The 72,089-nt window shown below is 40.2% G+C and overlaps 4 protein-coding genes and 2 pseudogenes across 5 annotated transcripts; 3 read left to right on the plus strand and 3 right to left on the minus strand.

Moving 5' to 3' along the window:
• Nucleotides 1-1,037: 1,037 nt before the first annotated feature.
• EMB2770 (pre-mRNA splicing factor-like protein) lies at nt 1,038-4,435 on the minus strand. The gene has a single exon (XM_010247009.3). It carries the CDS (start codon nt 4,357-4,359, stop codon nt 1,297-1,299), a length of 3,063 nt encoding a protein of 1,020 aa, XP_010245311.1. The 5' UTR covers nt 4,360-4,435; the 3' UTR covers nt 1,038-1,296.
• Nucleotides 4,436-23,629: 19,194 nt separating this feature from the next.
• LOC148803483 (GDSL esterase/lipase At4g10955-like) lies at nt 23,630-25,433 on the minus strand (annotated as a pseudogene).
• A 4,944-nt stretch (nt 25,434-30,377) lies between these two features.
• LOC148803484 (peptidyl-prolyl cis-trans isomerase CYP19-3 pseudogene) lies at nt 30,378-30,712 on the plus strand (annotated as a pseudogene).
• Nucleotides 30,713-31,384: 672 nt separating this feature from the next.
• LOC104588884 (putative polyol transporter 4) lies at nt 31,385-34,606 on the plus strand. Its single transcript, XM_019196221.2, has 2 exons — nt 31,385-31,925; nt 32,895-34,606. Exons 1-2 carry the CDS (start codon nt 31,751-31,753, stop codon nt 34,256-34,258), a joined length of 1,539 nt encoding a protein of 512 aa, XP_019051766.2. The 5' UTR covers nt 31,385-31,750; the 3' UTR covers nt 34,259-34,606.
• A 2,909-nt stretch (nt 34,607-37,515) lies between these two features.
• Nucleotides 37,516-39,351, minus strand: LOC104588883 (alpha 1,4-glycosyltransferase family protein). The gene has a single exon (XM_010247006.3). It carries the CDS (start codon nt 39,213-39,215, stop codon nt 37,818-37,820), a length of 1,398 nt encoding a protein of 465 aa, XP_010245308.1. The 5' UTR covers nt 39,216-39,351; the 3' UTR covers nt 37,516-37,817.
• A 25,922-nt stretch (nt 39,352-65,273) lies between these two features.
• LOC104588882 (epoxide hydrolase 3-like) lies at nt 65,274-69,170 on the plus strand. Of its 2 annotated transcripts, XM_010247004.3 has the most exons (5): nt 65,274-65,431; nt 65,541-65,755; nt 66,885-67,052; nt 67,668-67,903; nt 68,567-69,170. In XM_010247004.3, exons 1-5 carry the CDS (start codon nt 65,356-65,358, stop codon nt 68,811-68,813), a joined length of 942 nt encoding a protein of 313 aa, XP_010245306.1. In that variant the 5' UTR covers nt 65,274-65,355; the 3' UTR covers nt 68,814-69,170. The 2 variants fall into 2 exon arrangements, with proteins under 2 accessions (XP_010245306.1, XP_010245307.1); XM_010247005.3 differs by lacking the exon at nt 66,885-67,052.
• Nucleotides 69,171-72,089: the final 2,919 nt, after the last annotated feature.

The raw sequence follows: 72,089 nt of genomic DNA on the forward strand, positions 1-72,089 counted from the left end.
TTATGACATTCCTCAAGTCTCATTCCACTGCAATGGAACTAAGTTGCTGCGACTTGGCAATCCTGAGGCCTTCAAGGAGGGCCCGTCTCTTCTTCCATCGCATCAGCAGCCCTGGAAGGACCACTATAGGCTCAAGTCAAGTTGTCATTTGATCTACGAACCAGACCTCTAATTCCTGCATCTAAGCTGCCCTCTAAAGATTTCCTGAAACTGTCATCAAAATTCAGAATGTACTCCCTCTCTCATCTTGGCTTGATACTTGCTTATAAAGAAAGATTGAGGGTGAAAGGGAGAGGTTGACAGTTTGCAAGTCACTCCGATTGATACCCTCGAAAGCTTTACTATTCACCATCCAGCTGCTGGTATTAGCTAGGAGTAATTCTCATCGAATAATCTCCTATTTCTTTCCTCTCAGATGTTCCACGTGACAGCATGGATAATCCCTTTCCAGAGGCAATTTCCTCTCTTGCCCAAATTGAGCTTTAGCCCTTGCCAAGAGTTGATAATAACAAAGTCCATCTTTAAGAAACAAAAGGAGATTCCTAAGTGGTTTTCCGTTCGTTAGTAGGTTTAACCGTTTAAGCTAAGTTCTTTATTAAAAACTAACTCATCATATATGACAATACGACATAAGTTATTGATTGTCAGTTATAGGTACCACCTGATTTACTTAATCTTATCAAATTTATTTTATAGACGAAACTACTTTCTACCGATGGTCTACTGATATCAAAGTTTATCCATTCATACATATGTATGTAGAATAGGTTCCTTCACCACAGGTGATGATCCAGTTGTCAGGCTGTTCAATAACAGCCTAAGCAGGACACCCATCTACAACAAAACAGAGGCAATTTGCCCAAGTCAATTCTATCGCCTGTACTTCACCCATACCCAAAAAACAGATAGGAACGAGGAAAATTAGGATGAGTCATGATGATTCCGTTAAAAGGAAAAACAATGTTGTCCTTCCAAGACTAATGGATTGATAAAAACCAGAAAGAAATTAACATGATACATCAACAATTATAGACATGTTGAAATGAAGATCGATAGATTGAGCGGTATTCAAATTCTAGAAAAATATGTCAATAACCTTCTCTCAACATTCCGACTCACGATAAAAATGATAATGATACAACTTCTGGTGTTCAGAAATCGAACTGAAAGGCAAAATACATAAATCTAAATTCTATGCCACGTCTTTTAGTAAGTTCCCACTTCCCAGTATATTTCCGACTAACATTTAAGAGATGAGAAGCTTCAAAAATCTCTACACTAGATGTAAAGGAAATTCTATTGTTTGTTCTCAGCAGCATTCTCTTCCTTTCCCAGAGCAACCACAGCTTTCTTTAAAATGGCTTCTATTGGCTGGTGGGAATTCTCCACAGCCTTGGAAATTGCTTGCCATCTCTCACCATGCTTTGGTTCTGCAGCAATACATCTCTTCAACACATCCTTCTGATTCTCTTCAGTACCATGCTGAAGTTCAAACTTGTAGTATAAGGCCCAGAAGTCCCCAATATCTGGGGCAAGAGTAACTGCCCTATTGAGCCAGTTTCTGGCTTTGTCCACCTTCCTGTCATGCCAAAATAGTTTTGCCACAGCAGCAATGACATAGGGATCATGATCACATCGCTTCAGCGCATCCATGCTCTTGGTTTTCCTTTGAGGGCGTGGGACCATTTCAATTGATGCTGCCCAGAGGATACCACTTGTGGGGCACTCCTGCAATGCCTTTGCCATCAAAATATCAGCTTCTTTCTTGTTCCCATGCCTTGATTCAGCTCGAACTGCAGCCAGCCAAAGCTCAGGACTCTGAGGATTTCTTTTCCTAGCCATGGTGAGGATTGCTCTAGCTTTACTTAGTCCACTCATCTTCTCCTCCAAGTTAGCAAGTGAGAGCCAAAGTGGAATGCAGCCAGGGCAGTGCTTCAAACCTGACTCATAAGCTTCCTTAGCTTGCTCCAGGCGACCCAGCCGGTCCTCTAGCTGCCCAAGCATGAGCCACAGTTTGAAAAATGAGGGGAAGAGTTTCAGCCCTTCCTTCAGCAATCTCTTCTCCTCTTCAGTATTCCCGAGTTCTCTTTCAACAATTGCTGATTTCATCCATACTCTCTCTGTGCCTCCTCTTTCTCGGGCTTTAGCAAGAAGCATCCTTGCTCTTTCTGGTTCATGGTTCTCAAATTCCAGCTTGAAAGCTGCAAGCCAAATCTCCTCAGAATTGGGAATTGCTGCATAGGCTTCCTGGAGAATTGCTCGAGCAGCAGGAACATCTCCAGCAAGCCACTTCTCTTTGGCACCCATCAACCAAAGAACCTCAGCTTGTGGCCTGTACGTGACTGCCTTCCGAAGTAGAGCATCAAGAGACTCCCTGGTCCCATGACTCTTCTCTAGTTGTGCTGCCTTGAGCCATATACTCTTCTTAGTCAGGAACACAGTAAGCGCATGAGCATAGATGGCTCGTGCAGTCTCAATGGAACCCCTCTTTTTGCACTCCTCTGCATCAGCAACCCATGTCCTCTTTCTATCTTCCTCCTCAACACCAATTCCAATTGTATTACGAATTATAGCCTGACAAGTTGCAACAGATCCAGCACGTTCAGAAGCCTCAGCCTCCTTCATCCAAACCTCTCTATCAATTACCACTCCCTCTCTTTGCAGAGACCTGATACCCCTTTCTATTATCTTCCCAACCATAGCAGTATTTCCATTAGCCTCTTCAAGCTTTGCAGCTGTAATCCAAATAGCTGGCTCCTTTGGAAGTTTCTCCCTTGCCTTGTTAAGAACCTTCTTTGCATTCTCATAAGTTTCCAGCCTTGCAAGTGCAAGCCACAGCTCAACATGCAAGGGGCAGCACTCCACAGCCCTCTGAAGCAAAAGCCTTGCATCCTCTTCATTTGCCAGTTCCACAACTGCCTTCCAGAGCCTAACAGAATCAGGGATGTGCTCCAGCCCTTTCCTCAAAACTCTGCTCTTGTTCACATCATCATGCTCCAATTTTGAGGCTTGCATCCACAGCTTCACCGAATTGGGAATTGCCTTCACCCCCCTAGCAATTACAGCCTTTGCATCATCTGGGCTAGCAAGCCTGCATGCCTCCAACCATACATCCTCATTCTTGGGGCACTCTTCACATCCTCTCTGGATCAATTGTCTTGCTGCTTGGATCTTCCCTGCAACTTCCTCAAGCCGTGCAGCTGCAATCCATCCTGGTGGATGTTTTGGATTTGTCTGTGTAACGGATTTGAGCAACAACCTAGCCTTCTTGATGTCCGAAATTTCTGCATCACTTGTAATCTTCATGCTTTTGAGGTCAGTAAGATAACCCTTGGGATCAACCACTGTTAGCCCTGAGACAGAATCGGAGAGCCTATCCAATTTCAATGACAAAACAGTCCCTCTCCCTTCTCCAACAGCAGTTAAATCTGTTACAGGAGTCTGAGCCCATGGAGTCTCAGTTCCACCAGCAGCCCTGCTTTTGGGATCCAGAGCGGTAACATGCTCTTGTTCCTGTCTGGCCTTCTCAAGCAGTGTATCCGGCACCGGCACAAAGCTCTCAAACCGCTTCTTCTTATTCCTCAATGAATAATCTCCAATCTCTGGAATACTGTCCCACTCCTGCACCGACAAAGTGTATAGCTTCCTCTTCAAATCTGCAAACTGTTCTGTGATCTTGGGATTCGACGCTCGGTATTTCTCAATCTCCTGCTTCAACCTGGCTTCCCTTCGGTCCTTCCTCCTAGAGTCCATCCTTTTATCAATGCTTTCCCAAACGGCATCGGCTTCCTTATCATCCTCGTCATACTCCGCAGAAGCAAAAAGGCCAACATCGTTCCCTTCGAACTCATCGAACTTTTGGTTCTCGTCATAACCCTTGTCGTCTGCTTCTTCCTCCTCCTCGTCTTCACCACCAGGTCCTTTCCCCCTTCCCCTGCCAACGCCAGCGGCACCGCCAATTGTGGTGGCGGACCTATCGGGGAGATCAGGCGCAGCCCTCGCAGGACCAATATCAGACCGGGTTGTGAAACCCGTGGCACCTCGACCGAGACCAGCCACATAATTCGGAGGGGGTTTGGTGTTGAGGAACTCCAGTTTTGGTTTTGGGAGGACAGGAGCTTGCATCCCTCCCAACAGAGGGATATGAAGGGTAAGGGTTGAATCCGACCGAACACCAAGATAAGAAACATTTAAAGATTCATCGCCAATCAACCGCCTCGACGACAGGAACAGACGTTGGAGGTTGGCAGGGATTCCGGATTTCTCTTCTATTTTAAGTTTAAGGGTTTCAAGCGTTGTGGAACTAGGGTTAAGGTTGAGAAATAGGGTTTTGTTGTCAAGAGATGAGACGAAAACCATGACTGCTGTTTATTATCAGAAGCAGAAAATAAGGAAGAAATAAATAAATCGGTAAGCTAATGGCAATACCTGAGAAGAACCTGGCTCGCTAGATACCACCGTCGGGAGAGGCGAGCCTAGAAATGGAGCCTCTCTCAGTCGCCTCGAGAGAATTGGCGATACTGGAAAACAAGGGCCGGTCTCAACTCTCAGGACTAGATTATGATTTTACCCGATTTTCCAAATTCCCCCCTCTTTTTTTTTATATATTTTGCACTGTTGCTAGCTTCACCGTCTTAGTGAGACACCGAATGTACCATCCAACCACTGCATAACACGTCATATAGCTAAAATCTGCAACTGGACCACCAGACTAATCAGCACAGATCAGAATTTTATAACCCCATAGTACAGGGGGATTGCATCCTCACCGTGAATTGATGCCAAATTCACGGGCAGGATGTGGTTTATAGGGGAGAGAGGGCTAATAGTAGGGGGGAGGGCTGGAATTCAGAATTCTGCATTGGGTGTATCCATAGTTCTTCCATATTTTTCTCAAATCGAGCTTTTATGGAAAAACTTTAGCTGTTGGGGGCCAACATAGGCTGTTGAGAATGCCACATTACCATGAAAATGGGTAAACTAATAATTATATATCAATTTATTTTGACTAAATACCAAAGCATGGGCGTGAATAGGTGAATTGCCTAGAACGTGCCCAGCCCATAAATTTGTTTCAACAACTTATGTTGTTTAGGCCCCAACAACCAAAGTTAACCCAATTTTTATAGTTCACTATGAAGTAGGAATGGCTGCTCAGGTGTTTATGGGTCGGGTTGGATCAATTTGAGCCATTTTCTTCAATCGATCCAACTTAGTTTATTTATTGACTAAATTGAAATCGACCAACCCTGAAGCAAAATTAACCCAAATATGAAAAGTCGGTTTATCGGTTTAGTTGGTTTTTATATATATTTTAAATTGAAATATCTATATCTAAATATCTATTTATATTTAAGTTTATTTTTTTTTAGTTTTTATGCAAAATCAAATATATATTTAAATCGATTAGTTTTTTATGCAAAACTGAAGTTTTTGTCTATATATATGTACAAATTTATACAAAATTGAATTAAATATTGTACCATTGTATTATATTTGTATTGACTTTGCAATTTTAGTTTTTGTCATAAATAACCATTTTTTCAAAGTTCAAACAAAACACAAATAAAATATATCAACATCTAACATACAGGGTAGGATTAATTAGTAATTACTTAAACATACAAGATCGATTCGATTCAGTTTCGGTTTTTATGTATGAAAAGTTAAAAACTGAAACCGAATTGAGTTGTCGGTTTATTTTCTCACACAAACCGAAACCGATCAATGGTTTTGAAAAATCAACCAACTCAGGTTGGTTCGGGCCGATTTGGCCGGTTTGACATTTAATGTGAATACCCCTATCTACTCCTCATATAGGGCGCCTCACACCGACCTCACAAGCACATCCCACCATGCATTAGGAATATCTCCCATGAATAATAGTGTTTAAGCATGGGAGATGTTCCTAATGCATGGTGGGATGTGCTTGTGAGGTTGGTGTGAGGTGTCGTGTGTGAGGAGCATATATGATCTCAGAATCGCAACAGGTAGGGTATATGTGCAACTATCGACTGCGAAATAGGAATGGCAACGGATAGGGTATATGTGTAACTAGCGGGAACCTGTGAGATGTACAAGCTTTGTTAGATGAAAGTTAAATATTAGAAATATATAAGAGTATACAATTGTTTTATATTTTAGGAAAAATTCCCAATCAGTACCCTGTAGTTTGGCTCAAGTGATAATTTGGTCCCCAAATTTTAAAATGCAACAATCCAATGCCCAAACTTTCAATTTGCAACAATCTGACACCTGATGCTTAACTCACTGTCAGTCAAAGCCATCGTGTGAGATTAGGTGCAATTTAAGTAATTTCATAATACCAACACTAACCTTTATGATAATATTTAGATTTTACCCTTTTTCTTTATTTTTACCTTATTCCCCTTTCTTGTTGAAGGAATGACAGAAGAGGTGGCGTTGATTGACCGATTGTTCTTTTTCCCTCCTATCCAATTGAATTCTAAAATCAAATCTATTTTCGTGTTCAGTCTGTCATGGGGATGGATGGAAAGAACAAAGAGGTTGTTGAATCTCGAAAGACTCTGGTCACTTGGTCATTGTTGAGAAAGATGAACATGAACTAGAAGGAAATGTCGGGGTTTATAGGGAAGCACACTTGATTCATTTACAACAACGACGATGAGATAGAAGAAGAAGAGGTTGCAGAAAAGAAAAGTTTATCACCTGGTATCGTTTGCTTGGAGGGTATGCCCACTCTGGTAGGGAAGTATCTTCACTTCCTCGAAGAAGAAGAGTAAAGAGGAGAGATGGGCTTTCGATGGCGAGCAATATTGTAGGAGATTATGATCTCTCTCTTTTTTTTTTGATAGGAACGAATTGCCGAAAGTGACACAACCTATCTGTTGAGTGTTGAGGGGAAGAGTTTGTTTTTATTCTTAGTTACTGGTTGTCTTTCATAGTATAACTTCAAAACGAGTTAAATATCCCGATTGTCGGTTCCATAGTTTACTACTTCTTGCAAGGCCATGTGGAGCAGGCTTCTTCTTCTCCATATTTTAGTTCTCTGGCCTAGGTCAGGCACATGGTTATGTGCAGAATCGTGTTGGTTATGTTCCTAGTGAATCTTGATACTAATGAGGTTTTTTCAAAATTACGTCTTGGACCGCTGGACCAATTGTTTTTCGGAATGGTTTGTGATGCAGCACAATCTGGGCACTCCTATCTGGCTGAGAGTTGGCTCCTAGCTGTGATGGACGGCACCTGAGAGGAAGAAGAAGGTGAAGGGTTCCCGGGGAGCTCTCTCGGAAGGAACACTCCGATGGCTAAGTTAGAACTCTGAGGAAAACTCAGAGAAGACACAGAATTAAGAGTGCTGAAAGTGCTAGCTTCAATACCTTTGCTTCGTGAGGGTCGGGATCCTTTTATACCGGAGCTCGATCACATCAGGCATAACTGCCACAACCCTAGCTGTTACTGCCAGGGCAGGTGTGGCAGGTGCAGGCTGCTACTGCAAGGTACGGACTCGACAGGCGTGCCATGCTTTTCAGAGACGGCAAGAAGAACGCCGCCTGGCAAGGGATCCGAGCCCTGCCACCGGATCTGGTAGGTACGGATGTCAGGCAGATCTCCCAGTAGTCTGCCAAGCTATTGTACACCGAACCACCTAGGGCAGGTTTGCCTTGCACCGAGGTGCCGAGGTACACTGAGGTGCCCGTACTAGAGGCGAGCCTTAAGCAAGTTCGGACAAGAGTCTCAATGGTGTTGCCCCGAGGTGTTTCTCCTTCGGGACACTTAGCCAAAAGTTGGGGTGCTTCCTTCTAAGGAAGGGAGAGCTCGGGTCTCAGGAGGAGCTCGGGTCCATTGACATGGGGGAGCTCGGGGTGCTCCGCCCTCAGGTTCAGGGTGAGCTGGGCCTTGCCTCTCGACGAGCTGTCACACCCGCCAAGTCGTCTGGCTGGGCCTCGGCGAGCTTGCTGCGTCGAGTAGTGGCCACGCTGAATTGTCACTTATGCCAGGTCATGTCCACATGTCCCTGTGCTACGAGGTCAGGCCAAATCACCCTACATCAATTGCCCCCCACTCCCCGTGCTAGGGGTGTTGACCTAGCACGGGGAGTCCGCAGTCTGCCAGGTGGATTTGGCTCAGAGTCTAAACTTTCTTGCCTGCCAGCTCATAGGTTGGATCGGTTTTCTGCTCGGTTCTGCCAGGCACAGCTCAGGTTGCGTACGGTCTACGCGCAGACGTCACGCGAGCTATAGACTCCGCGGAAGCCAAAAAACGTGCTAAACTGATTTCGCCTTGAAGGTCGTGCAACCAGTTTTCATAAGGACCGTCAGATCGTTTCGATCTCAACCGTTGATGCCCGTGTATAGTGGCTATAAATAGTGGGTGTCCTAGCCATTTTCCTTCGCCACAAATCTTCAGTTGTAGTTTTGAGCTCGTGTCTAAAGCCTCCAGCTCGGGTCAGTTCTCCCCAGTCCGGTTCATCTCTTTTCGGTGAGTCACCCTAGCTCCTCTTCGGTTTCGTTATGTCTTCCTTTGGTAGCCAGTTAGATGAGCCCGAGGTGGGTACCTCGGCTCAGGGAGTCCAGTCTCCCAAGTCGCGGATGGCCTCGGGTAACTTGGCATCCACATCTTATCGGGGTCGGATGCCGGACAGGTTCGGGCCTTCCACTATGACCTTGGAGAGGCTCCGTCAACTCATTCAGTAGTACAACCTGCCTAGGGAGTACACCTACAGTATCCCTGCGGGTAACTTCCCATGGGAGCACGGCCCTGACGAGGTCGTAATCTTCCGTGAGCAGCTCTTAGTCGGGCTATGTCTTCCCTTCCATCCACTCATAGTGGAGATCTTGAACCACTTCAATGTTACGATAGACCAGCTTCACCCGAACTCGGTCCGTAACGTTGTCGGGACCATCACCCTTTGCTACGAGTATGTCCTCCCCCTTAACTTGGACATATTTTGTTCTATCCTCACCATTAAGAAGAGCGTTTCATGCGTTCTCCCCGAGCACCGGAGGGCTTACTACTTGTCCCCTCGCCCGGGCTTTAAGTTAATGCACAAGCTTCCTAGCAAGATCCCGGCCTGGAAGCAGGACTACTTCGTAGTCCGGAACCCTGCAGGGTGGCCCTTTCCTACTCACTGGAGGGCGGCTATCCAAGACCCTGGCGTCATACTCGACAAGAAGACCAGGGAGGCATTCCAGTCGTGGGCTGAGATCAGTTATGATTTCAAAGATTATATCACCGAGGGTATGCTCTTCCAGGCTGACTTGAGTCCGGGAAGGTAGCTAGTACCTTAGTTGTTTGGCCCACTCCTTTCTTTTACTCGAGTACTAATGCCGAGCTCTGCTGTAGGTCCCATGGAGGCAGACAAGCTCAAGGGAGATCGGCTCTTCAAGCATATGAAGGGGAGGAAGAAGCGAGCTGCTAAGAGAGCCCGTATCGAGTCACCGCCAGCCCCCACTCTCGAGCCCAAGCTTCCACCAGCTCCAACTTCCGAGTCCGAGCTCCCTGGGGCTCCTCCGATCATTGACTTGGAGGAGTCCATACCACCAAGGGAGCTCTAGACCTCGGTTGAGCTCGCTATGAGGGCAGCAACTGAGGCCGAGGCGGCCATCGGGGCTGCCGACGTAGCGGCTGAGGTCTCCGCCGGGTCCATCCGTACACCCGAGACGGCGGTCTCCAGCTCGGGGAGCCCAAATGAGGGCCGAAGTATCTTGGTACCCCAGTGCGGTCTTCGGAAGAGCAAGGGGGCCATTTACTCCGAGGAAATTTCAGTCTGGTCCAAAATGCTCAACCCTACCCAGCTCGGAGCCCGGGCTGCCACCCACACTATGGTGGTAAGTTCTCTTCTCTTCCCTTTTCTTTCATATACACGTTTCTTCGGTACTAACTAACTTCTTTTGTCAAGAGAACTCCGCCGTGCACGCCCTCGCTCTTCAGTCCGAGATGAACCTGAAGCGAGCTCTGACCGCCGAGGAGTCTTCCTGCGCCCCTCATACCGATCTGAGAATGGTTCACGAGCAGATCCACCGATAGGAGAGCGGTGCCATGGCCTAGAGGGGCGTCATTACGGTGCTGATGTCAGAGAAGGACGAGCTGGCGCGCGAGAATGACGTGCTGAGGGGCGAAATGGAGGCCCTCAAAGCGGAGCTGACGCGAGAGAAGGGTGTGTTGAGGGGCGAGCTGGACGCCCTCAGGGCAGAGGCGGATGGCCTTAAGGAGAATAAGGAGGCCCTCCTGCACGAGGTGGAGTTCCTCAAGACGAACACCGAAGATAAGACCGAGATCTTCACTCAGGCGATAGAGGAGACGAAGGTCAAGGCAGTAGCAGAGTACATCCAATCCAATAAATTTGATGCCGTTCTGGGGGAGGCCTACTGCAAGGGGTTCAAGCTCAGCAGGTGGCTGATAAGGCACATGTACCCCGAGCTCGACACAAGCGCCACCACCACCTCGCAGATCACGGATGAGATAGCTCGGTAAGCCACAGAGGATCCGGATTCAGAGGTGGAGGATGACGACGAAGAAGCGAACGCCCCTGACCAGCCCGAAGCTCCTTAGGAGGTCTCTCGTGGGGGTGAAGAGCCCCCGAAGTGATTGCCTTTGTATTCCAAGCCTGCGAGCTCAGTCTCTCTTTTTTTTTGTCTAGCCCGTTGTACAAAACTCTGTTAATGAAGTTGATATTTTTTCCTAAGTGATCTTTTTCCAAGTATTGTTTTATCCGAGCTTATCATGGTTGAGTGTGCGGAGTGAATCGTAGTAGGGAATAGTAAGGCATATGCCCGAACTGTCTTGTGACGTACATCGAGGTGATTGACGCAGTAAGGCATAGTAGGGCGTATGCCCGAACTGTCTTCTGGTGTACACTGAGGTGATTGATACAATAAGGCATAGTAGGGCGTATGCCCGAACTGTCTTCTGATTGCATGTCGACGTGAGCCTAGCATCACAGGATTTACTAGTCTGCTTGCGCCCTTCGATACGTTATGTACTGTGGTGCCGAGCTCCTTGATCAACTCGGTGTTTTAGCCCCTTAGAATTCATTCGCATCATAAAGGTAGCCAAGTTATTATGCTGGAGTTTGTTAGTTCGGCTTTTTGGCCCTTGAGCCCTGAGAGTGACTCGTGGTCTACTCTATCACTTATAGGTAATACTGTCTTAGGTTGACAATATTCCATGCCCGAGGTATTTGTTCCCCTTCTAGGGTTTCGAGCTCGTACGTTCCTTCCCCGAGTACTCGCTCCACCCAGTAGGGTCCTTCCCAGTTCGGACCGAGCTTGCCAACACCGGGCTTAGGCACCATGACCTTACGGAGAACCAGGTCGCCAACGCGAAGAGTCCGCTTTTTGACCTTGGCGTTATAGTACCGAGCTGTCCTCTGCTGGTAGGCCATAGTCCTGATGTATGCGAGGTCCCGCACTTCGTCAAGCAAGTCGAGGTTGGTACGTAGCTCGTCTTCATTTGCCCTGTCATCATATGCTTCTAATCTCAGCGAAGAAACTTCAATCTCGGCTGGAATGACTGCTTCGGTGTCATAGGTGAGGTTGAAGGGGGTTTCTCCTATGGCGGTCTTTTCCGTGGTACGATAGGCCCATAATACACTAGGTAGCTCGTCCACCCACAGCCCCTTAGCTCGGTCTAGGCGCGCCTTTAGTCCTCGGAGGATAGCCCTGTTCGTGACTTCCGTTTGACCATTTGCCTGAGGGGGCGCCACTGAGGTGAAGTTCTGCTGAATTCCCATGTCTTGGCACCAGTTTTGGAATTAGATGTCTTCGAACTGCTTACCATTTTCAGAGATTAGTACCCGAGGTAATCCGAAATGACACACTATGTTCTTCCAAAAGAAGTTCTGCACATTCCGAGCTGTGATTGTCGCGAGAGGTTCGACTTCGACCCACTTTGTGAAATAGTCAACTGCCACCACTAGGAACCTCCTTTGTCCTATTGCTGGTGGTAATGGCCCGAGTAGGTCAATCCCCCATTGTGCAAATGGCCATGGGCTAGTGAGGTATTTTAGGTTGGCAACAGGCCGGTGGTGGATGTTGGCGTGCTTCTGACACTTGTCGCATTTTTTGACGAGCTCGGTCGCATCTGCCTTCATCGTTGGCCAGCAATACCCCTTTCGTAGTGCTTTCTGAGCGAGGGCCCTGCCCCCCAAGTGTCCACCGCACAGGCCCTCATGAGTATCACGGAGGACGAGCTCGGCTTTAGAGGGTCGCAGGCAGCACAGGTAGGGGAGCGTGTAGGATCTTTGGTACAGCCATCCGTCTATCATGACATATCTGGCTGCCCAACGCTCTACCCTCCTAGCGGCATTACGATTTGCGGGGAGGGTCCCGTGTAGCAGGAAGCCCGTGAGCAGATCAATCCAGCTCGGCTCTGCTCGAACAACAGGAACGACCTCCTCTGCCCCCCTGAGAATGCTAGGCCGAGGCAAGTTCTCTATATACACTGTCCTCATGGTGTTATCGCTAGTGCTGGCTAAACGGGATAGGGCATCGACCTTGGCATTCTCTGATCTCGAGATTTGCTGGATGAAGTATGACCGGAAGTTGAGTAGAGCCCCTCTTACTTTGGCTAAGTATGCTACCATGGTTGGCTCGCGGGCTTCGTACTCACCCATAACTTGATTTACCATGAGCTGGGAATTGTTGCAGACGACGACGTGCTTGGCTTTCACTTCATTCGCCAGATCCAGCCTGGCTAGTAGCGCCTCATACTCTGCTTCGTTGTTGGATGCCGCGAACTCAAAGCGTAGTGTGTACTCTAGTTTCACACCGCTTGGCCCATATAGAACGATTCCAGCTCCGCTGCCCTGCTGATTTGACGAGCCGTCTACGTAAAGGATCCAAGGTTCTTCCTCCCAGTTCGGGCTTGGCCTAACTAGGAGAGATGCCGCGCTGGTTGCTACTTTACGGGGCTCGAGTTCAATCGGCCCGGGAACCCCGGGCTCACCCGCGCTGGAGGCCTCGTGTTCCACCGGCCTAGAGACTTCGGAACTGAAGGTACACTCTGCGACGAAATCTGCTAAGGCTTGGGCCTTGATAGCAGTTCGCGATTTATACTAGAATTCATATTCGCTGAGCTCGATGGCCCACTTCGTTAGCCTTCCTGAGACCTCGGGCTTGAGCAATACTTGCCTTAGAGGTTTGTTGGTAAGGACAATGATGGTGTGAGCTTGGAAGTACGGGCGGAGCTTTCGGGCTTCTATAACCAGTGCATAAGCTAACTTCTCTATCTTGGGGTACCTCGTCTCTACTCCCTGCAATACTTTACTAACATAATGGACGGGTCGTTGGACCCGATCTACTTCTCTTATCAGTACCGAGCTTACCACCTCGTCACTCGCCGAGAGGTACATCTCTAAAACATCACCCACCTCGGGTCAGGTTAAGACTGGGATGCTGATGAGGTGCTTTTTGAGCTCGTCGAACACGAGCTGGCACTCTTCGGTCCATTCAAAGCCTTTGCTTTTTATGGCCTTAAAGAAGGGCAGGCAACGATCCACTGACTTGGACATAAAGCAGCTCAGAGCGATTAACTGGCCGTTCAGCTTCTGGACCTCCTTTAATTTCTAGGGTGGTCTCATTTCTAAGATGGCTTTGATTTTCTCCGGGTTGGCCTCAATGCCTCGCCAGTTAATGATGTACCCTAGGAATTTACCCGAGGTGACACCGAAGACACACTTATTGGGGTTTAGCTTCATATTAATCTACACAAAATTTTGAAAACTGAATGTAAATCTTGTATTAATTCATGTGAGAATTAGGTTTTGACGACCATATCGTCTACATAACACTCTACTTTTTTGCCAATTAGTGGCTCAAACAGTTTGTTTACAAGTCTTTGAAAAGTGGCTCCAGCGTTTTTCAATCCGAAGGGCATGACCTTGTAAGAGTACAGGCCGAACTCGGTTATGAAAGCAGTTTTCTCTTCATCAGCTGGGTCCATCCTGATCTGATTGTAGCCCGAATAGGCGTCCAGGAAGCTCAGCAACTCGTGCCCCGAGGTCGCATCCACTAGATGGTTGATCCTGGGAAGTGGGAAGCAGTCCTTTGGGCAAGCTCGGTTCAAGTTGGTGTAGTCGACGCACATGCGCCATTTACCGTTGGCCTTTTTCACCAGAACGGGGTTGGCCACCCAGCTCGGGTAATGAACCTCCCTGATAAAATCAGCTACAATGAGCTTTCCGACCTCCTCGTCGACTGCCCTCCATTGCTCTGGGGCTAAGTTTCATTTCTTCTGTCTAACGGGCCTAACTACAGGATCAGTGTTGAGCCTATGAGTTATAATGCTGGGGTCTATGCTGGGCATTTCACCCGCTGACCATGCAAACACATCTAAATTTTCGAGTAAGAAACTTACCAGTTGAGATCGCAGGGGTTCTTCAATAGAGGCACCGATCTGAAGTACCTAAGCTGGGTCCTCTGCCAAAACTGGGATGGGGATGGTCTCTTCGGTAGGCGCGGCTCACTCCGCGAACTGCTCCGCAGGTTTTTCTAGCTCGAGGTCGTCTGCTACCTTGGCCTTTCCTTTGAGGGCGGCTACGTAGCACTTGCGGGACTCGAGCTGATCACCTCGTGTCACTCCGACTCCGAAGTCTGTAGGGAACTTCATTGCCAGATGGTAGGTGGAGACTACTGCTCATAAGGCGTGGGTGATGGGCCGACCTACTATTGCGTTGTATGGGGAGGGGGTTGCGACCACTAGGAACTTGTGGCTGAGCCTTACCACACTAGGCCAGGTGCCGACCTCCACAAGTACAATGACTCTCTCTAAAGGTCTGACCTCCTCACCGCTGAATCCCACGAAAGGGGTGTTTGCGGGCTTCATGTCACTTTCTTGGAGTTGTAGCTGATCGAAGGCTGCCTTGAAGAGAATATCTGCCGAGCTGCCCGAATCGACTAGGACGCGTCTGATCTCGAAGTCGTTGATCTTAATCTTTATGACGAGCGCGTCATCATGGGGGTAATGGACCCCTCGCGCATCGACTTCAGTGAAGAAGATTGGTTTCTCCATCCTTGGCTGCTTTGGGGGGTTAAGCTCTTCCCTGGCGGCCTCGCGGGCTGATGACCGAGCTGCTGCCGAAGTGTAGCCCGTGACAATTGATCCTCCGACAATCACATGGATGGTCCTCCGAACTGGTCTCTCATCGGGAGGCTGCCTCTACGGCTGTTTTGCTTGTCTGCTGGACTCGGGAGCTTCTTTACTCTGCTCCCTGTGCCGACCTGCTTTATTATTATTATTATGCTGTACAAAATTTCTCAGATGTCCGCGACAGATAAGTTCTTCTATCTCGTCGCGGAGGTTCTTACAGTTTTCGATACTATGACCGTGATCTCTATGGAAACTACAATACAAGTTTTTATTCCTAACATTGGGGTCGGCCTTAAGCCGAGGTGGCCACTTCACATATGGGGCGTCCTTGATCGCCATGAGGATCTCGGCCCGCTTCATGTTGAGGGGCGTATAATCTCTTTCTGCTGCTGGAGCTCGGAAAGGATGAATTGGCTTTGCCCCCCCGAGCTAGGACCTTCTTCTTTTTGCTGTTACTTGGAGCTGGGGGCTCCGGTTCCCTTTTTCTTTTTTCAAGGGCTTGCTCGCCCTTCTAGTTGATCTCCTCCTCTATCCTTATGAACTGATCTGCCAGTTCGAGGAACTTGGTCACGGTCTTGGGTTAGTTGACCACCACGTGCCACCTGAACTCCTTGTGGGTAATGCCTCGCTTGGCCGCAGTGAGCCAAACTACAGGGTCTAGGTAGGGTATCTGCAGGCAAGCGTCATTAAACCGCTTGATGTAGTTCCGAATGGACTCTCCTTCCCTCTGGACTATGCCGAGGAGGCTTTCTTGGGTCCTCGGGCATCTCTTACTAGTGACGAAGTGGGAGGTGAAGACCTGCACGAACTGCGCCCAACTCTTTATTGAACCCGACGCGAGGTTTCGGTACCAGGTGCGGGTTACTCCCTTGAAAGTAGTGGAGAAGGCCATGCACGTGCAAGATTCACTCGCCCTGGCCAGATGCATCTGGGACTGGAAGGCGTCGACGTGGTTGTTGGGGTCAAAGGACCCATCGTACTTGTCAAGCGGGGGGAGCTTGAAGTCCCTTGGCATGGGGACAACGAGGAGCTCCGGGGATAGAGGGGAGGGGACTGAAAGAAGTGGTGTAGCTCCTCTTCTGAACTTATTTCTACTTTGCCTCTGAGCTCGGGCAGGCTGTGGGTGGTGGCAGTTCGGCGAGCTCAGCAGCGTCTCCGCTGCTTCTTGGCCGGCTCAGCGTTGGTGCTGCTGGCCTCGGTGTTACTGAGCTCGATGGGCCCAGGGAGAGGCAGGGACGGCTATCGGTAGCTGCGAACAGAGGGACCTTGTTCCAGGTCGTCGGCTAGCACTTCGAACCGGTTCTTTGCAAGCAGAGGTTCAAACTGCGAACGCTGAGGTGACGCCGGCCTAATCGGCTGGGAAGCCCCCGACCTAACTACAGGCTGCGAGGCGGGGGTAGGGAGTCTTTCCTTCCTTCCATGACACGATGCCGAAGTCTCTCCTCGGCGGGAAGGGAGTTCACTGCGGCGGTGAGACTTGGTTGGCTACGCAGCCGGATGTCGGGGAGGGAGTGAAGGAAATTGTTGCTGATACTGATACTGGGACACTTGGTGCAGCACTTGCTGCTGGTAGAACTGAAGTTGCTGGAATTGTTGCATTTAGGCCTGCATGGCTCGCATGCACTGCATCGGGTCTTTGAACTGACCTTGGCTAGCCACCGGAGGGAGGATGGTGGGTTCAGCGAAGGTTGTTCCAATGGTAGAGGGTAATGGAACGATCACGGGTGCCATCGTCAGGGGCACATTCAGGCTAGGTGCCCCATCCACGGAGAGGGGGACGGTGAATTGCTCGATGCAGACGATGGGTAGCTGGAGTTGTTCCTATGGGGTGTTTCGGCGTCCGGAGTTGGTGGAGGAAGCCACGGTGATGATGAGTTCTTTGAGGGAAGTTTCACAGAAGTTAGAGGGAGGCCCTTTGAAGCATTCCCACAGATGGCGCCAAATGATGCAGCACAATCTGGGCACTCCTAGCTGGTTGAGAGTTGGCTCCTAGCTGTGATGGATGACACTTGAGAAGAAGAAGAAGGTGAAGGGTTCCCAAGGAGCTCTCCCGGAGGGAACACTCCGATGGCTAAGTTAGAACTCTGAGGAAAACTCAAAGAAGACATAGAATTAAGAGTGCTGAAAGTGCTAGCTTCAATACCTTTGCTTCGTGAGGGTCGGGGTCCTTTTATACCAGAGCTCGGTCACATCAGGCATAACCGCCACTGCCCTAGCCATTACTTCCAGGGCAGGTGTGGCAGGTGCAGGCTGCTGCTACAGGTTGCTACTACAAGGTATGGACTCGACAAGCGTGCCATGCTTTTCAGAGACGGTAAGCAGAACGCCGCCTGGCAAGGGATCCGAGCCCTGCCACCGGATCCGGTAGGTACGGATGTCAGGCAGATCTCCCTGCAGTCTGCCGAGCTACTGTACACCGAACTACCTGGGGCAGGTTTGCCTTGCACTGAGGTGCGGAGGTACACCGAGGTGCCCGTATTGGAGGCGAGCCTTAAGCAAGTTCGGATAGGAGTCTCGATGGTGTTGCCCCGAGGTGTTTCTCCTTCGGGACACTTAGCCAAAAGTTAGGGTGCTTCCTTCTAAGGAAGGGAGAGCTCGGGTCTTAGGAGGAGCTTGGGTCCATTGGCATGGGGGAGCTCGGGGTGCTCCGCCCTCAGGTTCGGGGCGAGCTGGGCCTTTCCTCTCGACGAGCTGTCACACCCGTCGAGTCGTCTGGCCAGGCCTCGGTGAGCTTGCTGCGCCGAGTAGTGGCCAGGCTGTCATGCTGAATTGTCACTTATGCCAGGTCATGTCCACGTGTCCCCGTGCTACGAGGTCGGGCCAAATCACCCTACATCAGTTTGTATGCCACTGGTTGCAACAGGATTATCGCAGGACAGTGACGTTGAGGATTTTGAGGAAAAGATTTTGTCATTCTCGAAGATTCAATATTCCCCCCACTGAACTACAAGGTGGAGCTGCTAGTACAGACGATTACAGTCAGAGATATTCATGGTGTGATGTGGGATTTCTGGCACATTTACTGTGGGATGCCACATCATCATTTATTGACAACTGGGTGGAGTAAGTTCGTTAATCATGAGAAGCTTGCTCCTAGAGATTTAGTGGTTTTTATGAAGAACCAAACTAGAGAGCTTTCTGTTGGGGTAAGGCGCAATGCGAGGTCAAGCGGTAGTATGGACTGTGTTCGGTGGAATTATCATGTTGGGTCTATGGCTTCTTCCATGGTGAAAAAGGAAGAGGGGTTCTTGAGGAGTAGCAGGGGCAGGGTTCCAGTTGAATTTGTAGTAGAGGCTGCTGAATTAGCGAGAGTAAATAGGCCTTTTGAGGCTGTTAATTATCCGAGAGCAGGTTCACTAGGTTTTGTGGTCAAGGCGGAGGCGGAAGAGGAATTCCTCAATATAGTGGTCATTTTCGTCATTTTAAAAATGATTCAAACTCGATTGTTGAAAAATGAAATGGGTATTTATGTCTTTTTACGTGTTCACTAATGGTGAGTTAACACCAGGTACCAGATTGTCACAAATTGAAAGTTCTGGTATTGGATTATCGCATTTTAAAGTTCAGGGACCAAATTGTCACTCGAGCCAAAGTACAGGGTACAAATCGGGAATTTTCTCTATATTTTAATTAGTTCTAACCCCTTTTATCAAGTGAATTTTAACTAAGATGTGCTATGACATATCTAAATCGATATCCAATCCAAGTATTACTTTTATTGGTTATACTTTTTTATTTTTATTAATATTTGTGAATGCACTGGTTTTGTTGAAGCGAGAATGAAATAATAGAAATCTATTGGTAAATTAAAAAAAATCATATGAAACCTACAAAGTATAATCAGTTTACAGAAATCTAAGATGATCTATAATAAAAGTTAATATAGTTTAAGGAAATATTTATCAACAGTATAGTTGATGGAAAAAAAATGTTTTAGTTCACAAATATGAAAAATAATTAATTAATTGAGATCTAAAGGTTAAAATGATGATTAACCATTTTGACAATTTTTGGTAATTAAGGGTAGTTTATGATAATTTACAATGATTTGAAATGTTTACTAATTTTTGATAATTTACTCGTAGTTTCTAGTAATTTATGGTATTTTCTAGAAAGAAAATACCGGTAAACTTTTGCTAATTTATAGTAATTTCTTTTAATTTATTAATTTCAATAAAAATTTTCGTAACTTATATTTTTGGAAATATTGGGTTTGGTAATTTATGATGATTTTTAGTAATTTCTACGAATTATGATATTTTGGGTGATTTCTACTAATTTATGATAATCTATTAATAGATTAGCGGTAATTTTGTGTTAATTTCTAGTAATTTCTGGACATTTATACTATTTTATGATAATTTTTGGTACCTATTGATAATTTATGATAATTTGTGATAAACGATGTTTTGAAATTTCTATTAATTTATTGATAATTTATAGTAATTTATCATATAATTATTGGTATTAATTTTTTTTTGTAATTTATTAATAATTTATGGACATTTCTACTATTTCATGAAAATTTTTGATAATTTTCTATTAATTTATAATAATTTATTTTGTGATTTTTGGATATTTCTAATACTTTATGATAATTTTTGTTATTTATTGGTAATTAACTTGTGGTTATTATGCTCGGTATTTTCTGGTAATTTTGTGTTAATTTTTGATAATTTATTAATAACTAGTAAATGTGTACGTGCATTTGCATGTGACAGTATCTCTAAGACAAAACTATTTATAATTCATGGGCAGTTTCTGGACGATTATAAGTGGATAGTTTCTAAATAGTTATAAGTGGACAGCTTCTGAAGTGAGAATAAAGGACATATATGTCCACTTTATGCCCATTATATGCTTGGACAAAGGGGGTAAAAAAATCCAATGAAAATTCCAAAAAGAAGGGGCATTCACTCATTTATAGGTAGTATAGATTTCAAGGCATTTCTAATATGTTATGATAATTTATGGTAAATTTCTACCTATTTATGATAATTTATTGGTAATTTCTGGTAATTTATCATATGTTTTGGAAGTTTCTAGTAACTTTTGCTAAGTTCTACTAATTTTTGGTAATTTATACTAATTTATTTCACTAAAAAATTTTGAAATTTATGTTTTTGTACATTTCTAGCAGTTTAAGATAATTTTGATAATTATTGCTAATTTGTGGTAAATAATGGTAATTTATTTTGGTTATATTATTTGATAATTTAAGATGATGTTTGATAATTATTGCTAATTTGTGGTAAATAATGGTAATTTATTTTGGTTATATTATTTGATAATTTAAGATAATTTTTGATAATTTGTGGTAAATAATGGTAATTTATTTTGGTTATATTATTTGATAATTTAAGATAATTTTTTATGATTATTGTTAATTTGTGGTAAATAATGATAATTTATTTTGGCTATATTATTTGATAATTTAAGATAATTTTTTATCATTATTGCTAATTTGTGGTAAATAATAGTGATTTATTTTGGTTACATTATTTGGTAATTTCAAGTAAGTTATGATAAATTTCTAGTAATAACAAAACATCGAATTAAAAAAAACAACATTTTTAAGTAACAATATACAACAATTTTCAAAACACAAAATGCATAAATTTAAAGTAAAGAAATTCAATTAGTAACAGTAATTAGTTAAATTGTTAGTTATTTACATACAATAAATTATCAAAATTTTTTATTAAATTATCAATAACCGTGAATAATTTTCAAAAATTATTAACTATTAATTTTCAACAATATTTTTAGAAATTACTCTCAATAAATAATTATTAGTAAATAAATTCGAGTTGATATCAGAAATTATTAAATGTCAATAATTTTTTGTTACGTATAATTTTGGCCAAGTTTCGACAATTGGCCAAAAAAATTACTAATACTTTATTAATTAACTTAAAATGTTTTCATTAATTATTAAAAATCATCATTAATAATTTCTAATATTAATTTTAGATATTTATCATTACTATGAATACACAATAAATTATCATGAATAGTTTCTAAAAATTATCATTAATCCTTGTTAATTATAAATATTTTTTTGTTAATTAATAATTAATAATTAATGTGAATCAATAATTATTATAGAAAAATAAAATATTAACAGTAAATAATTTTGAGTAGATATAAAAATTATCATTAATTATAAAAAAATATCATGAATAATTATTAACTGTTAGTTATTGATAATTTTTACATTTATTAATGAATTAAATAATTAATATGGATACTTTACCATAATTTATTTTATTGAAAGTAATGTTTTGTTAATAATATTTTTTTGAAAATATTATTTCTGATATTTAATATTAATTTAATAATTACTATAATAATTTTCCATAATTTATTGGGAGTAATATAATAACTATTTTGTTAATAATATTTTCTGAAAATATTAATTTTGATAATTAATATTATTAAAAAATTATCATAAATAATTGTTGGTAATTATTAATAGTATTTCAAGAATTATTAATTATTAACCATAATTTATTATTTTTATTTCATATAATAAATTAATTGTATTAATATAATATAACAAATTGTCATTAATTATTAATTATAAATTATTATCAGTATTTACTTAATTATTTAACAATTAATAAACTAATTATCTGTAATTAATGGTCGATTGGGTTAAGAAAACAATTTGGTTGGTGATGAGGGCAGATTTGGCCCTCCACTGACATCATGACACATGGCATTTTAGAACAGTTGGATGACACCCCGACATCACCTAGGTGATGACTTGCCTTAGCCAAAATGATGGAGTCCCAGCTGGCGACCTACCTACCTCTGTCGCTGACTTGGAGACCTGCCTTCGCCGACCTGGTGACTTGCCTTTGCCATCAACCTAGCGATCTGCCTCTATTTCCGACCTAGTGACCTGCCTCCGCCGCCGACCTGGTGACCTGTTGTCGCTGACCTGGTGACCTACCTCCGCCGACCTGGCGACCTGCCTCTGCCGCTGACATAGCGACCTGCCTCTGTCGACCTGACGACCTCGTCTACAACTCAGGCACCCTTACGTGCACGACTAGCAGCACCTCGTCCAAGAACGACTTGTGGTACCTTGTTAGTACCGATCGAAGTGACATTGACATGAGGAGCGACGTCCCTCAAAGGCTTGCCGACCTGATTGAGGTCCAGGTGGTGACCTGTGAGACATGCTTGCCGATCAACTCTGCATGCATCCCGTCACTCCCAGGTCTCTCGGAAGTCAGATCTCACACATAATGTTCCAGAGGAAACCGAAGAAGGCGCAAAGACTGGTCTACGTGCATGACTACCTTCGAGAACTTCAGATCAATTAGGCACGTATTCTCGTAGATCTCAGACGTGGTGCGTGAAGCCCACGCTAAACAATGCCTATATAAAGGCCTTACCTCCAACCTCAGAAGGTAGATGCACAATTTAGCTCTCGTAACTCTCTATCTCGCTTTAAGCTCTCTCAAAAAAATCTCCAGCTCGTTGACTTAAGAATTGGAGTGCCCACCTCGAGTAAAGCAACTCGGGCACTCTGACACTGTTTCCTTGCAGGTCACCCCAATAAGCTATACAACTTGTCACCATTCAGCTAGGTGTCTGAACCACCTTCCAGCTCGTCACCATTCAGCTAGGCATCCGAGCCACCTTCTAGTTAGGAACCATTCAGCTAGGCGTCCAAACCACATTCCAGGTAGGGATTGTTAAGCTAGGCATATGAGCCACATTCCAGGTAGGGACTGTTCAGCTAGGCATTCGAGCCACATTCCAAGTAGGGATTGTTCAGTTAGACATCCAAGTCACCTGCCAGTCGGGAGCTGCCGAAATGTGCATTATCAATTGGCCTTCTAAAAAAACAGTTTGGTTGGGCCTAGAAAATGTCCCAGACAGTTGAGTAGGCCGAATTAACTAAGACAAAACTGGATTCGGATTCAGGTTTGGGTGGGCCACTTGTACCTGCAAAAATCACTTCTTCACTCGTTTTTGAGCTACAGTGATTGCTTGACAAGGCGATCATTGTAATTGGCAAAACATAGTGTTTTCTCTAGAAGAACAACCTGTTTTTCTCAAATATCACGTTTTCTTCACCCTTTGTTAAAATACAGTGGCCATTTTTCAGAATAATTTGGCATCAGCCATTTAAAATTTTAGTTATGAATCTTAGGCTATATTTGCTTGAGGTGCAAAAGAAAATCTACACCAAAGGAAAGAGCACAATCCAATTTGATGAGAGTGTAAAATAGGAACCGGTTGTTGGATAACAGTAACACCCCATCGTAGTAAAACATTACAAGGTCAGTAAAAACCCTGGACGATTCAGCTGGGTAGTAATGAACCATCTAAATCATTGTCTTCCTTATTCACCAGAGAAACAACACCACTCTTAACTCTATTATAAACCAAAAATCAAATGGTTTAACATGCTCTATTTGTTTTTATCCAACCTATGTCAGCTAATTCAGTGGCGTCATACAGAGGAACCCGTCACAATCCTACAAATCATAAAACTTCGATCTTAGTTTTTCAATTTCGTATATGCAAAAGTATTATACTAAAATAGAGTAAGTTTTTTTTTTTTTTTTTTAATCCATATTTTACATTCCAAATGCAAATTCGTCCTCCACCATGAGTGAATCCCATGAGCACGTTTAAAATCTGAGTGGTCAGTTTCTTAATGCTTCCAACTCCCAATCTCCTCCATCATTTTTCTATGCTCAAAGTACTGAACATACTCAAAATAGATGTCATCTGTAGGATTCACAAACAGATATAGGACCCATCTAGACAAGGCAAGTAATGGATCTTCTGATGGAAAATATTGGTTGTAACCCTTCATAGCCATAGAAAGTCATGCAGTGATCAAGTTGCTTGCGATGCGGATCCCATGCTTCACTACTTTTTTATCTTTTATCCCCTCAATTGGAGTAGAGAAAAATGGTGCGTTGAATAAAATCTCAATTGGAGCAGAGAAGAATGGTGGATTGATTAGAAATGATTTAAAAAAAGTGCCAATCTTGGCCATATTATTTCCAGCCAACGTTGCCACAACAGATTCCAACAACGGCATTAACTGCGTCTAGGACAACTTCCATTGCAATCTGAAATCTAGAGGCACAGTGAAGTTCATTCTGGATTAAGTGGAGGTCCAAACTAAGATCTTGTAGGAAGGATTCGGGCTTGGTAATGGTACCATGTGATGAAGGGTAATTTGGTCCTCCCAATCGTACAGTGACACGTGGCTTTTAGATGACGCTTTGGCACCAAGTCAGCGAGTTAGCTCAGTAAAATTAGCTTGGAGCATCTCATCCAGGTCAACCTCTACTTTGGTGAGGCCGAACTAGCTGACCCGTAGGATTACGACGAGCTATCCTTGGAGTCACTAACCACCCCCTACAGTTCTACCTCGACAAGGCCGAGCTAGCAGACTTGTAAGATTACGGCGACCTGTTCTAGGAGCTGGCCGAGCTGAGAGGACGTAAGGTGACCTGTGAGGAAGAGCTTGCTAATTGTCCCTAGCAGTTCGCTACCAAAGGCGCCGATAGAGCGACCGTTAGAATGGCTCACCGTGTCGTGTGCCTTGACTTACTTAGACAGATCGTAACCCTCGCGAGGAACTCACAACTGACACATTAATACGTCCTATATTGCAGAAACAGTTCTGCCAGAAGCTCAAGGTCGTTACCAAAGTGACCTGAGCCGCTCGATGACTATATAAGGCATCCAGGTCCATCCAAGAAAGGTATGCATGATTACAAGCTCTCAAGCTCTCTCACTTTCTAAAATACTTTCAAAACACTCTCTAACTTAAGCATCGGAGTGCCCTCCCCGGGTAAAGACACCCGGGCACTCTAACTCTATCTCTCTTGTAGAACAAAACAGCTCGGCCCGGCACAACTCGACTAATATTGTTTCCCTACAGGTCTCTCAGAAAATTACATAATTCTCTATTATATAGCTCAGACATCTCCAGCTCGGCCTAGACAAGGGAACCATTCAAGTCAGCTTCTGAGTTGTCAGCCAGTAGGGGATATGCCAGATTGCGCATCATCAATTGGTGACGTCTGTGGGAAATGCAACAAAAAGTTAAGTTCTCACATTCTAAAAAGTTAAATTCTCACCTTCAAGATTGCTAAGTTTTCATCTTCTAATTTCTGGTTCCATCAACCTAATGATATTTTTGAGCAGCACCAACATCAAGAACAAGAGTCAATCACTGGGGGTAAGAGCATCCATGATGAACCTTGAGAACCCCCTGTGACAATCAGTAGCAGCCATGCCGAACTCAGCACTCCCAGTACCCTAGATAAACACTCCGCCACCTCATGTGAATGCCCCTTTCTCCATGCTAGAGCCATCAGCGGTTCCCGTCGGGATTAAAGCGTGACGGTTTTATGAGCTGAAGCGTGGATCTCCAGATGTGGGCACGAGACGAGGAGTTCGGTGCATTCATACTGCCGCAAAAAAGACAACAACAAAATGACCTCAACTCATTCTACGTTTATTCTCAACAACAGTTAGCCCGGACAAAGCCTCATCAGCTTTGTTTCGTGAGGTTTCCTCAACAGGTCGAGCCCTTCGTGGCTCCCGCAAGAGTTGGCAGCCAATGGACTTCCTTGCAAGTCGAGCCTTCCAAGGCTTTTGTGCGAGCTAGCGCCCTATAGTTAGTAGAGCTACCCCTGCAGGTCGAGCTCCTTGTGGCTCCAATATTAGTAGACGCCCAATGTGTTGATGCAATGCAGACATGGCACCGAACTATCGGACAATGCCGACAACAACATACGTATCAACAGCCAGTAAAAAGCGAGCAAAAGAATAAGCAAGTAGCAACAAGACCAAAAGGAGAAGCAGATCGCCGTTCTTCATGTTGTTGAGACAAGGTATCCAGACATAAAGAAGCTTGCCTCCGCACTGGTGCTAGCAGCCCGAAAACTAAGGCCCTACTTCCAAGCCCATACCATCGTAGTCCTGACCGGTCGACCTTTGAGGCAGATTCTATAGAAGCCCGAGGTCTCGGGGAGACTGACGAAGTGGGCAATAGAGCTCAGCAAATACGATAATCGTTATGAGCCACGACCAGTGATAAAAGTGCAGGTTCCGGCATACTTTATTGCCGAGTGCACCTTCAGCTCACCAGCCCTTGAAGTAGTCGAGCTTGTGACCACATTGGAGGCATTAACCAGTGTGGCACCAGCCCCAGCTCGCGAGATTGTGAGTTGGGATGAGGAGCCCTGGATACTTCGTGTGGATGGTTCATCTAACGAGAGTGGAAGTAGAGCTGCGTTGATGTTCTACAGACCTAGTGAGGTGAAACTGGAATACGCGCTCCGGTTAATTAGAGGATGGAGAAGAGAAACTAATAATTAGAGTATATAAATATGTATGGACGTTTTACACAAAGGCAATGAATTATATTGAGGTTTCTTCAGCTTATGCTAGCTATGGTGAGTGATTCCCATGCCCTATAGTGATCCTAAGCACCCTATGAGTGGTTCCAGGTATTTTCTCTCTTCTTTCTCTCCTTATTTTCTCTCTTATTCCTTCAAGAAGCCATTACAGCCATTGACAGCGACATAACTCTGATAAAGAAGACCATTCAACATTCTCTAAGGACTAGAACTTAGCTGGTCCTACATCACCAGGTTGGCACTAGCGAAGGAGGTCGGAGCCAAACATCTCGTGGTCTGCAGTGACCGAAAACTTGTGGTAAATCAAGTAAATGAAAAGTATGAGACACGAGAACCCTCAATGGCAGCCTACTTGGCTAAGGTAAGGGAACTCCTGCCCAACTTCAACTCTTGGCATCTCTAGCAAATTCCGAGATCAAAAAATACAGAGGTTGACGCCCTCTCTAGGATGGCGAGTGCAATCGACTCGACCAAGAGAATGGTTTACATAGAAGAGCTACCTCACCCGTCGATAGAAAAAGGGGCATAAGAGGTCGCCAATATAACCACTACAGAGCCGAGCTGGATAGATCCGATCTTCGACTACACAAGACAAGGCGTATTGCCAAAAGAACGAAATGCAGCTCGCTACGTGATAGTAAATGAGCAACTCTACAGAAGATCCTTTACTCTACCATATCTATGATGCCTATGCCGAACTGAGGCAGATCGGGTGTTACACGAGATCCACGAAGGGCTTTGTTGAGGACACTTGGGAGGCTGGGCCCTAACTCAGAAAGCCTTATGATAAAGGTACTATTGGCCCACCATAAAAGTAGATGCTGTCGAGTTGGTCCTGAGATGTGATAAATGCCAGCGACACGCCAACATCCTACACCAGCCAGCGCTCACTTCTTTCCCCAGATTTGATGTTTGAAGAAGAAACCGTGGCTCGCCCAGCTTCCGACCAAGCTAATAAAGCAAGCGACCTATTAACTAGCCAGACCAATTACCCTTACTAAGAGTTACTTTCTTCACCGAGCTACCATTGGCTCGAGAGTGGGGGCAATTGATGAGGGGTAATTTGGTCATTCTAATCGTACAACGACACGTGGCTTCCGAATGACACCTCGGCGCCAAGTTAGCGAGCTAGCTCAATAAAATTAGCTCGGAGCATCTCACCCAGGCCAACTTTTACCTCGGCGAGACCGAACTAGCTGACCCGTAGGATTACGACGAGCTGTCCTTGGAGTCAATCGAGCTGTAGGGACTTAAGGCAACCTCGCTAACCACCTCTTGCAGTTCCATCTTGGTAAGGCCGAGCTAGCAGATCCATAAGATTACAGCGACCTATTCTAGGAGCCGACCGAGTTGAGAGGACCTAAGGCGACTTGCGAGGAAGAGCTCGCTAACTGTCCCTAGCAGTTCGCTACCAAAGGCGCCGATAGCGCAACCGTTAGAATGGCTCACCGTGTTGCGCACCTCAACTTTACTTAGACAGATCGTAACCCCCACGAGGAACTCGCAACTGACACATTAATACGCCCTATATTGCGGAAACAGCTCTGCTAGAAGCTTAGGGCCGTTATCAAAGTGCCCTGAGCCCCCCAGTGACTATATAAGGCATCCAGATCCATCCAAGAAAGGTATGCGTGATTACAAGCTCTTAAGCTCTCTCACTTTCTAAAATACTTTCAAAACACTCTCTGACTTAAGTATCGGAGTGCCTTCCCCGGGTAAAGACACCAGGGCACTCTAACTCTGTCTCTCTTGCAGAACAAAACAACTTGGCTAATATTGTTTCCCTGTAGGTCTCTCAGAAAATTATATAGGTCAGACATCTCTAGCTCGGCCCAAATAAGGAAACCATACAAGTCAACTTCTAAATTGTCAGCCAGCAGAGGAACTACCAGATCACGCATCATCACCATGGATGGAGAAATCTACATTGTCCACAAGTGGACAAATAAACTGTTAATGGAAAAATTCCCACCAAGGTGGGGCAAGAGCTCCATACACACTCGGGGGCACTATGGAACTATGTGGTTGTGCTGACTCAAGGAGATTACTTGTAACTTCATTGTGACTAAATGGGACCATTGTAGATCTCTAGCGGCAGTCGGTGCACCCTTTAGTGGCAGTCGTTGTTGTCGCTAAAGGTCAAACTGCCGCTTAGAAATTTGCCTTTAGTGGCAGCTATTAATTGCCGCTAAATTCGATTTCTAGTAGCAGTTTTTTGTGTTTTACCGGTAGTGGCCAAATTTGACGATTGGTGGTCAATTTTATTGTAGTGATGTCATCTAAAAATAATGTCTGGATTGGCCTGTGTGGGCTCATGCCGGAATGGCCCGCGTGCTAGGCCAGCCCGATCCAGTATGTCATTTAATCATTTTATTATAGTATTTGTTCAATTTATTGTCAATTTCATTTAATAATTTTTATTGTATGAATTGATTATTCATATGGAATAAAATTTTAAGATGATTTTTTTTTTCAAATTGTTATTGCAATCATTGAATTTATCATTTTTCCTTTACTTCTCATTATATATTATAATTTTTTGAATTTTTGTTTTTTTATAGTAAAAACAAAAAAGAAAGAAAATGAAATAATACGGGCCGGACTGGCTTAAGACCCACGGGCTATAGGCCTGGGCTCGTGTTGGGCCCCACTCCCAATCTACATGGGCCATGCAGGCAATACAAAAACGTGGGCAATGCCAGGCGAACACTACCCACATTACACCTCTATTTTTTTGTACGCTCAACTCCGTGTCATAGGTTACTTAACCTATCACAAGTGAACGCACCAGTGTTATGTACATATAGGGCCTACAATTACTAACACATTATAGGCAGCTGTATTCACAGCGGATATGGACTTCTCATCAATGGGTCTCTATCTTTTGTTTTCTTTATTCTTTTTTATGCATAGTTTTATTGGGTTGAGTTGTTTTCTCATCCACGACAACACATCATGACTTTGGCGAGTGTATTAAGATGATGAAGTTGCTCCATCTTTGCCATTTATTTTTGTTTGTGATAATGGTACCATTATAAATTTCACTATATAATGATATTCTAAATTTTGAGGTTATGTTGTTATTTTCTTTTACAAGGACTACCATTAAATTAAATGTGTATGTACATTGTACGTGATAATTTTAAATAATAATAATAATAATAATTTTAATAACTTTATAAAAACTAAGTTATAGATTTATTTTTTTATTTCATTTCCATTGTTGATAAAAATACTCATTACATATATTTATTTAATATTTGTTAAATATATAATATTAGAGATGTGCACAATTTTTTGAGATTTTTTGTATTTTCTATATTTTATATCTATATATATATATATTTTGAGTTTTTATTATTATATAATTATAACATCATATTTTGACCATTTGACTAGAAAGAAAAATATTTGTCTATTTTTAATTCTTGTTATTTAATTATGACATCATTAGTTGATTCATTTTGATTTTATCCAAATAGTTAGACAATTGACCACCACTCAAATGGAGATACACTTCTATTTTTAAGTTAGTTTAATTTTTTGTTTTATTTCTATAATTAATAAGAAAGGAAAAGTCCATGATGTAAAAAATGCATGATACGGAAGAAGCTTTGGCCAATAAACCCCCTGGATGAATTGTTTAAAACTCACCATGAATTTTTAGCATTTCTCTTAAACTCATCATAGGGAACCCATGTCTGTAATTTGATGTTAAACAGACTAAGGTGGTAGTAGATTACAATTTACTCTTTGTTATATTCAACCCATTTTGAATATAAAAATATGTTTAATAAGGCTGACTTGCATTCTCCAAGCATCTCAAGACTCTTGACGAAGAAACCCTTATGCTGAAATCCATACTTGGTTGAAATTTCAACTGAAGCAAAGTCCATGTTGAACCCAAAAGTTTTCTTTGACATTCTTATTGGAAAGATTAAAGCCGGGTAGATTGTGATGGAGCTATTTGCAGATGTGGACCCTAAAACTGCAGAGAACTTCTGGTGCCTCTGCATGGGTGAGAAGGGGATTGGAATATCAGGAAAACCACTTCATTATAAAGGCTCAACCTTCCACTGCATTATCCCAAACTCCATGTGCTAAGGTGGGGATTTCAGATAGTGGAGGGTTACAGCATGGTGAAGGCAATGGAGAAAGTGGGTTCAGAGAGTGGGACGACTTCAGAAAGAGTTGTGATTGAAGATTGTGGTCAGATGAAGGAGAACTAATGGGGGTGTTTGTAAGAGGGTTTGACAACTAATGATGTGATAAGAACTCGGTTTCAACTTTCAATCTCACATTGAAGAATGATGTAGATTTTTTTTTTTTTTGCCGGTTATATGCTTTAGCACAGATTTCCTTCAATTTGGTCATAAAAATTACATTTATACTGATGTGGATAACTTCTGTCACTGTACACCAATCAATAGTGAGTTTTGAAAAATAAAAATCCAATGTTTGAGAAAGTATGATTGGATGAAAAGTCATGGTGAATTTTAGATAATTTCTCTATAATAAAAAACCACATGATTAATCATCACTTCAATGATGTTGGTTGATAAGTTATATTTGTGGCATCATAGTTGGAAGTTGGAACTCTGAAAATAATTCTTATTTACACTTTTGAGTTACAGGATAGGATTCAAGATATCTCGGTGCCAAACACAACCCTACTCTCTAGATCAATTTATTTGTTTTATTTTATTTATTACATTTTTTTCTTTTTTTAGTCAACTTTAAAGGGTCAAATGCCGATACAGCTAGCTGTACGTCAACTTACAATTACAAGAAGCCTTCCAACAAACACGGAATCAATAAAAAATAAACCCACAAAAGGATTAACGATCAAAATTAAAAGTCTGGTCACCTTGTTTTCCTTCATTTCCAAAACCCATTAATCCAAGAATTCATAGAAACAAATCGAAATCATCGGCTGAGTCTCGTTTTGTTTTACATGAGGAGAAATCTCCGTTTTTCTTGTCACCTGGTACGTAGAACATATTTTTTAATATAGAATGACGACTTCAAATCGGGCTTTCATGTTTTCCAATTCAACCTCTGTCTTTTTCAATAAACAGCGTTACTTACAGCGAAAAAGGAAGGTCCAACATATGACAATCAAAATTAAATAGGTACCCATAAATTCAATCACACAGAGAAATTCTCTGTCCCCTCTCCATATCTGGAATGATGAAACTTTAAAACCCGAAAAATACTATCTCTCAGTTTCTTCTCTTATTTCAATCATAGAAAGTAAGATAACAGAGATGAGTTTTAAAGTTTCCTTGGGAGATCACAGATACAGAAGGTTGGAATCAGAGCTTAGAGATGAGGATGATCCTACTAATCTTCATTATCAACAAGCTCGGACAAACAATAACAAGAAATACGTTATAGCTTGCGCCATCTTCGCCTCTCTCAACTCTGCGCTCCTCGGCTATGGTAAGCTTGTTTCCTTCTTCTCCCTCGTCATATTTTCTGTGTTCTCTTTGATCAGTCCATGTTTGTAGAACATCAAATCGGAATAATTCGTGGGTTATTATGGTTACGTTCTGTCTTCGTCCTTCCGGGGAGAAGTTTCTTCCCTTTCATTACATTCGAAATGATTCCTTCATTTTTTTTCCATCTCTCATTTGAACCAAAAGGAGCTTGCTTTCTTTCATTTTTTCATCTCTCACGCTTTGATAATTGTTAATTTGTTATGGACATTACATTCTGATAAATGTATAAATTACAATGCTTTGGACGTAATTTTTTTTTTAAATTTGATGTTCTACATGACATATTGACATCACAATGTCTATTTCTTGACGTCATATCACAAAAAAACTGCTCCATTATGTCCTGTTTTAGTTTGTTAATTTTAGTTTTCACCAATTGAAAACTGTTTGAAAGACGGTTGAAAGAGAAGCTACACAAATTTGGGGGTAGCTGGGCCAATAATCCATAAAGCAAATATAGTTTAGAGAATTTAGGTTATGGTCCAATGTAGCTTCAGCACTTCCAGCTTTTGCCAACCAGTTAACTTGGGTTAAAGATGCAGGATTACTTGAATATAATCTCTTTGTGAATAGAATTTGTCTTTTTTCCATTTGCAATAAATTGCTTTTATTTAGGATTTACCTCTTTTTTTTCTTATTGCTAGCACTAAAGTTAGGATAATAAGAAAGAGAATCTCTATAAATCATCAAAATTGTTTCTTATTGGAGAAAAATCATCTAGGGAAATTTTCATCTAACAGCTTATTATTTTTTTCCTGTTGTACTGGACAACAGCAGCAGCAGCTTATTATTTGATGATGCTATTTGCAACAAAACTTCATATCCCATTTTTTTGGTGCTGTTTCTATAATTGGTTATGGAACTATGAAAGTGAACTTGCAACTTAGCTCGGGGTCTTTTCCATTTGTAGATATAGGTGTCATGAGTGGAGCAATCATATTCATGCAGGAGGATCTGAAGATAACAGAGGTACAAGTAGAAGTTCTTGTTGGGATTTTGAGCATTGTTTCACTTCTGGGTAGTTTAGGTGGTGGAATAACCTCAGACGCCATTGGTAGGAAATGGACCATGGCCCTGGCAGCCATTGTCTTTCAAATGGGTGCTGCTATAATGGCTCTTGCTCCTTCCTTCAAAGTACTCATGATTGGAAGACTGTTTGCTGGGATTGGAATTGGCTTTGGAGTCATGATTGCCCCTGTATACATCGCTGAAATATCACCATCCATTGCCCGTGGATCTCTCACCGCCTTCCCTGAAATTTTTTTGAATCTGGGGATCCTTCTCGGCTACATCTCAAACTATGCATTTTCAGGATTCTCAGCAAACATAAGTTGGAGAATAATGCTTGCTGTAGGAATTATCCCTTCAGTATTTATTGGGGTTGCTTTGTTTGTCATCCCTGAGTCTCCCAGATGGTTGGTAATGCAGAACCAGGTTGAAGAAGCAAGAACGATCTTGCTAAAAACAAATGAGAATGAGAATGAGGCAGAACGGAGGCTGGCAGATATACGACAGGCAGCAGGGATGGCTAATTCAGAGAAAGCTGTGTGGAGTGAATTCTTGAGGCCTTCCCCTTCACTTCGGCAAATGCTGATTGCTGGTCTTGGAATCCAATGTTTCCAACAGATGACAGGTATTGATGCAGCTGTGTATTACAGCCCCACAATCTTTAAAGAAGCTGGGATCAGGGAAAATGGTACACTTCTTGCTGCAACTGTTGCTGTTGGGTTTACCAAGACTTCTTTCATCTTGGTTGCTATCTTTCTCATTGACAGAGTTGGAAGAAAGCCACTTCTGTATGTGAGCACAATTGGGATGACAGCATGTTTGCTTGTATTAAGCCTTGCTCTCTCTTCAATGGAACATGGAGAAGTTACAGTTGTGCTGGTGATTTTTGTGGTTTCTGGGTATGTAGCTTTCTTCTCAATGGGAATTGGCCCAATTTCCTGGCTATTGCCATCTGAAATTTTCCCTCTGAGACTGCGAGCTCAAGCTGCAGCCCTTGGGGCAGTAGGGAACCGAATATGCAGCGGCCTGGTTGCCATGTCTTTCCTTTCTGTTGCTCATGCCATCACAGTGGCAGGAACGTTCTTCATCTTTTTTGTGATCTCAGTCCTCTCCATCATCTTTGTTTATGAATTTGTTCCAGAAACAAAGGGAAAATCCCTAGAGCAGATAGAGTTGCTATTTCAAAATGTGGGAGAACACAAAGGTGAAGTTCAACTAAGAGATGTAGAGCGTCTACTGCCAAAAGAACGACTGCTTGGGGTTTAGTTTCATGATGATAACATTCAAGCAGTTATAAAAGCATGCAACTGGCTGAAAAATGATGCAGTCTTTTCTTCAAGAAAAGTGATCCAATGAAAATCCTGCCACATTTTGGAAGTACAGGATTTAAAGTAGAACCCTTGCTGCTACATTTAAGAGATAAATGACTTAAAGAGATGCAGAGGTCATTTTTTCCTGAAGTTATATTCTTGTAGTTTAGTATAAGCTTACATGACTTTATTCAGATTTTGATGTGCATGTCTTCTTCTGGGGCTGTATGCTTTGATATTTGTATGTAAATGAGACATAATACATGATTCTTTCTTCAGGTGCAAACTGCACAGGAATTTATTCAGATTTTGATGTGCATGTCTTCCTCTGGGGATGTATGATTTGATATTTGTAGGGAAATGAGTCATAAGTTTACATGAATTTATTCAGATTTTAATGTACTTGTCTTCCTCTGGAGCTGTATCCTTTGATATTTGTAAGAAAATGAGACATAATGCATGATTCTTTCTTCAGGTGCAAACTACACATCCTTAAGTTAACTGGTCTTATTGCTCCTTCTAATGCTTCAGAGAAGTTCCTTTTCTTCAAAATCTAATGCCCCCGACTGTGTGAGGTCAATGTTGAAAAAAATTTACACAAGGAAATTATCGAATAGTTATGTTAAGTGGACACCTCAAATGAATGCCATACCCATGTAGGACATCTATGGATATTGACACTGATGAAAACTTAAGAGGACTCTCTCTCAGTGAAGCCATTACCTAATGTTGGTCCAGCTATCTGGGGTCTTGGGAGGGCTAGACTGGATATAGTCCTAACCTTTGGCGCTTTTTTATTTTTCACAAAGTGGCTGCTCTCGAACCTATTAGGGAAAGTTTGGGCATGAGATGTTTATTTATTATACTTGATAGTAATCAATTATACATTGTTTTAATTGTTTGCTTTGGTTTATTCTTCCACATTTAATTTGTCCCTTTCCAACAATTATTCCATCATGCATATTACATAAAAATATGTAATCTAAACTAAGACATAAAAGTTAAAATATAACTCCCAAGTCCCAAATCCCTGAACCCTAGTATTTTGTGTGTTCCATATCTGAAACAATCTACCTCACTACCTGTGTCAGGTTCTGACACTTGTATCCATGCAAAAGAGTTAAATTAGAATAAAATCTGCTGCACAAGCTCATGTTTAACTTTACCTCTTTCTTTTTGAGAACTTAAATCTAACATAAATGTGAAACATATTTGCTACTTTTATCTTGTGAACTTGGACTATTTAGGTGGCACAAGTCTTGATTCAACTTAGATTATGTCTAAAGAGGATAAAAAAATTATTTGACTGCTGCAGCAACAACAGCTGAAGCTTTTAAAAACTTGACAAGAGACCTTTTAAGTTTAGTTGATACATGTGGGGTCTTTTCTTACATGGGCTTGAGATCACAGCTAAGCTACTTTCTTCTTGGTCTTTATATTGGAAAATTACTTATTGTCCCAAGTGTTTTGGTGATGTAACTCTTATCAATAAAAAAAAAAACAAGCTGAAAGGAAGAGGAAATCATGGTGGATTTTGTTTTATTCACAGGTAGGGAATAAATTTGCCAACTAAAAGTTACATGGAAAACATCATCCAAGTGATGTCCCTCTTTAAACATGACCAGCATCCCCAAGGTATAAAATCCTCTGAAAATCTGGACACCACAATATGAGGCTATCAACCATAAGACTGATTCCACCTGAAGATTTGCCCACCTATTGGCACCGACACCTTGCGTCCTGAATTACTGATCTAACAGTTTCATGTTAATTTATATACTTAATTAATAAAACCACAGAAAGAGAATGATAACATAAAAGGAAACGGGACCCTATGACTTAAATGAGGATTTTCTTCTGTATTCATCCTTATTTTCATCCCCCCTCTATATCTCATGATGAGCTCTGTAGAGCTAGAATTAATTTTATATTTTAATTAATCCCAGTCGAATTATTCAATATCACCAAAACCTGTATGGGATGCTCTAGTTGTTGACAATCTGCATCGCTGTTGCTATTATTATCTTTTTTTGGTTCAAGAGAACAAAGAACAAAAATTTCTTGCCCCTTGTTTATATTATGGGAGGGCAGGCTTTTCTTATTTAAAAGGACTTTAGGTTTTGACCTGCTTACCGCTTTGGTCGCCATCCAGAAAGGGTGTCAGGGGTCATTATGCTAAGTGTTCTTTTTAAGTCATAACTGTGATAGCATGGGTGTGCAGTCACAATTGGCCAAACCAAAGGAAAAAGAAAAGCCTTTACCCTGTGAAAAAGGGAACTCATCAAACTCTGAGGAAAGATTTGCTATCTATAATCAACCACTGAGACATTGATTTTCCTACCCATTCCCCACCCCCAGGTAAACTAAGCAAAAAAGAGAAGAAAGAAAAAGAATAAATGGGCACCTCCAAAAATAACAGCAAATACACAAATCAGAAATTTGATAAATCAACTTACAGGCAAAATGAAAGTAGTGAAGCACAAAGTATGAGCCTAGAAGTGGACTTCATAAATTTTCTGTACCAAAAGAAGAGAAAAAAAAAAGAAAAGAAAATTGCTGCTATGCCGGTTCAGTGGACATTCATGTAAAATAAGGACAAAATAAGACTCCGCGTCATACCACAAAACAAAAATGAATTACTCAATAGGAATGGAAGCAGAAGCCAAACTTAGAAGTTACTGAGCTAAGGGAGAACAAGGATTTTAATATAGGGATTTTAGTATTAGCACCAGAAGCCAAACATCAATCTGACTTATATCATCTTCATCTAAGCCTTGTCTCAACTGTATTGGGTCAGAAACATAAACCCTGTTCTGCCATTCCGTTCTGTTCAGTGCCATATCCATTGTTAAATTTGACTTCTACATCAGAAAGAAAAGAAAGGCTGAGAAAACACCCATGTAAGTTGTTTACCTAGTTGACCCCAGATCTGATAGAAATTTATGCTTTGTTTTGTACGATGCCTTGAGGACTTTCCCAAAGTTTTTCCTTTCTCACTTATTCTCCGAGGAACCAAAGACAGCCTTACAGATAAAAACTCCCATCTACTTGTTTATCTAGTTGGCTTTAGATAAGAAAGACATATAGAGGTAATGCTCTTATTTTTGTTCATGTTGAAATGACACGTTGAATTTTCCTTTTAAATCTCATTTCAAAGAATCTCATAGACCTTGCAGACATTGTAGATAATATGGAATCTGAGAACAAATGAAATTGTCTTCCTGTAAATGCAAAATGCCTTAATTGATCTTGCAAGAAGATACAACACAAATTACAGAAACCCAGATGTTCCTTATACTGAAATTACGACTGATTAAAAGAAAAAATATTTTATTTTCCTTAATTTTACAAGACTAACGATGTTATGGACTGAGTTGGTCCATAACCACACTACCGGATGGGGACATGGGAAAAGAAGAGGAGTCGAGATAGACTGATTTGGTCCATAATTTTACAAGACTAACGATGTAATGGACTGAGTTGGTCCATACATATGCTTCATCCTTCTTCCATACCTATGAGACTGAGACTTTATGGTTGCAGAAGATGCAGCAGTTCGACACTATGTGACTGATGATGCTCCCTTCTTCAACCTTCATCTTTCTACTGTGCCTGTTCCATAGGTGAACGGCAAAGCTTTGTTCGCGAACGTGCCTGAGCTTTGAAGACATCCATTTTAAATGGGCACTGCCTCGGGGTCCATGAAAGAAGCTTCGGACCCTACTCCAATCAACTGGATAAAATGCAGACGGCGGCAACACAGTGAAATTAAAGTCAGGTCTTTCTCCCACTCTTGAAACTACCCTTGAAACCAGGTAAGGCCCATTGTGGCCCCACTTATTTCCATTGAAGGTGAGTGCGAATTCCTCGATGAACTTGTGAAGGAGTGGATGCATCTTGTCAAATATCAGAACAGCGTTGTTCAACCGACTCCAATGTCCAGTTTTAAGATCAACGGTCTGTGCTCCTATGGCATTTCTCAAATTAGAGAAGCTCTTCAAGACTATAACATCGCTGTCTATATAAATTCCACCATACTTGTATAGGAGTGCGAGCCTAAGCAAATTGGAGAGGTTCTGACCAAGGGAAACCTCCCCAGGATCGACATTCCCCTTCCTTAGGTGATTGAACCAAACTTCAGCATATGTATCCTTGAAGATGTAGCTGAAATCAGGGAAAATTGCAGCGACCCTGAATCCCTGGTCTAAGAACGGTTTTAGGAGTTGGGTTCCTCCTTTTGAATCCAAGGAATTTGAGACTATCAGCAGACAAGCATTTGGATGTGACTTAAAAAGACTCTCTACTGCAAACAACTCTCTGTGACCAAACGACTCCAAAGAAGAAATCCAAGTCATGAAGAAACGAACCTTGCAATAAGAAGAATTGGAAGAATTCAAGTAAGACCCGTGAAAGAATTCGTTCACTCTCACAGAAAATTGCCTTGACAGGTTGGAGGACTGCAAATGCTTGAATACCACCATCTTATTCTTTCTCGACCTCCTTGGTCTGTGAGTCGGAAAAGAGTTAAATGAAAGAACTGAAGAAGACTTAGGTTCTTGCAATAGCGGCAAATGGGACTTCAGTTTAGAAGGTGGGATTTCTTCCTTGACGGCGTACATGACGGAGGAGGATAACGAAGACGAAGAGGAAGACCATTTTCGTGCTGTATCTCCAACTGCGTTTGCGTTTTCTAGGGAGAAACTATGGGATTCGGGGGTGATTTCTGCCGGAAAATGGACTTGAACACAGAAAATGCTGGCACTATTGTATGCCAAAAGCACAAGTAGGACGAGAACGAGCAGAGATGGGGGAAAGTAGAAGAGCAAAGCGAAAAGAGAGCACTTCATCTTCTGCAAATGGTAAGGAAGAGAAAGAAGAGATGGCCGAGAAGGATTGGTGGTGTTATCGTCCATGGCTGAAACTTCTGAATGCTCCCTTCAGATCAGTTCCATGGTGGACGCGGTAAAAGAAGAAATTAAAAGCTTCTGTTTTGGGGCGAAAAGAATAAGAAGATTTGTTTAAATAAATATAAGCAGTTAAGAACAGAGAGATGAGAGACCTTTGGAAGAAGCCCCACTTCTTTTGTTTCGAACGAGAGAGAGAGAGAGAGAGAGAGCAATTGCGCGGTCGTCGGCTCGGCTTGATTCGACTCAGCTCCATTTCTATATTCTTTTTGCATTCTTTCGCAATTATCCTGTCGGGTTCGCAGTTCGCACGTTGCAGTTTGGAGTGCGTATTGTACTTCAAGCACAAAATTGTTATAGCGTAAGACATAATTTCAATTAACTAAAGAAGAAATCTGCGTTTGACATTGCAATTGAGCAAAAGTAATAAGTTGGGTTTTACCTTTAATCCAAAAGTTTAAGATATTTTGTTCTGATTTTATCCTTTTTATAAAGGAGAGAAAACCCTTTTACGCTTTACAGCAACGCCAGAGGAAATGGTCAGAAAGCCCTGTGTGACGACCAATTTGAAGCCAAAAGCCAGATAATTGCTTTTCTTTATTGCAGTTCCAAACGCTCCCTAGTAAAGTAGTAAGAGGCTAAGAGTTATTGTCTTTATAAACTGGCCTCATGCCTCCACTTTAGAAATAAGGGTGAGGTTGGAGGTGGAACCGTGGAAGGGGCTCCCCAGAATAGATATTCCGATCCAGTGGAGAGGGAACTCTATCGATTAATCATGTTTTCACTTTATAACTTGCCCTAGATTGGACATGGGATTCAGATCCATTAGTAATTGGATTTGAATCTAATAATTTTTTAAACTGATTCAGATGGTACCCCAATTGAATTTGGGTATTGAATAATATTAATAAATTAAATTAAAAATAATCAAAATATTGAAAATAACTTCTATCAAACTTAAACTTATATTACTCTCTTTAAAAATTTGGACACTCAAACCAACTTTACTGACAATTAAATATATGTTATGGGACCTAAGGTTCTAAACTAGTCCCGGTTGTTCCACCCTCACTCAGCTCCGAGGTGGGCTCCATACGGACAGCTAACAACTTACAAGCTATGATTGGTGGAAAATTTAGAAAGCCAATTCATTTGGGAGGGCTTCAGTTGGTTGAACTGTTTTGAAGAAACTATCAAATTTCCAATTCAAGTATACTATAGAAAATCGATTTATTAGCTTAATTAAACCATATTCTAGCTTTTCATGTTTTTCACCAAACATAACCAATCTTTCTGAATGGAACTCACGTTGCAATGCCAGAAGCCACTGTATGAAAGTCCTCCGAACTGGTGCATGGTTTCACAGCTTTCCTTGTAGAGCTTACTATGCAATGCAAGAAACTGCTGCGTAAAAGTCTTCTCAAATGGGCACTTAGAGGGTGTTTGGTTTTGTTTATATTTTATTGAGTAAACGTTTATACTTGGGTGATTGTAAAACCGAGAAAAACAATCAATGAAGGTGTTTATGACACATAGGTGCCATTAGGCACCACATCAGCATAATGCCAATAAACGTTTACCCGTTTCAGGAAACTCTAAATTGAAACTTCCTGAAATGGGAGACTTGCACAGAAATAGACATTTTACAAACATCGATATGTATGAATATAATTAATGAGACCTTTATTGATGGGATGCCTATGTAACAGTGTTTACTCAACAAAAATAACAGAACCAAACCCATAGTTAATCATTTTTAGGGCTGTCTGTTTTAATCTCTTTAGAAAACTTACCCGAAATGCTTCAAAGTAACCGAACCCCTTCCAAACGGACCCTCAATATTAACAACTGAGGGGATAATCCCATTCCCATTGTTTCAGCCCTTGTACAGGTATGCTCTGTTCATCAGTACTCCCAATGCATCACTGAAAACCACCACTCCATGGCCTTGTTGCCTGTGGGCTTCACCGTTAAAGTTAATAAATTAGGAGAGAGAAAGAGAGCTACTAGTATCAGAAGACCATGTAATTATTTTATATGTTTCTGAGGAAACATTTCATTGACCGAGAAGAAACCTCAACCCTCGTATTTTGTACTAACAATTACTCCAACCGAATGCCTTGTTGTATGTAACAATATTAAAATATTGTAAACACTTCTGTGTAATTCAAGCTGCCAAGCTCGCCACATGGGGATCAATCGTCAGGGCCTTCTGGCTTTCTGTGCAATATAAATAAATAAAAAAAAAGAATGCAAATTAATTGATGAATCTTTTTATTTGGTTTGCAGACCAAATACATAATTTCTTTTAAACAATAGATTCCCTTTTCAATGACATCACATGCTTAACCATTAAAAGCTTTTTATTACTGGGTAGTTGCTAGATAACCATACAAAACCTCATCGTTAAGGGTTGTTGTACTTCTCCTTCCTCTTTTGATGGTAAACCTATGATAATAAAACAATAAAATTAATGAATTATTTTACATGTTTGGTCAAATAATCACTTTTCATTTGCTTTATAATTAATGGTCCCCTCAAATATGCATCGTTTTTGTAGTCACCATCCTTTTGTCGGTTTGATATGTAAATCCCATAAATTTACTCGACTTCACCAACCCTCCAAACTTGTGTCGGTGAGGGAACTGCATTACTGCATTATCCCTCTTCTGCGCTTTGTTCGGAGTGTAATCGTGGTAGGATGCAAACCGGATTTCCTGCCCACTATTCTCTACCCACACCATACCCCGCCTAGAATTTTAATCATACATCGCCATCATCTTGTGTTGTGTGATGTGCAGCTGCAATGGACTGTGGATAGGATACGAGTAGAAAATCTGTATATATATTAGTAAGTAAACCTATATAACGTGTATATAATATATGAAATTGAAGAGAGATTTGGTTAGGTTTGGATCGAAAAATTTAAATTTTAATATCATTTTTATTTATAGGTTAAGGTCCATGTTTAGGTTGGTGTTGGGCTAATCCTTAATCATATTCAATCCATCGATTTCATGCCCCCTTAATTTATTGGAGGGTTAAAAGGAATTCAAAGATACTTAGTTTGAGAAGTGTAAATATAAGTATGCTTGAATCAGGTATTTTCTAAATCTTGTATTTGCAATATTTTCAAATTGAATCCTAGGCTCAGTATGGAAAGAGTATAGGCTCAGTTTGGAAAGAGTATAAATACAAATGTTTAGAGTGTAAAATCTTGTATTTTGTATGTATTTACATTGTATATATTTGTATTTGTACTCCTTCCAAATTGAGCCACAAATACAAATATATACAATACAAATACATACAACATAATGCAAAATATAAGGTTTTGAACTCTACATATCTGTATTTGTACTCCTTCCAAATAGAGCCTTAGGCTTGGTTTGGTTGCAATGCAGATAATTTTGAGTGCAAAGTTCTGATTTATTTTTGTTGCAATTTTTAAGAATGTAGAGCAAATGAAGTAAAATAAGACTTGGAACAAAATAAAACAAAACCTAAAACAAAATTACATCAGAATTCGCATTTTTTTCATTTGCACTCCCATGCATCTATACTAGTGCGAATAAAATTGCATTTAACCCACCAAAGGCTAAGAGGAGAAAAAAAATTTGCTCCATCCTAGATGTATGCATTTTCCCTTTTTCAATGGTGGATGACAAGGCTACCCTTCCTTGTTTTATTTAAAATTTTAAATGTTGATGAGGTGGCTTTAACATATATTGTGAAGATGTGAAAGTACATACTTCTAGGATGGAGCCAAATAAAACTTCTAAGTGGTTAAAAATGATTTTATTAGAGTAATGATAGATTTTAGTGTTTGACTATGATACTAGAAAAACTTATATTCTTTGTGTCGGTGAGTGAAATTATTTTTCTCTCGTGCTTTGTTCAAATTTTAATTGTGGTAGCATGGAGTTGAGATTTGGCCCTCTAATGATATTGTGATACATGGCATTTCGGAACAATTGGGTGGCACCCGGAACCACTTAGGCAACAACTTGTCTTAGCCAAGATGATGGTGTCCCATCTGGTGACTTGGTGACCTACCTTCACCGTCGACCCGGCGACCTCGACCACAAGTCAGGTTGGCTAGAAGCACCTCGTCTAGGGCCGACCTACAACACCTCATCACTGGCCGAAGTGACCTCGACGCAAGGAGCAATCTCCCTCGAGGGTGTGTTGGCTTGATGAGGTCCAAGTGGCGACCTACGAGACGTGCTCGCCGACAAATTCGGCATGCATATCCCAACACTCCCACGATCCTTGGAAGTTGGCAAACGTATCGAGTGTTCCGGAGGATGGCCAACGTGCGTGGCGGGGTTACCTCCAGGGATCTTGGACCACTTAGGCGACCTCTCAGAAATCTCGGATGCAATGCGTGAAGCCCACGCCAAACAATGCCTATATAAAGTCACCAACCCCAATGACACAGGGGGGCAAGTAAGCATATTCTAGATCTCATACTTTATGATTTTTTAGCTCGAAATCTACTATGAGAATACTAACTTAATCATCGGAGTGACCTCATCGGGTTAGGCACCCCGGGTCCTCTGACATTGATTCCTTGTAGGTTTTTCTAAAGAGCTACCTAGCTCGACACCTAATCTGCCCCTAGCTCGGCACCTAATCTACCCCCAGCTTGGCCTAGTTAACTCGGCACCTAATCTGCCCCCAACTCGACCTAGTTAGCTCGGCACCTAGTCTGCCCCCAGCTCGACCCTAGCTCGGCACTTGATCTGCCTCCAGCTCGACCTAGTCAGCTCGACATCCAGGTCTTCATCCAGCAAAAGTTCACTTCGACCTCTGAGTCATCGGCCACTTAGAAGCAGACCGAATGACGAGATACTTCGCACAAAAAATTGATTCATCACTAAAAAGACATGATTTTAGAAAAACTTATATTCTATGTCAGTGAATGAAATTATTTTTCTCTTGTGCTTTGTTCAAATTTTAATTGTGATAGCATGGAGTTGAATAGAAACTTGGTTAGGTTTAGGTAGACAAATTTTGGGTTTTATATCATTTTAGTTCCACAGTAGATTGGTCTTGTGTGAGCCCTTAATCCTATTCCATTTTATGGGGAAGAGCCAAAGAGATTTAAGAATTTATTAGAGAGTAATGATAGATTTTTAGGCTCAGTTTAGAAGGAGTGCAAATATAAATTCGTAGAGTAGAAAACCTTGTATTTTGTATTATTTTATATATATTTACATCGTTGATATTTGTATTTATAATCTTTCCAAATTAAGGTTTAGTGTTGCACTATAATACCAGAAGAACGTTATACTTTCTAAAAAAATAAAGTCATCAATCAGTAAATATCTAAAAAGTGGTAATCCATCAGATATTTATCAAAATTCACAGGGACTTTCCCTTTTCAAGAAAAGAGATTTCTCCTATACTAAATAAGACATCAGAGTGATCTTAGTACTTACTGTAGTTTCTTTGTATTTTTAAATTGAAAGATGAATAATCACACATGTGAGAAACGACAAGAGGAGCCGCCTGAAAGTTGGAATGAGGGATGATGGGACTTTTGGCGAAGGGAAACAAGCCATTCTGTGACATAAGACCTAATAATAGCGGTGGTCAGACAATCTTGACCGTCTGATCATAGTCTGAGCATTGTGGAATAGACATACAAGAAAGAAATTTCTTGCAACGTTTCAGGGTTTTAGCGATGGAATACACTTGATGATCCTGTACTATACAACAAATCCAATCACGGACCCCATTAAGAGATACCCATAAAGATTTTGGGCCGGGATTTGCTACAAACGAATGCGTATACATAATATATTGGTCAACTTAACAAACCAAGAGTGAACACGTTAGTGATTTACACACCCAGGGCCCACAATCCATGTAATGGCCCACGGGCCGCGACTCTGGAGGATTGACCTCTGAAATGAATCTGAATGGATTACTTCAAAACCCACGTTCCAGAGCCCAGAATCTCCATGAGCCAACTAACCAATATGTTAGAGAGTGAGATTAATTTTTCCAAAATTCAACTCCTGATCTCCTGCATGATCCACCAAATTATGTAGCTAGCCAAGCCTAGCCTAGCCGAGCCGAGCCGAGTGCATGTACTCGCAGCATCGCACCACCTCCACCATCGCCAAAACCGTCGGAAATTCCTTTTTTTTTTTCTTTTCTTTTTTTAAAGGAGCATTTAGGTAATTTCATTGTTCTCAGCTCAATTATAGTCACGACCCGCCCTGCCGCCCATGCCTCCACGAACGAGCAATCAGGTTTGACCTCCTGTAAATTTACCAAAATGGCCTCGCTTGATGGTTAGAGAAACAGTTGGGAGGAGAGATTGACGTGAACCCAAGAAAAAGACAGAAAAACCTGTTAATAGTGATGGTGCATGTAATGCATAGTTGGCCGGTTCCATGCTTGCATGTTACGCCTGCGCTGTATGAGCTTTGGTCGTTTGGCTAAACAACAAGCGTGACCAATTTTTTTTAGTATGTCTTTTTTCTTGTTTTCTTATTAAACATTTTCCACACTTAACTTGTTCGACCATTTGCCGAAGAGAATCTGTTAAACCCGTAAATAGAGCCATGAGGGAATGGACAAGAAAGTAGATTTGTGGTTGTGTATTGGGATCGAAAAACGAAAAGCTTTCTACTTTCTAGGCAATCGAAATTGTAGCTATGGCAGTGGATTGAACCGGGTTGGGTTAATTAATAGTTTTGGTAAATTATAGATTATAGTATTTTGTAATTTGGGGTTATTCTCACTTTAGTATTGGAATTTTAAAACATTCCATTGGAGTATCTGAACTATCAAACACTGTCAGTTTAATCCAAAATCATTAACTAATATTAGACGGTAGTCAACGACACAAATACCTTTTAAGTTTTGAAAAGGCAAAGGCAAGAGAAACATAATTTTGAAATGACCAAATTACATATTTAAATTTATTTTCATCACGATTGAGCACCACTGTTCACTTAATGCCCTAATCCTTTTGCCAATAAGCAGCTTTCCACCGGAGAAGCTATACGAAAAAGCGTTGCTGAAGAAGACAACGTCGCTGCCAGAGAAAAGAGATTTAGACCACCATCGTTCTAATCCTTTTTTTCAGTTATTCAATCCAGTGGGGTTTAAACTGTCACCATTGACAGAAAAGATGAATAATTATTGTCATTGTCAAGAAAGACAATCAAAGTAAAATGGTCTAAAAAATATTAAAAAAAAAAGATAATTTTAGTATTTTTAAAATAGAGAAAATTTCTAATTAGTATCCTGTATTTTGGGCCTAATGTCACTTTGGTCTCTGATTTTAAAACGGAATTATTTGGTACCTGAATTTTCAAAATATGTCAATCCATAGTATTTGTCATTAATCAGTCATTAAATGGCATTTGGAAAAATACAAATGCCCTTCGAGTGTCATCTAATTCTCTTTATCAACTATTCAGACATTGATAGAAATGAACAATTTCAAATCCTTGCCTCTTCTATTCAAAAAAGTTGGGATCACTAGAGGATTTGGGACGGTTCATTTTTTTATCAAAGTTTGGATGTTGATGAAGTAGGTATTTGGCATTGGTACTGGGAACATCGCACTATTTTCTAAGAAAAACGGTGCTAGGCATGTGGAGTTGTAAAACAATGCTTATTTTTTGTTTAGAACCGGTGCTACCACATAGGTTGTTTTCTGAGAAAACAACACTGGTTTGTTTGGTACTAATGCTTGTAGCAACGTTTTCAACATGATCTATATCATCCAACGTCCAAGGTGATGCCACATCATTGCACCGTTTTCTCAAAAAACATTGAATTTGGCATTGCTCAAGACCACACTTTCCCGATTTCCAAAGCATGGTCTAGAGCAATGTTTTTTTTTTGAAAAAACAGTACCAAATAAGAAGGCATTGTTTGAAGCATTGCTTTCTTTGATGTAGTGCCTATATGGCGCTGTTTTCTCATAAAATGACATTGATGCCAAACACCACCAAATATAATTAGATGACATTTGAAAGGCATTTGTCTTTTCAAATGCCACTTAACAACTGGTTAACGACAGGTATTGGTTTGACACGCTTTGAAGGTTCAGGCATTGAATTATCACGTTTTAAAGTTCGAGAACTAAAATAGCACTAGGCCCAAAATATAAGATACTAATTGAAAAATTTCCCTAAAAGAATTGTCACACGTGTTGTCCGACAATATAAATAACTAACATACCACAAATGGTAGGTATTAAATTAACAATTTTAACGAATCCAAATACTGCAATGATACATTTTAAAGTTCAGATATTAAAATGAGACTAACCCCAAATTACAAAGTATTAATCTACAATTTACCCTAATAGTTAATACCATGCAAACTATGATCCAAGTTTCATCACCATTTGTGTGAGAAGTGGTAATATAAAACTGGTTCTAACCACAGACAGATTCGAACAGCATCTGCCCAACTGACATGAGACAAATCTAAGTTGATTGGGAGCTTAACCAACCCAATCTCGGGTAGAAGAGAACCCAGCAGTATGACAATAGAAACCGAGTTGAACAGTAAGAATCTGTTTAATTTCAAGCACTAAATTATGACGAAACAGTACTAACTATTCTCGGTATCCTTTTTTTTTAGGTGTAAAATATATAAAAGAATAAAAGAGCAGAGAAACTATATGTATATATTTAAATAGTTTTTGGTCAATTTTATAAATCAATTACACTAGGTTTTGTTTCCTCATAATATGATAGAACCATTTTTCTTGTCATAATAAATAAAAACAAAACCGTTAAATCAACTCTTTTAAGAGATGTACTACATGGATTGAAATAGATCGTTGAATTTCGACCTGTGCATCGGAGGGAGATGTGGACAACATGATTCAGGGCAAAGAATGACATCATTTTTATCCCTTAGGTTCAGCTTGGAAGATCACATCTTGGCCCCACAACGCTCCACCGTATATCTCTGCCGTGTATTGGGAATATCTCCCGATGATGACATCATCAGGACCGGTGTAATCATCGGGAGATGTTCCTAATACACGGCAGAAATGTGATGTGAAGCGTTGTGGGGTGGAGATGTAAATTCCAATTTGGAAATAGTATCAATACAAATACGTAGAGTGCAAAAACTTCTAATTTGTGTTATTTTGTTTGTATTTATATTTGTAATCAGTACTCCTTCCAAATTGAGCATTACTTTTCTTTTGCATTACGATGTGATATGTGTGGAGTCTTTTTTTTTTTCCTGTGAGAATGTCCACCGAGCCTTTTGTTTTCTGTATGCAATAAACTTTTTCTTGATACCATTTCTGTCAGTCATTAAGTATCAAGAAAAGTTTCGGACATTCATTTCTTGATACCATTTCTTTGGAAATGGCTGAGTTGGGGTCTTTGAAACCTTGATTTAACATTGGAATAAAGAGCGGAGTACATCTAATTTCTTAGGTAGAATTATGGGGTTCGTGGAATAAGTCAATCTTGATATATGAAAAGGAACTTTATTCTTTCATTTCATGTCCTCTAGATGGCAGCTATCTTTTAGCTAAGAAAATCCAATAACAGAAGTCAATTTCAGATGGTTGGATCATTCTGTTTGGGAATTGTTCAGGCAACTGTTTTCATTTGATCTCAAATTCAATCTTCAGCTAAAAATTGTTAAATTGATCAATAATTTATTGATTCAGGCAATCGAACCATTTAATCCAATCAACAGTTTAGCTGTTTTTTATATTAATTATTTATTTTTTATTAAATGAGCTGTTCATCCAAACTTGATGATCAAACCATCAACTAAAAAACCGATGATCAAAATGATTCTGATTTCGGATAAATTTTTAAAACCTTGAAAGTCAATATTGATACATTAATTTCGTGTGTTCCAGAGATATCATCCAGCCCGCTCAAAAATCACTAACATACCATGTGGCCATCTTCTAGCAGGGTTACAATGCCCCCCACCGGCCACCGGGCCCCAAAATTAAAACAACAGAAGAAAGCATTTTCATCAATTGATTTGTAGAAAGTGGGGACGTAACATTTAATTCAAGCTCCCTTATAACATTATCAATATTGGGGGTGGATATGAACCGAGCTAACTTTAAATATATGTATATATATATATTTGAGCTTTTGAATTGAATTGAGTTGAATTTGATTTCATGGTTTTACTTTGAATTGAGTTTGAACTCAAACTCTGAACCTCATATTTATCAATCGGGTTAAACTTGAATAATTAGATATTCAACTTGGCTCGAATTAAATGAATAACACATCTTTTAAAAGTTTAAGAAGCAGCAGCATTAAACTCCGAGTGGATCCTATCAACTGTCTTATTCCCCTACGTCACCTGAAAAAAATGCAACACAACAGGAATACAGACTCACCAATTGAGATTTGCTATTGCTTGAATATGATTTTCATTGTGATAACGTAGTACTGTATTGTATTGTAGGCCCGGTTTGGTGTGATTTGGAGAACTAAACCGGTAAATTATGATTTGAGAAAATTTTAAAACGCATCAAATTGTTTTGGTATGAAAGTCAAATCAAACTAAACCATTCTATTACGGTTTGATGCGGTTTTTAATACAGTTTGGAAACTTGGACCATTCCATGATTTTATTGGGCTTAATCCAATTAGAAAGCCCAATAGTTTCCCTAAAAATTTTATTATAAAATAAAGAATTTATTATATATATTTATAATTTTATGCATTCAATTAATTTAGATATATTATATTTATACAGGTTCGGCTATGTTATGGAAAAGATATCATATCTGAAAAACTTCTAACCAGTCAACTGAAATCATAAACCTGATAGCCAATCAGGTGTTATTTATCAAAATTCATGGATGAATTTTGATTGATCAAAACTCTTCCCATACCATATCTTTTTCGTATTATAGATTTTTCTTATTTATACATTTACATAATATATAAATTTTTGATTTACGGTTGATGATTTGGTTTGGTTTATGAAATCCAATAAACCAAACTTAAATTATAAACCGTAATTTAGAAAACTAACAAACCGAATCAAATCATAAATTTATTTTGATTCGGTTCAGTTTTACGGTTTGAACCATATAATGAACACTTCTACTGTATTATGCTATGCAGGACCAGCCTGATTGCCAGATATATGTGACATTGACTAGAGCGATGGTGGCCCATATCGGGGGGCTACGGCCTCTCTAGAGTAAACAGCCTCGTGACTCGTGAGCCAGGAAATATGTCCAACATTGACGTTTCTTCTAATCCTTTCTTTGGTGGGTAAAGGGTAATACATATTAACCTTGTCGAGGCTGTGTCCCCTCTCCTCTCTATCAATCGACCTCCCTACTTCCATTCAGTTGGTGTTATTGTGCCAATCCTAAAGCATTTGTTTATTTTAGTGTCCGGATGTGTTCCTCACACCCCGCCAGGTATTTTGAAAAACTATAGGTCCCTACTTCAGTTTTTTAAAACAAAATCTTTGAAAGTGAAACAGAAAACTGAGTACAGTGCATTATAAATATAGAAATAATACAATTTACAGTCCCTACAATTTTTTTATTCGGTTTCTAATTCTATAACACAAAATAGGTATTAAAGTCTAAATAATGAAATTAAATTGTGTTTTCATTTTGAGAAAAATAGAGAGGCTTACCTATATTATATACTATCTTGTATTTTTAGCATGGTTTTAAAAATTGAATCGGACAACAAACTGGTCAGGGGTCCAGTTCTCAGATTTGACTGCTTAGGTCAGCGATTTACTAACTAAGTCAACGGTTTTTGGCAAAATAACAGTTCTAGAGTAAAATGAAATCGATTCCCGATTTTTCTGGTCTGACCATCCAGTCCCGTCCGGTTTTGAAAACCATGATTTTTAGATTCCAAAACCTTAATTACTCTCACCATCCGCATTCCATTTTGTGAGTTGAGAGGGGATTTGCATCTCTAAACATTTTTGAACCCTAAATTGTCCTTGTTAAATGAGACCATTTAGGGTCTGACCATCCAGTTCTGAATTTTTCCAATCTTTTCTTTAAAACTTGAAAGACCAGAACATTGCATCAACGTACCTTGGAAAGTATAGTGACACTCCCTAAGAAATACAACACTTTAAGCAATGCTCATTTTCATCATTTTCCATATTTTCTTCTCTCACACAAATAAACTTCGAATGCACATTTTCTTAAATTTACCCCTACCATCAAGCTCATTAACAAGGCAAAAACAGAGTATTAGAATCTATACAGAATAGCTCTATGTTGTGAACGAAAGTTTTGAGGAGTTAAGTATCACTACCCTCAAAATACACAAGATATCTTACAAAAGAAAAGTACATGAAGGGTTTCTATATTTTATACTTTCATTTTCAAAGCACCAAGAGAACCAAAATTACCCACAAACCAAACACCCCCTCACTTGGGTTGAGGGTTTGCAGTTATCATAAGATAGAAGAAGAGAAAGGGCATTACCATGGATTACGTCATAACATCTTTATACCCACTATACGAGAGTCAACTTGCAAATGTGTCAACTAAAGCAGAGTCAACTTGACATTTGATTTCAAAATTTCAACTGTGTGAAAATTTCTTGCAACTGAAATACCATTAGACCATCATATTAGCCAAGTCCTTTTCCAGGGTAATACTTTTTTGAGAACTCCCTCAAAAATGCATCAATAATAACAATAAAAGTTTAATCAATTAAAGTCTATTTATTTTTCATTAGTTCGTATTTTATAAAATATCTTTCATGTTTAACACTGTGCAGATGCATTATAATTCATGAATTTTGCCTAAAAACAAGGTTTTTAAAATCGAATCGGACAACGAACCGGCCAGGGTCCGGTTCCTAGGTCGAACGGTCTAACTGTATTTCGAACTGAACGGACAGTCCATTTTAACAAAAAAATAAAAAAATTACAGTTCAACCGCCCGAATCAGCTGTTTGTTGACCAAATCAATAGTTTTGGAGGAAATAACGGTTTTGGAGTAAAATGGAACCGGTCACTTAACCGGTTTCTGGGTTTTCCGGTCCAATTTTGAAAACTATGCCTAAAATATCATTTTATGAGGTCAACTTTTTTTTTTTTTATTTAAGAAAGTCTATTGTATATAACCCTCCAATAGAGGATTATCATCTTTTCATATACTTAACACGTGGCAAATTATGGGATCTGATACTCCAAAATAGTCATGATGTTCTTGACCCATTATTTCTACTGTTATACTCTTCTTTCTTTAGGTTTATTTATTTTTTTCTTTTGGCCAAATGTGATACTCTTCTTTCTTAGTGCTCCCTTTGATTACTTCCCTTATAATGAAAGCTAAGTGTTCCTTGTCATTAGTATCAAAACAAATCGAAAGAAGCAGTAAACAAAGTTCTGACCATAAAAGCGCAGAACTAAACGCAGCCTAACCATTGAAGTAGGAATTAGCAAAGCATTAATTAATTTGAGTAGGTACAGTAAGGCGTGTGGACCTTGTCAGGTTGGCCACAAACAAACATGGCATATGCAATTGACTACGGAATCCAGCCAAACCACATCAGAAATAATCCATACATGTGATGACTGTACAGATTACTGACGAGTTCACTTGTGATTGGGTTAACGTAGCCCATTATTCCATGGTTTTTAAAATCGGATCAGACTGGATGGTAGGAGTAGAAAAACCGGGAACTGATCATGCAATCGGTTTTGTTTCATCCTAAAAATGTTTTTTTTTTTGCCAAAAACCATTAATTTGGTCAGTGACCCACTGATGCAGACAGTTGAACCATCGATTCCAATAACGGTTTTTTACCGTTTTTATTTTTATTTATTTTTTATTTGTTATTTTTAGTCAAAACAGGCCATCCATTTAAACTATACAGTCGGACTGTTTGACCCAGGAACCGGTTCCTGAACGATTTTCTATCCGGTCCGGTTTTAAAAACCTTGCATTATTCAGCTGGCCTATTCCATGCTCAACAGATTAATTGCCCAAAACGAGAGAAGGAAAAGCAACAATAAAGACAAAGTATACAATTGTGATTTGGAAGGTATTTTTGTTGGTGGCTGCAGTGGGAAAATGTTGGTATGATTAAAATTAGGGGTGCAAATGGATCAGATCATTGATCTGATCAGAGATCTGATTCTATTTAGTTGAATTCGGATCATTCCTGCTTGAATCGGATTTGGATCACCCCCTATCCGATTCGAGAATATCTAATCCAATATATATTATATATTTATAAATATAAATATATATAATACATATATATGTTATTTATTTATAGATATATTTTTATAAATCTGTTATATTATTTATTTATTTTATAAAAACACACACACACACATACATCTATATATATGATGAAAATAATTAAAAATACTTGTATTTTTTGTTTTTACTTTATTTAATTTAGTATATTTTATTTTTCTTTTAATAATTTATTAACTTTTAAAGAAAATAAGTCAGATTGGAGCATATCTGAAGATCCAATTTACCGATAGGATTCAAATTCAAATCGAGTCCTATCAGATACCAATCAGATTGGATCGGATCCGACATAAACACTGTCAGATCAAATTCAAATATACCCTAATTCAAATCCGATCCATTCCCTTTACATTGCTAATTAAAACCATACTCTACAGTCTACACAACATAACCCCCAAAGAAAGCAGGCACTGTAACATCCTTGTCCGATCAGGTCCAAGGGAGTTGGGATCTCTTTGAAAGCAAAAGTCATGCGGTTTGATGCAGTGGTCTTAAGGATGTTTGCATGATTTTTTGCTATCAGAAAATTTCGGCCATTCGTAGTTTTCTCAACTTAGATTGTGTTTGGTACCATTATTATTTTTTTAATTTAAACATTTTGGATTAGTAATGTGTGGGTCGGAAGCCCATCCAGTCTCTAATGTAATGAGCAATCTAAAACGTTTCACGTATCAGCAGCATTTGTACCAGACACAAGCTTGGTTAAGCTTTTTATTTTATCTTGGTTTTGTCTTATGGTTCTATTTATTTAGTTATATTTTAACTCTTTCTTAGTACAATTAAAACATAATTTTCCACCCCTTTTATATGATGAAAATTATCGAAAACAGCATAAAAATATAGAAGGTATTTGTGAAGATATAATTTTGTTTTTCTCATTGCTCTTATCATCTTATCATAAGAAAGTGAAAGTATTTTCAGTTTGACTTAGGAAAATATTCAAAATTTACCTTATTTTGTTTGTTTTCAGTATGAATGAAGTGAAATAAAACTTCAAATCAAAATTTATACTCTTACTTATTTGTATTCTTACACCTCTAAATGATGCTTTCAAAAATAAAAACAAGATATCAATATTACAAGCTTTATAAAACATGATATCAAACGCTAAAGTGATGGGTTTCGAAAGCAGCTGGTTGGTAAGGTCTCCGGCTGGTTGTAGGGGAGATTTGGGATCAAATCCCACCTGCACCTGGATTGGTAGATGGGCTACCCCCCTCCGTTGTATAGCCCTTCAAAAAGAAATCAATAAAGAAAGCAGAAAATCAAGAACACAATTCTGTTTTTTTAACACAATCCAATCAAAAATGTGTTTTTCCTTTTAAGCCCCATTCGCTTTTCAGGAAGTTATTTATTCAGGTAAGAGTATTTGTCAATGTTCTTTTATTTCCCAGGTAAATAAGACAATGGTCGTTTTAGCCACAAAAAGTCATTATTAAAAAGGGCAATTTTGTCCCATCCAAGTGTTGACAATTTTTCTCTTAGGTGGGAAAGTTACTTGTCCACTTGGGAGATGGATATCACTACCTGGGTAAGTGATACCCAGAGAAAATAAATTTTTCTGTGGACCCCACATAAATCTGAAAAAAAATATGAGTATCTTAGTCAATAGGAACCAAAATCCCATTAGCCAACTTTTCCCCTCTCAAAATCCAAAAAACGAATGGGCCCTTAGTTTTTTTATTTAATTTTCCAACCATTTCTAAGGTAGGACCAATATTCTTGAAATCATAAGGAAAATAATTTATGTTTAAAAACACCTATCCTATAAAATATTGCATTCAAGGCATATATATAGGGCTGTCAATAGGCTAGGTCTACTCGTTGGATACAAACTGACCAAACCGATTATAACATTTCTGGTTCCATGATTTTGTCCCGAGGAATAATTGGTTCGGTACTAGTTCTTGCCTATCACAAAATGATTTAGACTCAAAACCGATTATTTTATTAAATATGTATATTATTTTCTTAATTTTCTTATAATTTTTATCACACTATATGTTTGAAATGATAAATTTGATAGATAATAAATAAGATAATATTAATAAAAAATATTTACTTTATTAATATATATATTTTAATATTTTTCTGTCATTTTTATTAAGGTTATATTATCAAATTTCAAATTTAATGTAATTATTTAAATAAAAAATATAGTTTTCAGTATAATCAGCTCTATTTGGGTCTAAACCCAATAAACCCAACTATTAACTAGGACGGTTCCAGGTCTGTGATTTTGTCCCGATTAATAATTGGTTTGGGACTGGTTCTAGCCAGACCTGACCCATTGACAGCCCAACATATATGCCTTATAACTACTCATTTGCATATTAAGGTTATTTCATATATTTGCATCTAGCCTTAGAACAAAAACATTGGTCAAAGAACACAACCTAGGAGGTGTTTGGTACACTTAGGCACTTTTGTTGCCATTGCATTTTGGATTTATCAATACAAATTTGTAAGAGATAAAAATGTTTTAAAAATATTAAGTTGATCAATACAACTTGCCAGTTCTACCTAAAATGTCAAATTTGATATTTTTCACATAGGCTCAACTATGATGCCGGAGAAATATGATAGTGAAAAAACTTATAACCAATCAATCGGCATCATAAAATTAATAATCAATCAACTGGGTTTTCCTCAAAAGTCACAAAGGTTGTGATTGGTCAAAGTATTTCTCGTATCATGCCTTTCTAACATCATAGATTTTTTCTTTTTCACACAGGTCAAAGTATTTCTTGTATCATGCCTTTCTATAAATTTTTCCTTTTTCACACACTTGCATTTTTTTTATTTGAAATAATACTCATATATGATGTAGCAATACATATTTCTCACTAATTTATTATATCCATCAACCCAAAACACAATGGCCAACTTATAGTGGCTCAATTGGTAAGATCTCTAACTTGGTGGGTTGGGGGAGAGGTGGGCTTCCCCGCGATTGTGTAGCCCCATGAAGACAAAGGAAAAAAAAATGGAAAATTAGAAAGACAATGTCACTATACCAAACACCCCACCTAATTCTCACCGTCTTAGATAAGTCAGCATGGCTTCCAACCATTTTAATTTTTCTTGGGACCAAGAAAAAACTCAATTTTACGATGTACATAGGAGAGTTTGGGTGGAACCCATTTTCTAACCTGCTTGCTGCTAAGTGTTAACAACAACTAACGATGAAAGCAATAGATATTTGCCCACTTTATTCATTTAGGTTATGTTTGGTTTGAAGGAAAATGTAGGGAAAGGAAGGGAAAGATAGGGAAACTCATACAAGGTTTGTAAAGGTTTCCCTACCTTTCCTTTCCTTTCCCTACTTTTTCTTTCAAACCAAACATAGTCTTATTGCAAGAAGGTTGCAACCCAATAGAGCTTAAATGCTAATATTCATGCTTCACATCTAATATAATGGTCACATAGTTTGTATTTTGGGCACCTCACTTTCCACCTTGTGCTAGCACTAGGGGTGGCCACAAGCCAAGCTCTTCACGAGCAAATCGAGCTCGGCTCAGCTCAGTTTCAACCGAGCTCAAATATATATATAATAAAATTATAGAAAATAATATATATAATAAAAATATTATAATTCTTAATTTTTTAAATATCAAATAAAAACTATTTTTTTATTTTTATAAACATTTTTCTCAAATCGAGCTTGAGCCGAGCCGAGCAGAGCTCGAGCTTACGAGTTTTGTCTCAAGCTGAGCTCAAGTTCAAGCTCGAGCCTTGTACTACCTTGGCGAGCCGAGCTCGAGCCTCGTACTATTCGGCTCGGCTTGGCTCGAATCCACACCTAGCTAGCACTCAAGAAATCATGATGAAATGAATACATTTTGGGTGCCCTTGCCCAAACAAGGAGACATTGTTGTTGCATACAATACAGTGGTGGTTCCATAGAATCACACCAGTTCCCGATCTCATGAATGATATTTTTAGGTATCCATTTATTCATGCTAGTTCAAGCCAGATCAGGTAATTTATTCTAGACGAGTTCATGGGTTAGATCAGGCTTTGTCTCTTTATAGATAGAAAATGATCAGGCTCAAACCCGAGCTTGACTCTATCATCAGGCCTATAGCTTAAACCTGAGCCTGATCCTATGTAAAGTCCAAAGTTCCATGTAGACTGGTACTTTATACTATATATATGTGTGTGTATAATATATATATATAATACATATATATATTAGTTTTTATTATGTATATATTATTATCAAATTGGTCACAAGTTCAGTTTGGGCTTATTTGGGAAATCCCAAACCCGGGCCAAGAATAAGTCTAGCCATGACCCATAGTGGTTAGGCCCGTCTTGGGCTTTCACCTGGGCCATGGGCGGGGCTTCAATAGAAGTCATCCCAGGCTGAATGCAAGTGTTGAGGCCACACATTAAGTGGTAATTAAGTGCTTATGCATGTTTGGTAAAAAAATCACTAATAAGTACTTTTTTTTAAAAAAAAGAAGCACATATAGAAAAAGTGACATGAGAGTTGCTTTTTTTTTCAGCACTTATTAGAGAAGTGCTAATTTGAATGACATGGGGCGATACAATCCCTGATATTTTTTTAATCCCCAAACTTCCCCCGCGTGAGGGTTTTCTTCTCTCTTCTTCCACTCGAACTCCAAACACGTAGGGGGCAGTGTATGATACTTGGTTTGTGACCGACAATGACCAACAGTGAGAAAAAACAACTGGTGAACCAGTCGTTTTGACAATGACTACCAATTTGAACTATTTCTCTAGGTTTTCTTAATGCCTAAAACTCCCCTCTTTGGTGTATTCTTAGATCTGTCTTAAGCAAGTTTAACAGCGACAACCCACTATTCAAATGCTGGTGAACGAAGATTAGTTCACCCACATGAACCCCCTCCATGTTTTATGTTGTTTTTTGTTTTTTTTTGGATGAATATTTGGTTAAATTGATTTTTTTTCAGATTTTATAGATGAGAAATCTGAAATATTTTGGGCATCTTTTGGCTGCATTGTATGTGTGATGATTTCTATGGATAAGTAGGATTTTTTGAGCATTTTTTTTGTTGAAGATCATGCAAAAAATATGCTGAAATATGTGGTTGTAGCGTTTTTCTTGTTTTTTTGTATGAATAATTAGTTAAATGATTGCATTTTTTTATTTTTTATATGAATATTTGTGATGTTTTTATATTTTGTTGTGATTAATAATTAGTTAAATGTTTCCATGTTTTCTTGATTTGTGATTGCATTTTTTCTTTATTTTTTATATGAATATTTGTGATGTTTTCTATATGTTGTTATGATTAATAATATGGAGAATATGTTTGCATTTTTTATTGATTTGTGATTGCATTTTCATGGATTTTATATGAATATTTGTTAAATGTAAATGGTGATGCTTTTTTTATTGGGAATGTTTTTTTTTTGTATTTTCTTTTTGAACAATCATATTTTCATTAATTATGAAATTATTAAGATGCATCCTAATTTATTTTTTAAATATCTCATTGCATATTGGGGATGCTTTTTTGCATTTTCTTTTTGAATAATCATAATTTTCATTAATTATGAAATGATTAAAATGTATAATAAACTTTATCCTATTTCATTTTTTTAATTCTCATTGCTATTTTGGTGATGTTTTTTATATTTTTTTGAATAAACTAAATTTTCGTGTATTGCTTTATTATTAATATGTTTTTTTTTTATTATCAATGAGGGCGGATTTGGCCCTCTAGTGAAATTATGGCACCTGGCACCTCATGCCAACTAAGTGCAGCCTCTTGCTAACTAGACAACTCGAGCTAGCTATAGACAGCTTGCCACTTAGAGTACAAGCAGCTCGCCACTTGTAGGTAGCTTGCCACTTACAGGCAGCTCGGCATAGGCAGCTCGCTATAGGTAGCTCGCCACAGGCAGCTTGCCACAGGCAGCTCGCCACAAGCAGCCAAGCATCTTACGAACAGCTTGGGTAGAAGCACCTCGGTACATTACCGGCGGCTCAGTGAAAAGTAGCTCGGTGCAACGTAGCTCGTTGCAGAGCAGCTCAACGTATCGCAAGAAGATTTTCTACCTGACAATCGTACCTACCAAATCTGGAGACCTACGCCCACGTCTCTCGCCAGGCAGCATCGTGCCTGCCAACCCTGAGAGGTGTCCCTTGTCTGGCAGGGCCATACTCTGCAACGGTTACCTGCGCCCACTAGCTCAGCCCTGGCAAGTAACGGCTGCGGCAGAAAATCAGAGGCGGTTACGTCAAATCTAAAAGGACACCGCTATATAAGAGCTCCGACCCCCCAGAGGGAAAAAGGGAGGAAAAAATGGAGGTAACCCTTGCTCTCTAGCTCTCTCATTTCTCTAATATTATCTTCAAGCTCTCCATTATCAGAGTGCTAACTTAGCGATCGGAGTGGCCCCGGCGGGTAAACACCCTCAGGTCCTCTGATTCAGTTCTCGCAGGTTCCTCAGCTCCCGCCGTCTACAAGGAAGAGCAGATCATCTCATGAAAAGGGCAGTCGGGTTGCACTACACCAGGGAGCTCGCCACCAAGGCTGCACACTCAGCAGCTCATCAAGGTGGCTCACTACCAGGGAGCTCGCCAAGTAGCTCACCACTAGGGAGTTTGCCACCAAGTAGCTCGCTACAAAGGAGTTCGCCACCAAGGAGCTCCACCATCCTCTGAGTCACAGGCCACCTGGGAGCAGGTCAAAGGACGAGGTACTTAGCCAAAGAAAAAAATTGCTACATCACGAAAAAATCGGTATGTGACCAGAAACGGTCACATCAATTGGCGTCGTCTATGGGAAAACGCTACAAAAAGCTAAGTTTTCATCCTACAAAAGGCTAAGTCCTCTTCTCCCAGAAAGCTAATTCCTCACCTTTTAGAAACTGAAGCTCTCGCTTTATAGTTTCCATTTTTTTATGAACTCAAAGAATATGCAGGGAGCTAACAGACTAAGCAGTTCTACCAACTTTACTTTCAATTCAGATAAAACCTCGTTAATCCTCTTCGTGTGGTCCCCCTACAAAGATGAGCTCTTCGTGGCTTCCACGGGAGTTGGCGGCCAACAGACTACATGGGCGCCCTTGCCGGTCGAGCCTTCCAAGGCTCCCGCGTGAGCTGGTGACCTAAAGTTAGTAGTGCTACCCCCGAAGGTCGAGCTCCTAGTAGCATCTTGTAGGAGTGGGTGACCGACATTATGAGGCTGATGCAGCGCAATCATAACTTAAGGCACCCACCTGGTCAGCTCTGCACCTCACAGGTAGCTCGACACCTGGTCAGCTCGGCACCCTGTCAACCCGACACCTCACAGGCAGCTCGACACCTGGTCACTCGGCACCTCACAGGTAGCTCGGCACTCGGTCAGCTCGACACCTCACCGGCAGCTCAGCACCTCATAGGTAGCTCAGCATCGGTCAGCCCGACACCTCACAAGCAGCTCGGCACTTCACAGATAGCTCGGCACCCGGTCAACCCGACACCTCATAGGCAGCTCGACACCTGGTCAGCCCGGCACCTCACAGGTAGCTCGGCACCCGGTCAGCCCAACACCTCACAGGCAGCTCGGCACCTGGTCAGCTTGGCACCTCATAGGTAGCTCGGCACCCGGTTAGCCCGACACCTCACAGGTATCTCGGCACCTGGTCAGCTCGACACCTCACAGGCAGAGACCTCGGCACCACATAAGTCTCAGTCGCCTCTTCGGCATGGGCAAAGTCAAGAAGAGTGGACTACAAGTCGCTCCCAAAGCCTACGAGCCACATTACTGCTTAAGACCTAGTCGCCTCTTCGGCATGGGAAAAGTCAAGAAGAGTGGACTACAAGTCGCTCCCAAAGCCTACGGGCCACATTACTGCTTAAGACCCAGTCGCCTCTTCGGCATGGGCAAAGTCAAGAAGAGTGGACTACAAGTTGCTCCCAAAGCCTACGGGCCACATTACTGCTTAAGACCCAATCGTTTCTTCAGCATTGACAAAATCATCAAAGGTGGACTATAAGTTGCCCCCAGAGCCTAAGGGCTACAATACTGAAACTGCCGGAGACCTCCTCACCTTACATTGGGTCAACACTTACTAGCTCGTCAACTTACGGGCCAAAAGGAGAAACCTACTCGCTTCGCCGAGTTTCTCTCAGCTCGGGAGTGGGGGGCAAATGATGATGGCAGATTTGGCCCTCTAGTGAAATTATGGCACCTGGCACCTCATCCCAACTAAGTGCAGCCTCTTGCCAACTAGACAGCTCGAGCTAGCTATAGGCAGCTCACCACTTATAGGCAGCTCGCCACTTACAGGCAGCTTGGCATCTTACCAACAGCTCGGGTAGAAGCACCTCGGTACCGGCGGCTCGATGAAAAGCAGCTCGGTGAAAAGTAGCTCAGTTCAAGGTAGCTCATTGTAGAGCAGCTCGACGTATTGCAGGAAGATTTCCTACCTGGCAACCATACCTGCCAAATCTGGAGACCTACGCCCACGTCTCTCGCCAGGCAGCATCGTGCCTGCCAACCCTAAAAGGTGTCCCTTGTTTGGCAGGGTCGTACTCTGCAACGGTTACCTGCGCCCACCAGCTCAGCCCTGGCAAGTAACGGATGCGACAGAGAATCAGAGGCGGTTACGTCAAATCTGTCAGGACACCGCTATATAAGAGCTCCGACCCCCCAGAGGGAAAAAGGGAGGTAACCCCTGCTCTCTAGCTCTCTCATTTCTCTAATATCATCTTCAAGCTCTCTATTATCAAAGTGCTAACTTAGCGATCGGAGTGGCCCCGCCGGGTAAACACCCTCGGGTCCTCTGATTTAGTTCTCGCAGGTTCCTCGGCTCCCACCGCCTACAAGGACGAGCAGATCATCTCATGCAAAGGGCAGTCGGGTTGCACTACACCAGGGAGCTCGCCACCAGGGCAACACACTCAGCAGCTCATCAAGGTGGCTTACTACCAGGGAGCTAGCCAAGTAGCTCACCACCAGGGAGTTCGCCACCAAGTAGCTCGCTACAAAGGAGTTCGCCACCAAGGAGCTCCACCATCCTCTGAGTCATAGGCCACCTGGGAGCAGGTCAAATGACGAGGTACTTAGCCAAAGAAAAAAATTGCTGCATCACGAAAAAAACGGTATGTGACCTGAAACGGTCGCATCATTTTTCATAATTATTATTATATAATTGCTATTACATTAATAATTATAATTTGTAGGTTATGGCTAGTAGTGAAGGAAAAAATGGGGGAATCTCCTCATTATGTGGACTCCTGAACTACACAAAATTTGGGTGGACTTATGTTTGCAACAAGGATGAGAAAATGTGATTCCAAAGTTCAATAGGATAATGGGGAAAAACTACACCCATAAACAAATGAAGAATCATTGGGATGCAGTAAAGAATGAAAGGAAGATATTCCATAAATTGTCGACTTATACCGATTTGGGTTGGAATCCAGTGAACGAAACATTCACTATTGGGGATGACTATCTGAAGGTATGGTGTACTTTAGCATTTTTAATACAATAAAAGTGTAGGTTAATCATTTTGTTTATGTCCTTGTGTGATAAACATACATTGATGCATCACAGTTTAGGTAGAGGGGTCTTCCTCATGCGACAGATTTGGACATCATATTTGGTGGCATGGTTGCCCACAATTACGATAGTTGGGCACTAAATGAGGGTGGATTACCGGAGGTGGTACCGTTAAAACAACCGACTTTGGATGATGACCGGATGGATGAGGAATTACACCATGAGCCGCAAACACCCGTTGAGGCATCCGAAACAATGCAAGAGGCAGGAATGGCTCTGACTAGCACTCACCCACATAGGGTTATCCCTAGAGACATAGGGGAGAGTAACAACTCTACTAGGAGAAAAAAGACAAGTATTATACAAATTAGCAAGAACGTGGAAAGAATTGCTTCTGCATTTGAGCTAACAATGCTCATAAAGTTAGCAAGGACATGAGGTTAAGCTCTATGGAACGTTGCATCAACCTCCTAAGTGAGATCCCTGAGATTGAGGAGAGGAGTCCTCTATTCATGTTTGTTAGTCTTCAGTTCATGAATGGTGAATTCCATGACCTATTTATTGCAATTGGGTCTCCAGCCTTGCATTTGAAGATGATTAGAGAGTTGTATGAGCGTCCCAATAAAATGTGAAACATGTTTATCTATCTATGTTTTGTCTTTTGTCATATAGACTTGAGAACTTGAGTACTCTTTATTTTGATAAATGTGTTAGGATTATTATCGTTAGACTTGATTTACTTACATTTCAATGGTAATTGTGTATTTTTTTGCATTATGCCTTCCATTCTATGATCATAATTTTTTTTTTGTGTTTATTAAATTGCATGATAGTGTAAGAGATGGCTATTGATAAGAAAATGGAAATGGAGACTGAGGTGGTATCGGATATCGAGTCAAATTCCAATAGTAGCTTATTCTACAATGGGGTGTTGGACAATGATGGAGAGATGGAGTGCATTATGGAGGTTACCTCTATAGTGAGTGAGTTTTATTATGATACTTGGTTTCACAAAGAACCCAAATACACCATGGATTGCACTGGTGTGGTGTACACACAATCTCTCATTGAAGGGCACGATGGCTGATTGTATGAACTTTGCCGTATGGACAAGCACATGTTCATATGGTTGTGCAATAATCTAAAAAAGCGTAGTCTCGTTGAGAACAATTGGGATGTTTCGGTGAAGGAACGGTTAACCATTTTCCTTCACGTTGTTGGACATAATGAGAGGAACCAAATGATGCAAGAAAGATTCCAACATTTCAGCGAGATGATGAGTTGCTTTTTCAATAACATGTTGATGACGGTAGTGAAACTCTCATTGTTAATAATATGCCCCTAACTTCAACATTATCCATCCACACATTTGCCAAAATCCAAAATATTGGCCATATTTCAAGATAACATTTGCACACTATGAGCCCATTTTAAAACTACATGATAGATAGACACTGAAAGCTATTTTTTTTTTTTATAGAATTGCATAGGAGCTATTGATGGGACACACATCTACACGGGTCCCTACTGATAAGCAAACATTATACTGACATAAAAAAGGGCCTTTCATACAAAATGAAACAACTGCGTGTGATTTCAACATGAAGTTTACATTTGTCCTTGTTGGATGGGAGGGGACTACACACGACTACTGCATATTTGCAGAATTCATACGCAATTCGAAATATAATTTCCTACATCCACCATAGGATATATATGCATACATTGCAATATTTTGTATATTATTTGAATTCATGCAAAAAATGATATGCCTATTCCCATTCCCATTCTCAGCTAAGTATTATGTTGTTGATTCTACATGCCCTAACATGACCGACTACGTGGCACCATACGGTAATACACGGTACCATATGGGCTCTCATGTGTCATAATGTGGTGATGTAATACTTTTTCATTGAAATGTATAATATAATATGTGAAAAGTATTATTTATATGTATGAGTAAGATGAGGGATAAAATTATCATTTATACTAACATAAACACTTATATGAAAAGTAGATCACCAAATATTCCTGCCACAATAAATGCTTAAAAACACAATAAATGATTTGATAAATGGGCCACCAAACAATCTCTATTATTAAAATAATCACTTACCATTAACACTTATAAATATTTATTTTAACATCCACTTAATTATTATTATCATTATTATTTTAGTTTGAAATGTCCCATATGTAATGATGTGATGATGTAATACTTTTTCATTGAAATATATAATATAATATATAAAGAGTATTGTTTATATGTATGAACCAAGTGAGAGATAAAATTATCACTTACGATTGTTAAAATACTCTTTATATATTAACACTTATAAATACATATTTTGACCATCACTCATTCTCACTCTCTCTCTTTCCTCCATCTCGATTCTCATTCTCAGATTCTTCGATGGATCAGAATCAGATAGAGCACAAATACGTAGATGCAAGAGGCCTAACGCTTCATGTCGCCGAAATCGGAAATGGTCAAATTTGCCTTATACTTCTTTTCACCTGATTATCATATTTTTTATTTATTTAGAGATTAAAGGGTCTGACGATGCGTCCTTGTTCTATGCGTTTTGATCGGGGCAGGTCCTACGGCAGTGGTTTTCTTGCATGGGTTTCCGGAGATATGGTACTCCTGGAGACATCAGATGGTCGCCGTTGCCAACGCCGGATTCCGGGCAATTGCTCCCGATTTCAGGGGCTACGGTCTGTCCCAGCAACCCCCTGAACTGGAGAAGACATCATTCAAAGATCTCATCGATGATCTCCTCGTCATTCTTGATTCCTTATGCATTTCCAAGGTAGAAACTGTTTTTTTTTCTTCCGCTTTTCTTATTACGACTCTGTTTTTTCGCTATAAAATTTGCGGAACTTTCCTTTTCAAGCAGTAAAGTTTTGACTTATAATTTTGCCTCTTTTACGGCCAGAACATTGTTTTACAAATACCCCTAATGTTTTTGGAGTCTTGAACTTATTACCAGACGATCTGTTCTCTGTACCTCCATGATGACTTACTTGTCTTGCTCTGCAAGCATGCTTCGTTTTTCCCTGTGAATGAATTTGGCTGCATTTATGGAATCCGAGTCTCTCATTATGTACATCATTCAATTTCATATTGTTTAGTAGATAATTGCCTCTGTGATTCGGTAGAAGCTTAAGCAGGAATGCTGGACTCTCTTGCGCATTTCTGCCCTTAGGGAACCCCAATTCAACAATCTTAGTCCCCTCCAGCACACGGGGGTCTGTAATTTATCTATCAGTGTTGAGTTTTTAGTATTTATGGGGAACCTAATGATCAGAAATTTACTAACAATAAGAACACTTTCAATTGATGGGTGCCGTTCATTGAGTATTTGCAAAAGAAAAGAAGGAAGAACGGTGCAACTGTCTTGTGCCATGGATATTAAGCCAACCATCATTCGACATGACAACATCCAAGGTTTAAGTAACCAATCTAGTTTCAGACACCATGTCTTACCGTGTTCTCTTTTGAAACAAATATAACTTGGAGTTCTTTGCCCAACAATGTACGACTATGTATCAAAAAATGAATTGTTGACTTTTGTGCTCTTTTTTCTTCCAATTTCCAAAGAAAGTAATATACTACCAATCCTCTAAAAGAAGTCATTCTGCAACTGCAATGTCTATGGTTCTGTTCTTGAGCAGCTTCTCTTCAATTGCATGATCTTTGTCATGGCTACATCAGTTGAATAATGATTCCAAAAGATATTGTATTTTGGGTCCCATTGGAGATAGAGGAATAGCTATTATCATCATTCCAACTGCTATCAATATTAACTTCACCGAGTTCATCATGTATCAGGCAATTTAAGGGAAGGATTGTGAACTGCTATAAGATGTCAGGGAGGGGAAACTTGCATTTAGATGAGATTATGCTAGTACTATATCTCATTCAATTTATGATGGCAGGTTTTTATTGTTGCGAAAGATTTTGGAGCCTTCTCTGCTTACCAGTTTGCCCTTATCCATCCAAAGAGGGTATCAGGAGTCATTACGTTGGGTATCCCTTTTATTCCCCCTAATCAGATGGCACGACATCTCAAACTCCCCGAAGGCTTCTATATTTTGAGATGGCGGGTAATAAAACTTCTTCTTTTTCTTTTTTTTTTTTTTTTAATTCCTTTCTGGTTTAAAAAATAAACAACAAGGCCGTTCACTAGAAAATCTAGACGTGTTTAGAGGGATTAGTAATTAGAACGCAACCCCACTCCCCAACCCCCATTCCAGAAGAGACAGGAATTCTCAATTTTCTACAACGTCTAAGTGATAAAATATTTTCAAATTTGTGTACACACTACATCCATACATAGGGATTATCTTCCCATGAATTTAACATACAAGAACAAGAGATATTCTCAATGTAGAGATGGATGCTGTGCTCTCAGGGTGTGTACTTGATTTTGCTTTTAAGAGATCTGGCTGGGCTCATTCCAGAAGCACTTTGATCTCCTTGGCTAAAATTAAACTAAACAACTATGGCCTAAGGATCGGTAACATAACTATGCATTCTCCACAATTCTGAAAAGAATGACTGTGATTGGTGATTAAAATTAGCAATTTGTTAGCTTTTTTGGCTCAGGTAAATATTCACATGAGAACCAGGTCAAAGTATGTGATCAACAATAGCTCTGTCTTGTGCATTCCTTAAGCTAGTTTTTAGATGCTTGTAGGTTAATCTGTTTCCTTACTCAGGAATCTGGACGCGCTGAAGCAGATTTTGGTCGATTTGATGTTAAAACTGTAGTACGGAACATCTACATTCTCTTCTCAAGAAGCGAAGTACCAATAGCAAAGGAAAATCAGGAAATCATGGACTTGGTGGAACCATCTACTCCTCTGCCATTCTGGTTTACTGATGAAGATCTTAAGATGTATGCAACTCTATATGAAAAATCTGGATTTCGTACTGCATTACAAGTTCCATATAGGTAAGTAGGTGATTTTTGAACTTAAAAATTAGCAAGAGATAAATATGTTTCTTTAGCTGCCTTGCATCTTGAGTAATGGATTTTTATAAACTTTGAGATTAGATTCCCTACAAGAGTAAAATATTTGAATTTCATGGTACTAAATAAACATATTTTCATCCTTTGGTTCAATAAGCCAAGATATATGATGCTTAGCCTAGTTGGGATAAGGCATGGATAATGATGATGATGATGCTTAGCCTAGTTCGGTTAATCAAACCGTGGGCCTAATTCTGAAACCGGACTGGTATTATCGGTTTCTGAAAAACTGGTAACTAAAACTGAACCAAAGCTGATCAATTAACTAGTTGACCTGTCTGGTTAACTGTCGCTTCGGTTCGTCAGTTTTTCAGTTTTTTATATTTACAATATATATAAATATAAAATAAAAAACTAGAAATATATATAATATTATATTTTTAATAATAAATAATATATTAGATATTATAAATATTTATATTTATATATAATGCATATTTATTATTTTATAATATATAAAAAAATAAAAATATATAATATATAGAAATATATGTATATCAGTCGGTTTGGTTCTGTTTTCGGTTTTTCTTGCTCACCCCTAATGATGATGATGATATGATACTTAGCATGTAAGATTTTATATAGGTCATTGCATGGAGAATTGAGCATAACAGATCCAAAAGTTGAAGTTCCAGCACTGCTTATCATGGGCGAGAAGGACTACGTACTGAAATTTCCCGAGATGGAGGAATACATAAAGAGTGGAAAGGTAAAAGACTATGTCACTGATTTGGAGATCACACTCATGCCTGAAGGCACACATTTCATTCAGGAGCAAATTCCAGAGCAAGTGAACAGTTTTATCACTTCCTTCCTCAACAACCATACATGAAGACCACATTATGCTTGTGGATGATTTACCTTTACATGGATACTTTAAAATGTGAAACTGCTATCCATATTGAATACTTGCTGCTAGTGTGGTATCTTCATGTGCAATGCTTATTGAACACATAGTGATATTTGGTTAGGTGGAAAGCAAAGTTCAAGAAAAAAAAAAGGGTTTCCAGGAAATGAGGTTTCAGGAAAACATTTCCCAGGATATTGATTTCTTCTTGTTTGGTGAATGTATGAAATATGGTTGGGTTCAAGGTAGGGCTCGAGACTCAAAATGACCCTACTCACTTTTCAGTAATTCAGTATATAATTTAGGGTAAAATATAAAACCCTCCCCTGTATTTTCTGACAACCATATGAGTCTCTCCTCACTTTTCACTTTTCAAGAAAACATGCAAAAAAAATGGAAAAGTATGGACAGGCCCAATGCAGATTTCTGAATTCCTTTATAGATTTATAAACATTCAAAATATCAAATACCCACACTCTATGCACCCCGTTCTGTCTGTGAATTGGCATTAATTTCGAATTGCACCTACAACAACAGTACTTCGGGCCTAAAAATTCTGACATTGGGCTGAACCGTCATTCTCCCAAAAAAACCTCTCTTCTCTTACTTTTTCTGATAGAAAATGGTGACGTGCAGCATTAAATGCTATAAATTGCCACTTTTGCCCATCATAAATTTACTAAATTACCTTAAAAAAGAAAGGTTTCAATAAAAAGAAACCCGCTAAATTTTGCGGTAATTCAAACCTCCTTTAGAACTTCATCAAGTAAAGGCAACCTGTACAGATTCCATCCTTTTCGCCTCTCCCCTGATCCATGTACTGCCCGATCCCCTGCACCTCATCCTCCTCTGCTGTCCTTAACAATTGTTAAGAGGCTGTCCTTGAAAGGTTAAAACTGTTGGATAAATGGAACTTTTAATTCCCGGGGTTGAAAGAAAATAACTTGTAATTTCTTTCATTCCATTAACCTTCTTTTAGGGTAGAACCATAGAAACCATTACTAACCTTATAGATTATTAAACAATTTTAGGTGTTGAAAATCCAACCGCTGAAAACCAGTACTAAAACCAAAATACCACTGCAACCCCCTTTATTCGGCATAAGTTATATGTCAGACATCTCTCAATTCTTTAACCATAATGCCCATATAAAACTCAGTGATTTGAACACCGGTTATGCAAAAACTCTCGATTCAGATGCCCACAACTTATTCTTTTGTTTCTGCTTTTATTTATTTTTTTTTTGTAAAACAACTTAAGGTGCACGTATGAATGCGAAAAGAAAATCCAGCATTTATTTAATGTTTAGATGAAGTAACCCAATAATCGGGGTTATAATTCCTCGACCATCTAAAAGAATTTTTTCTTTTTTCAGAAAAAAAGAGAGAGGAATTAGATATCATAGCTCAAATCATGTAATACATTTTGGCTGCCACCATTGGCCATCTACTAATATAGGGGAATCTTCAGGTAGCTCTCCCTCAGAAATCGAAATATCGACTGAGGAAATATGAAAATCGAAACCCATACCACCCCCACCCAACAAATCCGAAATGTGTTTCGGCTCCTCCCCCCACCATGTCATCATAGGTTTAGCATTATACCCATTATACCCCTCCACCCCAACGTCTTTTTCATTGTCTTCTTCCTAATTTTGAACCTACGACATCCTCACCCTTTCTCAGATCCGTTAATTATAGATCATCGGAGCTCTATAGAAAGCTGCAACATCTTCTCATCGTCTTCTTCCTCATTTCGAACCTACAGCATTCACCCTCTTCTCCGTTTCTCAGAGCCACTAATCACGGGATCACCGGAGCTACAATGTTTTCCCCTTTTCAAAATTTCTCAGAGCCTTTTATCTCTAGAGCTTCATCTCTCATCATCGAAGCTTCATCTCTTACTCATCACCAGAGCTTCATCTCACCGTTTCATCACCAGTACTTCATCTCTACTTGTGTTCGCATTTTTCCATTACCGGAGCTTCATCTCTACCTATGTTCGTTGTTTTATCATCGGTCTTTCTTATTTAAGACATTGAAACATTCTCAGATCCCCTGTGTTCACCGGTGACTGGTCGTAGACGACACTCAACGTTCACCATTCGGAGGAAGTTGGAGCATCGATTTACTGTTCACCGTCAGTCGGAGGCACCTTGTGTTGATCATTGAAAGGACGTTCAAAGCTGGTTTTAGCGGCCGTTGGAAGGTTTCTCATGCCTCTGCATTCAATTGCTGTGGAGGTGGTTCCCCTGTGTTTCTGGCACGACCCTTGTGTTTCCAGTTCATTCCGATTTGGCCACCTATGCATTTGTTGACACTACTCGACCACAGGCAATTTACTTTGTTACATTTTTCTCCTTAATCGATTGCCATAAGGACCTCTGTAAATGAATATTTGAATGTTGCTTAGCTCAGTTCTAATGAAAATGAAGTGTTTAATGTTGATTAAGATATGAATGTTGCTACCATGGGTTATTGAACATTTGTAAGTGTGAAAAGGCAACGGAGTGTTGGGAATCAATCTTTTCAACAACTCGGAATAACCCACAGAAGTTGTTTTATAATTGTCTATTAAAATCCGGGGTAATATTTTTAATGGGATGATACTATTTGTTAGCATCGATATAAGGCATGTATATTGCTAATTACATGTGTTGCACTTGCAAGAGTAGGTGCTGGATAGCCCAACGACTGAAAGCGATTCTATTGGCAGTTGCAAATTTTTTGAGTGAGCGATTCCTCAAGGTTGGTCGGATGAGGTTACATCGGGAAATAGTCATGGTGATGTTCTAGAACGCCTTGAAAATGTGGAAAGAGCAGTCAATGTTTGCATAAGGCAGATTTAATCTATGAAATCAGTCCATGAGTTAGCTACTGAAGGGATGGGCAACTTGTTTTTCTTGTTTTTGTTATAATTCTACTTACATTGGTCTTTTGGAAATAATTTATCATTATTGGTGAATACGTAGGTTCAATGTTTTTAATATTGTGTTAAAAGACTCCCCCCTTTCGTTTTCATGTTGGTGAACTATTTTGTTGTGTTATTGTAGTTATTTTGACTTTTTAAATATAATTATATAAACATAAATTGCTTAGAAGATTTTTTTTTTCTTGACTAAGAAATATTTGTAAATTCATCGAAGATACCTTCCGGTAGGAGGTAGAGAATCCCAGACTCAAGGGGAAGGCCGACGGAGCGGCCTTTGGGTGATTCTGCCATTTCCGAGAAGCGGTCTCAGAGCGGGGGCGCGGGGTAGAC

The sequence above is a fragment of the Nelumbo nucifera genome, chromosome 1 (assembly GCF_055504915.1).
Source record: "Nelumbo nucifera cultivar China Antique chromosome 1, China Antique-T2T, whole genome shotgun sequence".
In the NCBI taxonomy this organism is placed as follows: Eukaryota; Viridiplantae; Streptophyta; class Magnoliopsida; order Proteales; family Nelumbonaceae; genus Nelumbo; species Nelumbo nucifera.

What these genes read in the sequence shown, in the direction of transcription:
- LOC104588884 (XM_019196221.2), top strand. Translation starts at nt 31,751, where the DNA reads ATGAGTTTTAAAGTTTCCTTGGGAGATCACAGATACAGAAGGTTGGAA. An exon ending in CTCTGCGCTCCTCGGCTATG is followed by an intron (nt 31,926 to 32,894) that starts GTAAGCTTGTTT and finishes TTCCATTTGTAG; the next exon opens with ATATAGGTGTCATGAGTGGA.
- EMB2770 (XM_010247009.3), bottom strand. Translation starts at nt 4,359, where the DNA reads ATGGTTTTCGTCTCATCTCTTGACAACAAAACCCTATTTCTCAACCTT.
- LOC104588883 (XM_010247006.3), bottom strand. Translation starts at nt 39,215, where the DNA reads ATGGACGATAACACCACCAATCCTTCTCGGCCATCTCTTCTTTCTCTT.
- LOC104588882 (XM_010247004.3), top strand. Translation starts at nt 65,356, where the DNA reads ATGGATCAGAATCAGATAGAGCACAAATACGTAGATGCAAGAGGCCTA. An exon ending in TGTCGCCGAAATCGGAAATG is followed by an intron (nt 65,432 to 65,540) that starts GTCAAATTTGCC and finishes TGATCGGGGCAG; the next exon opens with GTCCTACGGCAGTGGTTTTC. An exon ending in GCATTACAAGTTCCATATAG is followed by an intron (nt 67,904 to 68,566) that starts GTAAGTAGGTGA and finishes GATTTTATATAG; the next exon opens with GTCATTGCATGGAGAATTGA.